The 72,089-nt window shown below is 48.8% G+C and overlaps 2 long non-coding RNA genes across 2 annotated transcripts; one reads left to right on the top strand and one right to left on the bottom strand.

Moving 5' to 3' along the window:
• Nucleotides 1–5,672: 5,672 nt before the first annotated feature.
• On the bottom strand, nt 5,673–20,665 carry LOC142929349 (uncharacterized). Its single transcript, XR_012945644.1, has 2 exons — nt 20,119–20,665; nt 5,673–5,782 (listed from the first exon to the last, which is right to left on the bottom strand). It is a non-coding gene; the product is annotated as an uncharacterized LOC142929349 (long non-coding RNA).
• Nucleotides 20,666–21,138: 473 nt separating this feature from the next.
• Nucleotides 21,139–37,782, top strand: LOC142929348 (uncharacterized). Its single transcript, XR_012945643.1, has 3 exons — nt 21,139–21,293; nt 25,930–25,995; nt 37,123–37,782. It is a non-coding gene; the product is annotated as an uncharacterized LOC142929348 (long non-coding RNA).
• Nucleotides 37,783–72,089: the final 34,307 nt, after the last annotated feature.

Below are 72,089 nucleotides of genomic sequence, written 5' to 3' on the forward strand. Positions count from 1 at the left end.
CCAGCCCCTCCCCCTCCAAATATCCCAGCCCCTCCCCACCATTTGTCAGCTTGCACTGACCGGTACGATGAAGTATGGTCAAACTGGCTCCATGAACGTCACAGCATAGGGGAGGCCTTCAATCAAGCAGAGGAGTGATACGGGCTGTACAATATTTATTACGATTAAAAAATATATATATTTTTTAGCAATATTTTAACGTAGGGTTATAGAAGAAGAGCTGTAATGTACTCTGTTTGAAACTTTCTGCGATCACCAAGGGTGTTTCAAACTCAAGTAAAACATTGATATTTTATGTCAAGAATGGCATAAGCAGGTGATCTCCTGGGTCCACTTATTTATCTTATAAAACAAAATCCATGTTTCTTAAATCCACCCTGCCTCCTCTGTTCACCCGGCAGTGTAACAAACGAAATATATAAAAAAACATTTTACCCGGTATGTCCCACTGAGCATGTATAGCAGCCAAATACTCCAAACTCATGTTTCTAAATGTGGAAGAAAAACCCGGAGGACCCGGAGAAAAGTCCACGCGACCACGCGGAGAGAGAGACACGCAAATTCAAAATATACAGCAGCAGGCGTCAGGGTCGGGATTGAACCCACGACCTCCTGTATACCACGCGAGGTAGTTAACATCTCCTAGCCACCGTGATGATGATGAGAGCGAGAGAGACACGCAAACTCCAAATATACAGCAGCAGGCGTCAGGGTCGGGATTGAACCCACGACCTCCTGTATACCATGCGAGGTAGTTAACATCTCCTAGCCACCGTGATGATGATGAGAGCGAGAGAGACACGCAAACTCCAAATATACAGCAGCAGGCGTCAGGGTCGGGATTGAACCCACGACCTCCTGTATACCAGGCGAGGTAGTTAACATCTTATAGCCACCGTGGTGATGATGAGAGCGAGAGAGACACGCAAACTCCAAATATACAGCAGCAGGCGTCAGGGTCGGGATTGAACCCACGACCTCCTGTATACCATGCGAGGTAGTTAACATCTCCTAGCCACCGTGATGATGATGAGAGCGAGAGAGACACGCAGACTCCAAATATACAGCAGCAGGCGTCAGGGGCGGGATTGAACCCACGACCTCCTGCATACCAGGTGAGGTAGTTAACATCTCCTAGCCACTGTGATGATGATGATGAGAGAGAGACACGCAAACTCCAAATATACAGCAGCAGGTGTCAGGGTCGGGATTGAACCCACGACCTCCTGTATACCACGCGAGGTAGTTAACATCTCCTAGCCACCGTGACGATGATGAGAGCGAGAGAGACACGCAGACTCCAAATATACAGCAGCAGGCGTCAGGGGCGGGATTGAACCCACGACCTCCTGTATACCACGCGAGGTAGTTAACATCTCCTAGCCACCGTGATGATGATAAGAGCGAGAGAGACACGCAAACTCCAAATATACAGCAGGCGTCAGGGTTGGGATTGAACCCACGATCTCCTGCATACCAGGCGAGGTAGTTAACATCTCCTAGCCACCGTGATGATGATGAGAGAGAGACACGCAAACTCCAAATATACAGCAGCAGGCGTCAGGGTCGGGATTGAACCCACGACCTCCTGTATACCACGCGAGGTAGTTAACATCTCCGAGCCACCGTGATGATGATAAGAGCGAGAGAGACACGCAAACTCCAAATATACAGCAGCAGGCGTCAGGGTCGGGATTGAACCCACGACCTCCTGCATACCAGGCGAGGTAGTTAACATCTCCTAGCCACTGTGATGATGATGATGAGAGAGAGACACGCAAACTCCAAATATACAGCAGCAGGCGTCAGGGTCGGGATTGAACCCACGACCTCCTGTGTACCAGGCGAGGCGGTGAACATATCTCTACCGTTGCGCCCCCATGAGTATACCACGGTATTATTAGTACACCCTTTAACCCAGCGTGGATGCGGAGGCTAAATACCCTCAAGGGGGCTTCTTCACAATGATCTCTAGAGGAGGGCTCGCTCTTCCACCAGCAGTGGCGTGAGCAAGCGATTGCAGGGATGCGCCTGCATCTTTACCACTTTAGTGGGGTGTCTATACATTGGATCACCCCGTGTCAATTTTACGAAAGCCGTGCGCGAGTTTTCTCGCTGCGCCTCAAGAACAGCCCCATGGCGCAAGAAAAGCAGGATTGGGGGGGGGCACATAATTTCAGTAAATTTTACTTTTTTCATCATGAATCCGACAGCCCCGGCCTTTCGCTTGCTAATAAGGTGCCCTTTGAAACAAAAAAAAAGTTCCATCTCGTCATGCGAGCACGTTGCGAGATGCCAGGCCAAAACGTCAAAAGTGGAAACATCTGATAAGTGGCGGCGCGCGCTAACAAGAAAAGAAAAAAACACAGACACATACCCGGCGGAGAATCCCTATCGCGGACAGCTGCGACTCATATTCGTAATGACGTGTGGAAAAGGCTGAAGTCTCATCGAATCTTTTTTTTTTTACAAATGACAATTAACTTTTAGAAGAACCCAAAACATATTGTGAAGAATGACGTTAACATTCTCGGCAAGCGGTCAATTAAACGTTTACGCACACTTCGTTGATTTACTGACCTCGATCGCACTCAATTGCCGTTTTAATGTACCCATCACAATGCTGTCTCTCTCTCCCTGCAGCACATTATCAAGGTAAAGATGCGAACTTGCAATCGCTTGCTCATTCCCCTACTGCTGAGACTCCCACTCGAGCTCTAGAGGGCCGCTATAGAGAGTGTGTGTGTGTTTGGCCTACTCTTCCATGCTGTAGGAGTACCCACACTTTACCCCAACCGCGCACGACGTGTTCATAACCGTGGTGTGGTCATCTGCACCGCTGGGTGGACAGAGGCAGTCGGGCGGGGGAGGATTTAAGAAACTTGTCCCCATCGTTTCAACTGCCACGTTTGGATTGGATTGCTCGTCCAGTTTGCCAACCGCTACACCTCAGCAGTACCCCACCTTTGCAGCATACATATACAGAAACTTGTTCACGGGATGTATGTAGTTTGAAATTATTTTGTACCGTACGTAGCCCACCGTGCTAACCGTAGGTGCGTCAGTAGTATATACTGTAGCCGGATGGAACTGTGCCTAGATTATTGAATCACACGAAGGAGATTGTTGGAGGGCTGAACTTACGAACGCCACTCGTACGGAACGACTGTGACGCCTCGCCATGATAATGTGGAACTTCCACCACTGGCCATGAGCCACCAAAAACGAACATGAGCGTTGTCCCCATTCGTCGATGGAGTGGGAGACACTGTGACCCGCCAGGGAACGGGCACCTCAATCAGTACACACAGAACAGCACTTGGCAATGTGACACTCGTACATCACACGTACATCAATGCATCACGTTTTACAAACTTTACATTTGTTTCGCTATTTAAACATCAGAGTATCCGTTCGCTGATGGCGAGGTGCGTATTTTTTTTGTCGTGCTCATTTCTACCGAAAAACCCGAGCCAGTGATGTAAAATTTGACATCCACGTGGCGGGGCTCAGTTCACTCGTGAAACTACCACTGTTCACTAAATACAAATGTAAAATATTTTGACGAGATGCCTTTTTATATGATTGCATCTCAAGGTCCTGTTTTTGATTGAAACACGAATCCATAGCCTTTATTTAAACCAGGCAAGAGCCCATTGCACACTTTTCAAAGAAGCTTGGAGAGGTGGAGATGTATGTGTGTCGAACTTTTTTCGCACCGTACGTAGCCAACCGCGCTAATCGGAGGTGCAGGGGAAGGACAACAGACTAAACACAAAAACACAATTCTAAAGAAATTAGTTTTCAATCTAGGTTTAAAAGTACACAGCTCCAGTGGCTTCCTAATATCGGAAGGCAGAACGTTCCAGACGGCCGCCATCTGAAAGCGCGCGATGCGGGGGGGCGTCTTTGTTTTACGGCTCGCCAAAAGCTGCGAGGATGACATGCCCACAATTACACCGAGAGACAAAAGGAGGAACACGTGGATGAGAGGACACAAGCGGGTTATTGAGACGTTGTGCTTCGGCAGGAACACATCGCGAGCAGAGATCCCAGGGCAGTGCTCGAGACTGACAATGGAATGGCAGCCAAAGGAGGGACAGAGAAAGAGAGAGGGAGGGAGGGAGGGAGGAGGAGAATATCCACTGTGAATGTGGAACCGAGATGTCAGCTCTGGAGCAGGAGATTGATCTAACGTTGCGTCGTGAGACCATGAGAGATGACTAGAACAGGATGGGGGGGGGGGGAGGCTTCATCCAGCAGTGGATATCTCGCAGCCCACTCGATGCACACATCACGATCATACCAATTTATTATGAACTCACCACTATCGACTAACAGTAGAGGTAATGCTTACATTACAAATACGCTCACGTCTATGCGTATACATTCTTCCTTTCAAACCTACTATTTGCATAATCGCTGAACTGTATTTTTTATTTGGATTGTTTTGTTGTTGCATTTATTATTTTGATGACCCCCCTACCTCCCCCAAACCTCCCCCCCCCCCAAGTCACTCTTGCAAATGCGACTCCTCATCCTGGTCTATCTTGAGTTCTCAGCTGGATTCAACAAACTCCGCCCCAACTTGGACTATTTCAGGAATATTTTGATGTCTTATTTTCCTGGATTTTCTATTTGCACAGTCACATAGTCACCTTAAGATGTTTTTCTTGTTAATGTTTTTGTTTGTTGCGGTTGCACCCGATTCAAGAGCCGAATGGCTCACAGGGGCTATACCAAATTAAATGGAAATAAATGGAAATAAATCAATCAATGGAATTCTTAAGAGTGTACGCGCCGCTCATTTGGCAAGCGGTGATCTCATCGTGGGCCTGCATTTGTCCCGACACCGTTGACCTCCACTTGACCACAAAGAGACACAGGTGGTGGTGTATTTGTGTTGTTGTTGTTGCTGTACCAATCGCTTTAATGAGCGTCTCGCAATGGAGAGGTTACATTGCGCTGCCTGTGAACTTCACTGCCTGTGAACTTCACTGCCTGTGAACTTCACTGCCAGCGGGGGCCACATTGGGGTGATGGAATACCCTGGCGCTGTATCAAGTTCGCTGTGACGTGAACGTATACAGTACCGGGCAAATGCACGTTCGTTTAAATTCCGCCCACATATCTTTAGCCACCGTTGCATTTGTTCCCCAGTGGTGAATGTCAGCATTAATAAGCATACTATACTCTTTGGTTCTTGCGGTAAAGTCACGTAGGGAGAAGAAATAAATTCTACCCACGTGACTTTACCGAAAGAACCAAAGAGTATGGATTCCTACAGTTACCAAAAACTTCAAATTAATAAGTATCCTGTACGACCACCTCTCTTGCAATAATAATCATCATCATCATCATCATGAGCCCTGGGTAATCCACTGCTGGACGAAGGCCTATTTGTGCCGGTCACCAACGTGTCATTGTCCCGTGTTGCAACAATCCACCTAGTACCACGTGGTGCACGAGCCGATATCATCGCTGAGTCTCCGCGGGGCTCTGTACTCTGCTGTGGAGCCGTTGTTAGTCTCGACCGCTGGCCCATCGTCCCTCCTCGTGGCGTGTCCTGCCCGAGGCCACTCACCTTGAACAGTGCAAACGACGTACACGATGCCAACAGTTATTCTTTTTGCTGTTGCAGCACAAACGCCACTCTGAAAGAAGGGGGTCCCTTTTTGCGAGTTGTAATTTTTTTTTATTATCACACAAAATATACGAACAAACAGAAAAGGTCCTCCGTTGGGCACCGTGGTCTCGTGCGGGATGAGTCACCTGCAGACGTCTGTGAAAAAAAAAACAAGATCTTTCCTGCTCATCGGGTTCCTCCAGTGTAAAATACAAATTCTGATTCTGACATGATGTCCGGCGAGAAAGAATAAGCTGCTGAGAGACAGCCAAGGGAGCGAACGTGGCCAAAGACCACCGGAGAGACGGAGCGATGTGCAGCTTCCAAGTGGCCAACTTCATAACAAGGATTGCGGGAGATGGCGATGGCTTGGGGTAGACCTTCATCTCGCAGTGGCTCGATCGTGGCTCATGATGACGAATAAAAAAATAAAAAAAAGAATCAGCCACGAGTTCAGTTGTATAAGCAATAGGTGATGGCAAATATAAGCGCTTGTTCTCCCCCAATCATACAATGATTCCAGCTGCTGCTGGTGTTAGATGTTGGCCCAGTAGCAGCAGCAGGCAACTTGATATAACCAAGGGGGGAAGCGAGCCCCTCGACTCAGCTCCACGTGGTACCACAACGAAGACAGCCGAGAGCGACTCGGCGCAGCCGTGAACATCGACGCCGTGGGAAGTTTTGTTAATTCTCTTCATAGCCATTCACGCCCGATTTCATGACCCACAATTGGTTTAATTTGGGTTATATCAGCATGTAGTTGTGATGACATTTTTTTGTTTTGCTATAACCCTCCACCACCCTACGAACGGTGCAAAAGAAGTTAATCATATACACATATGGTGTCGTCACGTGGGAAAAATACAAATCGGGTTGGTTTGACGACATTGCGTTGTTTTTGCAGAAAACACGATCTAACCCAAAATATTCACAATTAATCACAAAGTACGGTCACTTAATTGTAGTCGGATCAGTCCGTTAATCCGTCGGGGGTCATATTTTGTCCACGTCTCCCTCTCACGTGAGTTTGTCCTCGTTGCACTGTGGCCGTGTGTGCTGTGCAGTGTAGGGACCGTTCGTGAATGGTGCTTAAGGGTTACCACAAGTCAGTCCTCAAGGACGAGTACTTAAACATGGGGCATACATAATAGGAGATTATTATGGATCGGTGTTCCTTGCACTCTAATGGTGGTGCCTCACTATTTAACTACTCAATTATATTTTTTTTATTTTACCAGGTAGGGTCCACTGAGCTATGTAGCTTATTTGCAGAAGCGACCTGGCCACAAATGATAGCTCAACGAAGTGGCTTATCACGTGGAAATGTATTAGAGCTGCCAAATACTCAAAACGCGCGTTCATTCTAAATGTGGGGGGGGGGGGGGCACCGGAGGAACCGGAGAGAGATCCACGCGACCACCGTGAAATAAACTCCAAATATAACAGCAGCAGGCATCAGGGTTGGGATCGAACCCGCGACCTCCATGTATACCGGGCGAGGTAGTTAACATCTCGCCACCGTGGCGTTGCTGATAATCCCCTAACTACAAGCCAGCCGAGCGGCGTCCCAGCGATGGGAACGACGTTTAATCTCTTGAGCAAGTGTAACGATGCATACCGAAGGCTAGTAGCGGGGATGGTGACACCTAAAAGGCCAACCACGGACACACACGCACGGTCGGAGGCAGGCTTTGGGCACGACGACACGGCATGATCGTAACACGCCATTCCCCTTGGGTGCTGCCTCTGTACACAAACGCGCAGTGGCAGTAAATTGCGGCCATTGCTTAACGGGAGGGTAAACAAAGCCTGGCAGAAAACACACCGAGAAAGCGCAATAATACGGGTGCACCTCATTAAAACAATTATTAGCCATCGCATGTTTACGTTGAAACATTTTCCAACGGTATTTGTATAACAAGAGTATCAACAATAAAAAAGGCCCCCCTCTCTCTCTCTCTCTCTCACTCATCTGCTCGGGTTATATGCGTGTGTCTCTGTACACTGTGCTCGCTCACAGGAACTTGCCCGAAAAGTCTGCTGAGGTTATGCGGGAGATCTTTGCCTTGTGAGAATTTTGGTGCAGCGGTGGCATGGATAAGCCGGACGGTTTGCGGCATCGCAAGAAAGGTGGCGAGTTGCTTGTGGGAAGGGGGTGGGGAGCCTTCAACCCTTCACCCAGCAGTGGATAAATCATGGCTCATGTGTCTATGTCAAACTTCTTTCGCACCGTACGTAGCCAGCCGTGCTAAGCGGAGGTGCGGATGATGATGACAATCCAGTAACATTGGAGTAGCAGTGGTGCATTGGGCCACGATGTGCGCTGTTATGAATCCGGCATCCTGGCCACAGCTATAAATAAGTAATATTTAAAAATACTTTTAAAAACACACGCTTGCATGAAATGTACCGTACTATTAATGGCAGAACTACACGACTCTAGGAAGTGGCCCCGAAGCTTGCTATAACGTAAGGGGCCGTGGTGATTTACAGGCAACGTCAGTTTACCGTGGACATAACATGTAAAACATGCTTTATTTTATTTTTTATGATAGAATATAGTACTGTCATCAGTATGACATACGTATACCAAGTTTGCAGTCGATACCACATTGGGAAGTGGGTAAAAATTGAGTTACAAGATTTGAGGATAAAACAACGACAATAACAACAACATACAAAGTGAGTTAATAAAAAGAGTGTAAAATAATAATAAAAAAGCGTGTAATATTAAGTAGCGAGTGAAATCTGAACCCATCCTGGATCCCACCCTCCTCCACCAATTAGCACTGACCAGCATGATGAAGAATGACAATAAATGTATATTGTATATTCCATGACCGACACAGCGGTAGATTTACAAAGGGATAAGAATTATTATCCTGATCATCATCATTACTGTCATTACATCACGGGACCGCGGTGGCGAGATGTTAACTGCCTCGCCTGGTATATAGGAGAACGTGGGTTCGATCCCGACCCTGACGCTTGTATATTTGGAGTTTGCCCCTCTCTTCCCGTGGTCGCGTGGATTTTTCACCGGGTTCTGCCGTTTCCCCCCCCCTCCACATTTAGAATCAACGTGCGTTTAGAGTATTTGTATGCTATAAATTTCCACGCGAAAAGCTACTTTCTTGAGCTATCATTTGTGGCCAGGTCGCTTCTGAAAAAGAGCCGTGTAGCCCAGTGGGCCTTACCCGGTCAAATACAAACTTTAGTTTCGTTTAGACGGCAGCGGACTTGGGCAGGCCTTCATCCGGCAGCGGATTGAACATGTCTGATCGGTTATTATTGTCATCACCATCACCAAAGACAAAGATCCCCCCTATAGCCTGAACAGACTGTTGGGGCAAGTGCTGTTAGGGAGCACCTTTGAAGGCCGACACTGCACACGAGGGGGTGGGTGGCCAACACCACGCCCGGCCGCCTTTATCACCACCACCACCACCACCACGGAAAACTTAAATATGTTACTAGCCTTACTGAGGCGGCACTGTACATTTCAGCGACGCCCGATATAAACTTCTGATTACGTTTGCTGACGCAGGGAGGCAATCCGTGAGCCGCGGGTACAGGACGACACCCACTCTGCACCCCACCCTGATGGGGGCTACACCAGCGCCCCCGTGTCTCCATCAAACCAGCATTGCCGAGTTGACTTAAATCTGCCCCCATGTCGCTCGCTGCACCTTGAGAGCCCCAAAAGGTGTTCGAATGACCCCGCTGGCCTGATCGCTTGTTTATGTATCCAAGCATTGGGCTGAGCCTGCAAGGCGGATTAAGCTACCCGCACGGGAGAAAAACACAACGCGAACGAAAAAATAATAATCCCCCCGGCTTAAGGGGAGATACTACCGACGACGCGTATGTGTGCGTGTGTGTGCACTTGTCATTAGGATACGGCCCATTATGACATCGGCTCAGGTTTGAGATGTTAAGTCAACAGTCCGTCCTCTTGCCGAAAGTGACTCAAAGCAGACTTTTAGCCGATCGGTACAGTTTTTTTTTTCTGGGGAGGGTGGGGGGGATAGAGAAATAAAGAGATAGGAAAAAGATCAACGTAGAGAAGAATGCCGCTTTTTTTTTCTAACCTCGCACGGTGATGGGCTGAACGACGACCTGGTCGGGTGGTGGCAATGTGGCAGAATGCTTGACTTGAAGTCGAAAATTTTTGCCGTTATGGTATGATGCAAGCCCCAATCCGTCTCTCTTGGCTCGATAAAATCAGGGCCAATTGAGGCGTCCGGGTGGCTTGGAGGTCAGCTGAGCTGAGCCGTGGCAACGCTGAGATTCGAATGTTCGAATCCAGGTAACCGCGCCTGTGGTTAAAACTGGGTTCTCAAGTCTTTGTGAGTCGTCTGGTGAGTTGCTTGTCTTCATTTAAATTCGGTTCTGAATTGAACCGGGCAAAAATTCCAGCTTTGTGAAATACATATCGGGTTGACTGTCAAGCGACTGACATTACTCTCATACGCAGAGCAGGTGGGAAAGTGCTGCGATCTCTCCTTTGTGGTCCAGAAGTCACTCGAAACAACCCTTTTTGTAGCTCTGCGCTGTCCGATTCCACGGGGCTGTTCCCCAACATGAAGGCCCTCGCTGCTTGCGAGAGATCCCATAGGACGCGTCGTATCGTGATGCAGATATAAAACCGACATGACACATTCACCAGCCCTCACTGACCATCATGGTGAAGTATGGTCAAACAGCCACCCCCCATGAAAAGCCCTTTACGCGACAATAGATTGACTTCGGGGCTGAACCTGACAATTACGTACATTGGTGAACGCATAGGCGGCGGTCAGTTCATTTTTAACACAATTATCCACCAGTTGCCCTCTATCGCTGAGTTCTTGTGAAAAGTAATTGTTGCTTTTTGCAGGATAAACAAAAGCATATATTCGTTCTCAGCGGTATCAGATTATTGTGATGAGTATGACCAGGCTTAAGTGGCTTTTATGCTTTAAGTACTGCATTTGTAAGCTCTGGCTTCAAGGGCCCTCTCTATGACCATACACATTGTATACTGTCGAACAAAAATAACACCAGCCCAAGTGGGTTCCTGCTCAAGCGAGCACAGATTGGTGCAGTCGCCTATTTACAGCCCTCAGCCGGTGGTGAAATTCCATATTCCTATGGTTGGGGGTGAGTCTATCCATAGAACTGATTTTTGTTGTCCTTCCCCCCCCCCCTCGCCTCCGATTAGCACGGTATGTCGACGTACAGCGCGAAAGACGTTCAACATACACACGTACATCTGTTGATGTCTTCCTCCCAAAGCGGTGCTTCTATTTAATCAACCCCAGAGGAATGAAGGGTTGAGTTTACACCCCCCTCCCCCCCCCCCCAATGCGGGATTTTACCTCTCAGCCTTTACAACTGTCAGCCGCGTGGTTCAACCAGTGCGCCACCTGTAATAATATTTGTTTTTAAATGTACAACTCAATCAGTCCAGTGTCTACTATTGAACCAGTTGAAAGCTTCCCTATATGCCCCCCGTTCCATAACATCATTCTGGGTATAAAACGTTATAAGGAATAATTTTAAAGCAAAGTAACTTGGTTTACTAACGAACAAATGTGGTTCCATCCAAGAATTAAGATTCGTAAACCACCAGACGGTGGTAACAGAAAGACTCATGATGAATATATTTTAACAACAGCAATATTGCAAAATGACTTAGTTGTGGATTTTTAACAATACAGTAAAACCTTGGTCTGCGAGTGTTTTGCAAGACGAGCAAAATTTTTTAATAAATATTAATTTTATGAACGAGCGAGGGTCTTGCAATACGAGCAGTACGTATACGCTTTGTCTGCCGAGCGTCACGTGATCACAACTAATATACGAGTGCTTTGATATACGAGTGTTTTGGATTACAAACACGTTTCCGGAACGAATTATGCTTGTAATCCAAGGTTTTACTGTACTTTGAATTGAATAAAAAAACAATATGCATACCTGGAATTACACAGAAGGACAAAGAGGAGAGCACATGGATTGGAGAACGTATGATTGGTTACGTCTATTGAGGAGATTGAGTTATGACATCGGCAGCCAAAAATATAGCTTCTGTAACCTTTAACATCCAAACACTTATCCAGGCTCAGTCTCTGCTTAGCTTCTGAGATCTGATGAGATTCCGGTGCATTTAGGATGAGTGGGTCAAAGAGCAAAGGTAGGAGTAGACTTTTTATGTAACACCAGGGAAGAGTCCATTGAACAGGACTTTAAGGGGGGGTGGCACGATTCCAGTAAGTAGAGTAAAAAGTTAAAATAGAAATGCTTAAAAAAAACACAAGAGAACAAAAAAAACTGCATTTGAAAACTGTTCCAGCACAATTAAGAAACAATGTTAAAGACTGTAATGCAACACACATGTATACGCACATAGAACCGAGAACATTGTTGCTTCATTGGATATTTTAGGCATTAAGATTTAAATTAATGGGGAATTGCAAGTAGAAAATGTAAATGTTTATATCACGCGATATACTCTTGGCTAAAAATCCCAACCCCCCCTCCCTCCCCCCCAAAAGCGTTTGCACAATGCACTTATGATCTTACTTAACAAATAAAAGAGGAATTGGATTGTTATACATTCTACCGTTCATCTATAAACTTCACTTGCGGTGTGCGTGTGATTTTGAGTGGTAGCGGTAGTGCAGTGGCTAGCGCACTCCGAGTTCGATTCCCGCTCATGGCCAACATCAGTGACAAATTTGTGACCAAGGTGCTGGGCCTCCCCTAGGTCAACTCAACCTTCAACGAGTACCTGGTGTGGTGTGTAAACATCAGACCAAGGCAGCCGGACGTGGTGTTGGCCACCCACCCCCTCGTGTACCGTGCCGGCCTTCATAGGTGCTCACTGACAGCACTTGCCCCAACAGCCTGTTAAGGCTATCCGGGGGATCTTCGTATTTGGTAGCAAAGAAAGGGAGAAGGACATGGTGAGTGGTGGGGGTACAATTTGGGGGCGTAGGGGGGGGTCATGGAAAACCCTGCGACTCTTCCAAGTCTGGGTTTCCTAGGGACTGAGTAGAGTGTGGTGGAAAATGCGACAAATTACGACGTTACAGTCAGAACCAACTGCAGCACCGGCAACTGCTGCATGGTTGCTGGGCTCGCGTCACTTTACAGGCACGGCGTCTCTCCTCCTCCTCCTTTTCCATGCCGTCAGAGCGACGACTATTGGCACCAAGTGAATTCGCAGAGTTAGGAGTAGATCGCGGTGGTCTTCGTCTCTCCCTCGAGCACCTTCGATGCTTCAGTCACACGGACAACCGGTTGGCTGAATCCGATCCCTTCAGGCCAATGCACGTACAGTACAGTACAACATACCCAGACACCCAGACACTGCCCTCCCCTAGACCCCTAAGAGCAATTTACAACATCCAAGCTGCGCCCCGCACGCCAAGAACTCAGGAGCGAAGGGTTGCGTAGCTGCGGAGTGTGCAGGCGGTGCAACTGCGCCGGGGAGGTGGGGGGGAACCTACGGGCCGGTGGGGCACATGCAGGCGCCGGGCTACGGAGATCATAATATGTATTCATACCGGAGGAATCCGATGAGCTATAAAGCCATTTTTTCACAGATTGTCACGTAAGATAGTGGAAATCAGAGAGGCACCCCTCATTCCAATCCTGTGGCACCAAGACCCGCCACGATGCTACATCGCTGGACGTGAGTGAACGCTAACATCTGTGTGCCGTAACATTCTTACCGCGTTCCCCGGGTGAACAGCTGTGTTTAAACAGAGCTTCATAGCTCATCGGATTCCTCCAGTATAAATACACATCCTCATTCTGACGTGTACACGGCGCCGTGGACGAGTTGTCCCCCTGCAAGTGACTCCAGGATGTGATCTGTTCCCGGTGCATTGTCACAGGGCCACGGGGCGGTTAAAAAAACGTTTCAAAGCTATTGCCAAGGGCAATTTGGATAGATCCTACACACAGCGCATTTACCGCATTGTCGTGATCGCATTTTGTTTGAGACCAACCATGCAGCCCTCTTCATTTCGTTCCGCTAATAATTTCCTGCAGCTCGTTGGCGTTGCACTTTACAGCGAATATCATTGTTCATCAGTGTCAAGAGGGTTTGTAGGGTGCTGAGCACCCCCCTCCCCCCCTCTCCTCCCCCCCACCCCCCTTATAAATTCACCAAAGTCAAGTCAAATTTGACAAATTCGACGGGCGCGTCACATATTTTCCCTCCACGTGCACAGCGCACGCCCGAGCAGAATGAGCGCCGTAGCCATAAAGGAGATAGCACGCATCCGTACTCCACGTTGTGGTGAGCAATTAAAACATTTGTTCAATAAGTCGTGTTTAAATATTCCGACTGCCGTGTCCCCCCCCCCCCGCCACCTGAGTTTTGTTTTGTAATGCCCCTAGGCCACCCCCACCCCTCGCCCCCTTTTAAAACGAGGTCACGGCTACAGGATTCCGTGGTCGGTGGGGGGGGCGGGGTTATGGTGGGGGCTTTTGTCCAACAACACAATGATGATGATGATGAGATCACCCAACAAAGCCAAGCAGGAGCAGGAGCAGCGGAAGCAAGGAGCTGGCGCGACCATTCCTCCGGTAAACCAGAGCTGAACCTCGCTCCTGAGAGAAAACGTTCGTAATTATGTTAAATATCAGCATACAGTGCGGTGTAAAGTAAGCGGCGAGCGTTCGCCGAGTTTAACAAGAGGCACAGTTTGTTAATTTCGAAGAAATACGATCCATTCGGGTGCTTAATTTTTTTTTTCTCCACGAGACCACAAAACAGTATTAGAATGTTTTTTTTTCATTTTTGGAGGAATCCAATAAGCCATTAAACTCTTTTCCACAGATGTCCAATCGAATAAACCATGCCCCCTCCTTCTCATAAACAGGTGCCGTGGGAACCCCGCTTGGGTGCCTTCGATTGGGCAAAAGCCAGCGCATCATCTCCGGCGTCATTCCGTCGAACAAACTGACTCATCAGTAGATGCAAGTGCGATAATTCAAAGGAAGCAAAATTTTTTTTTCATAAAAAAAAAATAAATGAAAAAAATGTGCACGACAAACAAAATGCTTGAAATGTTTCAGGCTGAACAAAAAAAAAATGTCGACGAATGTAAAATCTTCCTCTTACCATATCATGTTTGCTTCATGTTACAGCAGCGATGCAGTTGCGATACATTACTCCTGACTTTGGGGCCATTGTGTGCGCTGCAATAGCGATGAAATGGCACGAGTGGCCAGGGGAATTGTGACGTGATGCAGAAAGCAATGGGATGTTATTTGTTACTTCTACTGTGACACATTCCTCGGCACCAGCGACGAATAGTAACACTGGTCAATTTTTTTACATGCAATGAAAATAAACAAATTTACTCCCCAAGCCACGTTATAAATGTGGCTTCTCTTTCACACAGCCCACCACCACCACCACCACTGCCACCACCTCGGTCAGCGCAACGTTGGAGAACGCGTTAGCGTGAACGACCCAACGATCTTCAAGCTGCCAGTGAAAGGTTATCGTTCACGTCGAGGCTCATGGGCAAAGAGAAAATAAAATAAAACCCCCCCACGGAAAGTTGAACAATAAAATTATCGTGATGCGCGTTATGCAACTCCATTGAGGCGCGACTTGCTGCACGTCGACAAAGCACCGGAGAGCCTTTACACCAACCAACGAGACCGATTGCGCACTCTTCCTTCCGATATTAGGCAGCCAATGGACCCATGCACTTTTTGAAAATACGGATTGAAAATGAATTTATTGAGAACTGATTTTTGTGTGTGTTTAGTTTGTCGTCGTTACCCCGCGCCTCCGATTCACGTCGTTGGCTGCGTACGGTGCGAAACGAGTTCAACATGCATACACATTTCGATTTAAAGCTTTCGTGACCGCAGGGATTCATATTCTTGGTTCTTTCGGTAAAAGTCACGTAGAAGGGAAACAATAAAATAATAAAAAATAAAACAACAACGTAAAATTATCACGACGTTTCGGCCGCAACGCAAGCAGCCGTCCTCAGGCGAAGAACAGAGCTGTCGGAAAAGACAGCGTCCTAATGAACGTCCTAATGGATCGTGTTAATCGTTCAATGTAGACCCCACTTGGCATGCAGCGCGCATTGCGAGCCATTGGAAGCGTTTCGCACATCGCTGGGCGCGGAGCGGTTGGGCGGCGGTCACCGCACTGCGCTGTGAACCCCAGCCCACACGAGTTCGACTCCCAGCCACAGTCGACCTGAGTGGTTTGTGCGATGTCTGAAGCCGTCCTGTCCCCCACCTCTCCCCTCTTCTTCAAGCCGTCTGGTGTGAAGTATGGTCACACAACTATCACGGCTGACGCAGAGTGGCGTTGTAAAGTGTACATTCCGGATTACCCTGGCGTTATGCGGGTGCGGTTCGTGCGATTTTGCGTACGTGCGGCTAATAAATTTCCACCCAAACGTCGCTATGATTGTGCTGTTTGAATTCACTCATATGCGGCGATGTTGTCGGACGTGGGACAACATTGTGTGTATACTGTGCGTACTGTGTGTGTAGTGTGTGTACTGTGTGTAGTGTGTGTATACTGTGTGTGTAGTGTGTGTATACTGTGTGTGTACTGTGCGTACTGTGTGTGTAGTGTGTGTATACTGTGTGTGTGAAGTGTGCGTGTACTGTGTGTGTAGTGTGTGTACTGTGTGTGTGAAGTGTGTGTGTACTGTGTGTGTAGTGTGTGTGTGTACTATGTGTGTAGTGTGTGTGTACTGTGTGTGTAGTGTGTGTACTGTGTGTAGTGTGTGCACTGTGTGTAGTGTGTATACTGTGTGTGTACTGTGTGTGTAGTGTGTGTACTGTGTGTGTGTATGGTGTGTGTAGTGTGTGTACTATGTGTGTGTAGTGTGTGTATACTGTGTGTGTGTACTGTGTGTGTACTGTGTGTGTCGTGTGTGTATACTGTGTATGTGTCCTGTGTGTATACTGTGTGTGTACTGTGAGTGTAGTGTGTGTACTGTGAGTGTAGTGTGTGTACTGTGTGTAGTGTGTGTACTGTGTGTAGTGTGTATATTGTGTGTGTAGTGTGTGTAGTGTGTGTATGGTGTGTGTAGTGTGTGTACTGTGTGTGTAGTGTGTGTACTGTGTGTACTGTGTGTGTACTGTGTGTGTAGTGTGTGTGTACTGTGTGTGTGTGTACTGTGTGTAGTGTGAATACTGTGTGTGTTCTGTGTGCGTATACTGTGTGTGTACTGTGTGTGTGTACTGTGTGTGTAGTGTGTGTACTGTGTGTGTACTGTGCAGTGTGTGTACTGTGTAGCGTGTGTACTGTGTGTACCGTGTGTGTACTGTGTGTGTAGTGTGTGTGTACTGTGTATGTACTGTGTGTATACTGTGTGTACTGTGTGTAGTGTGTGTGTACTGTGTGTGTGTACTGTGTGTACTGTGTGTGTGTACTGTGTGTGTACTGTGTGTGTACTGTGTGCGTACTGCGTGTAGTGTGTGTACTGTGTGTAGTGTGTGTGTGTACTGTATGTAGTGTGTGTACTATGTGTGTACTGTGTGTGTGTACTATGTGTGTACTGTGTGTAGTGTGTACTGTGTATGTGTGTGTACTGTGTGTGTACTGTGTGTGTATATACTGTGTGTGTAGTGTGTGTACTGTGTGTGTACTGTGTAGTGTGTGTACTGTGTGTGTGTACTGTGTGTACTGTGTGTGTGTGCTGTGTGTATACTGTGTGTATACTGTGTGTGTGTACTGTGTGTAATGTGTGTGTGTACTGTGTGTGTGCACTGTGTGTGTGTGTGTAATGTGTGTGTACTGTGTGTACTGTGTGTAGTGTGTGTACTGTGTGTGTGTACTGTGTGTGTGTGTGCTGTGTGTACTGTGTGTAGTGTGTGTGTGTGTACTGTGTGTAGTGTGTGTATACTGTGTGTGTGTGTACTGTGTGTGTGTGTGCTGTGTGTAGTGTGTGTATACTGTGTGTGTGTACTCTGTGTGTGTGTACTGTGTGTGTGTGTGCTGTGGGCGCTAATTGTAAGGCAGCTGTCTCCTCGCGCAGTTTCGCTGTGTGCGCCCTTTTCTTTGGAACGAATCTACTACCACGACTACTACCGCATAGAGCGAGGTGAAGCTGTCCTGACATTTCATACGTACGCTGCACATGGATGACAAGCAGGGTTAAAGGATACATCTAAAATGTATGTTGAACTTCTTTCGGTGGGGAGGGGGAGAGGATAACAGTTCCACGGGAATGAATTCGTCAATCTAGACGATCATTTACATTGCACAGCTCCGGTTGCACTCCCTGATGTCGGCAAGGAAGAGAGCGTTCCAGACGGCCGCCGCGGGAGCGCACCTGAAAGCGCCTCGCGAGGGAGAGTCCCAGGGAGAGTCTCAGGGAGAGTCCCAGGGAGAGTCCCAGGGAGAGTCCCAGAGAGAGTCCCCACAAGAGTCCCAGAGAGAGTCCCAGAGAGAGTCCCAGGGAGAGTCTCAGGGAGAGTCCCAGAGAGAGTCCCAGAGAGAGTCCCAGAGAGAGTCCCAGGGAGAGTCGAGGAGGAGGAGGAGGCAGGTGATGGAGCCCCGTGTGTACTCGGCGTGAAAGCCCAAACGTTCGCAAGAGTTGCTTTGCCCCCTTTGGGGGGCGGGGGGGGGGAAACCGAACGCGGCACTTTCTTGGACATAGAGCCACTCTGTCCGTCATTCAAGCGGAGGCTTGTGCCAGAACATTTCGAAGCAGGCATTTTAATAAACGTGCAGTGTAGTGCGTGTCGCGCTAACTACATTTTAATACGTTTAGCAGCTTAGGCCTGTATACTACGGGCCTCGCGTACCTGCAAGGTATTTGTGTTCACACACGTACAATGTGCTTACACTTAGTTGTCACAATGCATTGCCCTGGAGTGTGTAGTATAATGATGTACAGCCCTCTGTCAATCCACTGTTGGATAAAATGCAGCAATGGATATTTTAATGTATGCGTGTGGAACTTCTTTCGCACCGTACGTAGCCAACCGTGCTAATCGGAGGTCCGTGGAGGGCTCTCCGGGTCCTCCGGTTTCGTCCCCGAATACCAAACACTCCGGGTATGGAATTGACCAAATATCTGAATTCCGGACCTTGAGACTCAATCAGGCTTGCTGGGTCAATATGGAGCCCATTCGTGCTCAGGACAAAGTCACTCAAAATGTGCCCGATCTCATCATATTGCTGAAGCTTCAGCAGGTTTGATCGTCGACACTGCCTTGATAGACATGAACCAAGCATGACCCGTTGTTATAGGCTACGGGGCAGCAAGATGGCAGCGCAACAACATCTATTGGACTGCACTTCTATGCTCGCGTGATCCCAGCCTTCGCCAATCCGCAATGGACCGGTGTGGTGAGTTATGGTCACATCACAGCCGTGGACCAGCAAGGCGTGGAGAGGCCCTCGCCCAGCAGCGGGTTGACAAAACGTTCTCTGCGTGTGCACATTGTCACGGGGCATCACCGCCACAGCTGCCACACATTGACGAGCAACTACAACCTGTGCGAACGTCGTGTTTTCTTCAGGTGGCCCCCGATGGATGACAGGTCAGCACGCTGGGCTGGCACGGCCGAGGTCGTGGATTCAAGTTCCAGGCTTCCGCCAATTCACCGGCGGCAAGCGGCAACAGCGGTGCTGTCCGCTGCTGCTGCCCCCGTCTCGAGAACACGTGTTAGTTCCATCAGCAAGTCTCGCCCTGTGATCGACGGGGGCCCCCCCGGTGGTCCCCTCCAGCCGATCCCCACGCACCGTCGGGGGGTCTGCACGGGATGTGTGGTCAGGAAGACGCCCGCTAAAGTACTCCATTATTTTGTGTTTTTCAAGTCTCTCGATTTTTTTTTGTTCTGTGTCTGCCTGCGCGCGTGCGTCTCTTGACGAGCAATGCCTGCCGAGCCGAAAGGTCGTGAACTTTTGGTCGGGCTACACGGAATGCACCAGACGCGTTTGCGATGAAGCCGGTTGAACGTCCGCGCCACTTTAATCTTCGTCGGTTTCGCGTTAACTAGTTTAATGCTGAGCCTATTTGTCGCCGACGAAGCCGCGGGATTAAATGCGAACGACGTGGCGTTTTGTTCGCAGGGCGTAAAAACACGCAACGCAAAACGTCAGTCGGCAAATGTCGACGGTGTGAGTGTCTGGCGCGCAATAAAAAAGCTTAAATTCACGGGACGATCTTTTAACAATGCAGTGCAAACTGATGGCGGCGCGCTAAAGTGGTCGCATTTGAGACTCGTAATGACAGCAAAGGCGGACGACGTGTGCAGACGCGAATTAATAAAATCCACATGTCCCAAAGCAAATATGCACAAGGGCATTAGGGCTTTGCAAAGAGATGTCAGATTAGTAGAACATCTTCTGTCATTAGCAGCGGCCACGTGAAATGTCTTCCAAGTAAGGTAAGGCATTGATAAAGATAGAATAAAATAATGTGAGCTCTTTGCTAATGCGCTGCTGGATGAAGGCATTTGCATTGTCATGCTGGTTGTTTGACCATACTTCACCATACCGGTGAGCTTGAGTTGGTGAAGAGTGGACTCAGGTGTTAGCCTTGACCAGGAATCGAACCCAGTCCATCACCAGTTGGTATTGCACACGTGCAAATCGTCACAATCCACTTCTGGATGAAGTCCTCCCCACGCCATCGCCATCCATATCACACACAAAAAGACAAAGATCCCCCATATAGCCTGAACAGACTGTAGGGGCAAGTGCTGTTAGCGAGCACCTATAAAGGACAGAACGGTACACGAGGGGGTGGGTGGCCAACACCACGCCCGACCGCCTTTGTCTCCCTAGTGGCAATGTTTACACACCGCACCAGGTACTCATTTGAGGCTGAGTCGACCTAGGGGCGTCCCGGGACCGGTTCAGATAATCGTCACTTGTGTTGGCCGTGAGCGGGAATCGAACCGGGGTCGCCAGTTCATAGCGCAGCGCGCTAACCGCTACACTACCGCTCCATCTCACACACACACACAGACGCACACACAAAGACAAAGATGCCCGTGTAAACGTACGGGCTGTTGGGGCAAGTGCTGACATTGATAATTAACTATTAAGGCTGACACAATGAAGGCTGACACCCGGCCACTTTTGTCTCCCCAGTACTTAGGTTAACACACCACGAATAGTAGCCGTCGCCAGGAGCTCTGGAAGATAGGTACGCAGTGTAGTTTGTCTCTCACACACACAAAGACTACAAACAAAAATCCCCCATGCAGCCTTGAATAGACTGTTGGGGCAAGTGCTTATTAGCGAGCACCTTATGAAGGCCGGCACGGCACACAAGGTGGAGGGTGGCAGGTACCACTCCCGGCCGCCTTTGTCTCCCTCGTGGCAATGTTTACACATCGCACCAGGTACTCATTTGAGCCTGAGTGATGCCCAGGATAGGTTGAGGTGCTGGCCATGAGCGGGAATCGCAGTGCGCGAACCGCTGCGCCACCGCTCCCCACAGACACACACACACACAGACGCACCTCGCATTCACACGCAGAGTCACGCAAACGCACGCATAGACACCCCCCCCCCCCCCCCCCCCCGACAATATCATTAAAGCAGGGATGCCAATGGGTAATGGGACAAACACCGCTTAAGTCCCGGCGCGCCAGCACGGGAGCCCATTGTGCCATGGGCCCCCTTCGGATCACCTGGATCGCCCTACCGACAACAGGCACAGCGGTGAGCAATTACCTCTCAATCGGCCAGTGACAACACAGCGCCTTCATGGGAAAGTGCCCGTGAATCGCGATGCGCGCTAAGTAGCAGCGGCGGCGGCGGCGGCGGCGAGGGTTACCAGGCCCGCACTGCGCCGAGCTGGCAAAGGGTGGGGAGGGGGGGGCTCGGTTATCCATTCCCTCTGTGTCGGCTGGACCGGCTTAGAGTGAGGGGGGGTGGAGTGAGGGACGACGGGTGAGTGAGTGGAGTGAGGGACGAGGGGTGAGTGAGTGAGTGAGGGACAGGCAGGGCGTGGAGAGGGGAAGGACCGCGAGGAAGCCCCCTCGCAGGACGCACACAAATAAGCATTCGGGTTCTTTCCTTTTTCCCCCCACCCCCCTTCTCCGACTCTTAAGTGGGCAGACCCCATAACTCAGGAGGTAGATGTTGGCTCTCCTGCTGTGTGTTCGGCTTCAGGTGCGTAACAACGCGCGGTGTACGACGTGGTTCCCCTCCGTTCACTCCCCAATTTGTATTCCCCCATTAAACCAAAGCACACGCACCAAACTTGTCTTGTGTCGACGATTGCACCTGTGACTAACTTTTTTTTTTCCAGACGCCCCTTGCTTTCCACGTGTTTGCACTGTCGATTTTAATTAAATTCGCGTGCGGCCTATGCCACCCTTAGACGAAACTACGGAGCTTACTTGCACCTGTACCTAACTCTCGCTCGCTTATAATATTTCCACTGTCTTTTTGAGAGTTTGTTAAACAGCTCATTCGTTCGTTGTGCAATCATTCCTTCAGAACCCCGCAAATCGCTTCTCTGCAACGTTAACGTGTTTGTCTCTGTGGTTTTTGTTTCTTGTTGCTGTGCCCCACACACCACCGATCTCCCTTGCGACATAGCCGATCGACTGGCTAAACGGGATCATCCGTGGAACAAAAAAACATAAATTCAAACTGGATGAGACAGCTGTACAACACAACCGCGGAGACCGACGCAGCAGCATCTTTTTGCTCGTGTTTTCATAGCTTTGCTGGGGCATAGCTGTTAAACGAATTCTTGGGGAAGCACTATTGTCGTGTCACACCGCTGATTGTTTTTGGTTGCCAATGGTTCTCACTTACTTGTAAAAAAAAAAACATTACTCATTGCAGGGTGTGATTTCCAGTGGTTGGAGCGGTGGTACAGTGGTTAGCGCACTTTACTCACAGACACGAGGTCCATTCCAGACCACTCTTAACATCAGTGGCGAGTGATTATATAAACTGATACTGGGCCTCACCCCCCACCCCTTCCCCAACCCGCACTGACCAGCATGGTGAAGTATGGTCAAACAATTACCATGATGCACAGGAGGTTGGGCGGCCTTCAAGCAGCAGTGGATTGACAAATGGGCCGGAAATGTGTCATTGTCTTACAAGCACTCACATTGCTGATATTTTCTTACTTAAAAAAATAAGAATATCGATTGCAGGGCAGCGATTAGACGCTGTCTGTTTGTCAAACAGTCAGATTGCTCGCAGAAGAAAGGTGACTCTGCGCTTCCTCTCCATTGGCAGCCTTGAGCCAGCTTTGCGATTTGTTGTGTTGGTCGTAAGGGTTGCCTGACCATAGTTCACCACGCTGCCCAGTGCGGGTTTGTGATTGGGTTGTGGGTGGGGGGCTACCTGCGACCGGTTCAGATATCACTCGTCACTGACCTGAGCCGTGGCTGAGAAAGAAGACTCACGGCACCGGGTTCACAGTGCAGTGCGCTAACCACTGCAACACCACTTCACTCAAAATAATAATAATATCAAAATAATATAACACCATCAAAACAATCCGTGTACATACGTATTATTCTCAAAGTCAAAGTGTATTGAAATCTCAAACAAGCAACGGCGGGCTTATGGCCCTTGAGCCAGTAGTCGAAAGTCTACATTGACGCCTTCCAAAGTAGCAGTAATTGTATCGGCCACGAATTGGCTGAGTTGGCTTTTCACAGCCCGTGGGGCAGCTATCGAGTGTCCAGGTGGTGCAACTTCACTGGCATCCTACGGACTGCAGGGGCCCAGGCACTGGGCTACGTCTTGAAGAATCTGGAAATTGTAGATGGGGGGGCCTCCATTTAATCTCTCGAACCAGGCCCCATGCCAGCCACGCTACGCCACCGCTGCAAGCACTGTATATCATAAAACAAACTTGCACCAACAGTTAAGTAATTTTTGCTAATACACATCCTACTGTTATCCAATAATGTCAACAGATTTTGAACATGTTTGGACTAATTAACGTGCCTTTTAAAAGTACTTACACAATATGTTCTAGTTAGCTAATCAGGGTCAGGTTACATGTAATTGCACGGCTGTGCTTTTAGAAAAAAAATCCATATATTTAATATTTAAGTTCAACATTAAACAACCCCCCCCCCCAACGCGATTCATGCGTACAGGTTTGCAGTACACAAAAGCTTCGCTCCATGGATGTCCCGCGCTGCGCGGTTAGACCACTTTATGTCTCCAGGTGTTTTCAATCACTGCCAAAGATAAATTAACTGACTGGGGGGGGGGGAGGGGAGACAACCCCTCTGCAAACAGCCACCAGATAAAGAGGCATCAAAGCCACAGGAGACCGGTGGTAGCGGATGGGGCTTCCTTGTTATAAAGACAGCAGCCAGTGGTCACATCTGACTTGGTCTGGTGAAAGGGGTGCTGCAGCAGGAGGAGGGGGGAGGAGGAGGAGGAGGGAGTTGGGGTGAGTGTGCAGTTGAGAAGGAGCTGGGCGCTTTTAACAGTGGTTGGACTGCACGGGTCACGGGCATGTCACCACGTTTGGCATTTTTAGTTTTTACCTCCCCCTAGAGGGTGTAAAGACACAACCACCCATCACCTGCATGTACACGTGCACAGTGAGCTTCCCACGTGAATGCATACAGGTGAAGTTGCGCGCGTGTGATGCGTGTGATGTGTGTGTACACATCATAGATAGCCACACATAATCATGCATATGTAAATTACTCGCTGGGGATTATAAATATCAATCATCGCCCCCCCACCACAACGCTACTGCGGAAAAACTCAGCAGGACCCACCTAAAAGAGAATTCATTAGAATCACGAAAGGATTTACTGGGTAGACAATCATAATAATAAAATACATACAGCTATATACAGTATATGTGCTGTTCACATACATATACTTATACACAGTGCACGCATCGTCTGTATATTGTAGCAGTGGAATGGTGCGGCGTTAAACTCCAGCAGACGCACCCCGACCCCCACCGACATTTTGGGCCAGGGCACTGCCTCGCCCCCCCCCCTCGCACCTCCCCTCACCCCTCCTCTCGCCCCCCCCCCCCCCATCACACAAATCTTGACAAATCCGCTTGCTTTAAAAGGGGTTCCCGGACAATACGTTGGGGTCACCCGCTCAAGAATTCTCAATGGATGAACCTATCGACCCAGTGACCTGAGTTCGATTCCCGGCCGCCACACATAACGTCAAGTGGCGAATTATGCCCTGGTGCCAGTCTCGGCTCGCCTTCGATAAACCCGCCCGGACAAGCAATGGTGAAGCATGGTCAACAAAACCTTGCACGGACAACACGGTGCGGGGAATTCGTGGATTTTAGCGAAGGACCGTGAATTATTTCCAAAATTACGTATTAAGTTAATGCATGTATTTATAATTTTAGAATGCAGATGCTATTAACTAGCAGCCAGCCGATGCAATAGATAATAACGCACCTCTGCGGATGTGTATACTTTAACTTAGCTATTTCAATGAGCCATTTCAATGCTAAATTATATGCTAATTCCTTTGTCAAAGCCCGTGGTCTTCTTCTTCTTCTCACACAGCTTAAAGGTCGTGATCTAAGCGTGGCTTCTTCCACTCCAGCGCTGTCCTCCAGACAGGCTCGTCTCTTCACCTGATGAAGGCCGCTTGTGTTGTGGCCGAAACGTCGTGATTTTTTGTTATTTTATTTTCACCTACGTGACTTTACCCAATAGAACCAAAGAGTATGGATCCTAGCAGTCACGAAAGCTTTAAATCTAGAATAACGGAGTTTGCTGCAATGACTGCCTTTCTAACTACTGCCCAGTTACACGTGACCCCCCCCCCCCGCTGCCAATGTATATTTGTGCACACGGTACTATTCACATGTGCGATGCAAGGGCGTTGCATCTCGCCGCAGTGGCTAGGACGTTAACTCGTCTACAGGAGGGCGTGGGTTCGATCCCGACCCTGAAACCCATTATTTTTTGGAGTTTGCGTGTTTCTCGCCCCGTGGTCGCTTGCATTTTTCTCGGGGTCCTCCGGTTTCTCCCTTCACGTTTAGAATCAATGTCACGCGTTTTTAGTTTCTCGTATTTGGCTGCTTTAACTTTTCACATGATATCATTTGTGGCCAGGTCACTTCTGAAAAAGAGCTACATACCTCAATGGGCCTCATTTGCTATAATACAAATTGTTTAATAGTTTAGTTTAATAGTTTACGTAAGATGATACACCTAATATGCAGTATATCATGAACAAAATAAAGACAAATAGCTTCCCTGCTCAATGGCACAATCGACAGTTTATGAACCTCAAATATGCACTACAGTACATCAAGAGGTGGGCAAACGTGTTCTCCGAATGCGACTTTCAAATATTGTACCGTTGGCAGGTAACAAAGATGAAGCCTTCCCATGCTGTTGGGCCAGATGCTGTTATCGAGCACCTATGAAGGCCGGTACGACACGCGATGACAATGGGTGGCCAGCACCAGACACACACACACCTTTAGTGTTATCCAATTGAAACGCGACAGAATAACGTGCACGCTGACCAGGTATGAAGAGGCACTTGCAGTTACAGACGTGAGTGAGCAGTGCTAAAATTAGACACACCCCATTATCAGGTGCAAAAGCATTTGCCTCTAATACCCGATGAGTATGGCTAAGATACTTGCAGTGATGGATAAATGTTGTTTGCGGTGTGGACCATAATCCCAGTTAGGCCCTCGCCACCAGGTTAAATTCTACTCAAGAGTCTCTTCATAGGCGTGGTGGATATTCTCGCATTTCGCCGCGGATTTCCTGGTGCAAGCCAGATACGGTTGGATGAGTCTGGCAAAGAGAACCGGGGAAAGAGAATTGATAACAGCGCCAGTTGGATCCTGAATCCGGCTGTTCCTTCCCAGAAAACAGAGCGTAGAGTAAAATACTACACGGAGGAATTTGTGCCTATACCATCACAAACAACATGAATACTGTACATACTCCACGGTGTACATTTACACACGTCAAAATAAGAATCTGTCGTGTAGCTGTGTTGCTTCGCAAGGAACCAAAACCCACACCGATGTTATGGTAATAATATAACGATTCCAATTCACGGTCCCTTTGTCAATCACCGGCCGGAAGACGGTCTCCCCCAGGGTAGTGACGGTCATATGATATGACTGAACAAATTTAACCACGCTGGTCAATGTGGGTCGGAAAAAATGAAAAAGCCCAGGAACCAGTTAAGATAGCTACCACTGATGTTAGCCGGGGAATCTAACTCGGGTTGGCAGGTTCAGAGCACAATGTGCTAACTGCTTTGATGACCGCTCCATCCTCACACTTGCACACCGAAAGACAAATATCCCCTGCTACAGCCTTTAACAGATTTTTGGGGCCAGTGCTGTTAGCGAGCACCACTGAAAGCCGGCACGGCATAGGGAGGAGTGTGTGACCAGCACTACGCCCGGCCGCCTTTGTCTTCTCAGTGCTGATGTTTACACACACCGCTCCAGGTACTCATTTGAGGCTGAGTCGATGTAACGGACGCCCAGGACCGGTTCAAATATTCGTCACTATTATTGATCATCAGTGGACAAGGCATCCGCATGTAGACGGACAAAAACGCGACTCCGAGCTGCTGTTTCTGCCAGACTCGCGGCCAGGGTTTGCCGCGGTGCTCTTGACCGCGCCGAGACGCCTTCGAAAGCCACGCGTGCCCTCTCGCTGGGTGCAGTTCAATGGGGTCTCACCAAGCATCGAGAGTGAACACATTTCGGGCGGCAGATCCACACCGGTGCTTTTGAAGGAAACAACCGGGTGCCCCTGGCCGGTTGGCCCCGGTTTACTTGACCCGACGGACTGGGACGAAAAATCGGCCCGGGTAATTCGTAAACACGCCGGCCCAAATTGGGGCCACGGAGTTACGAGCAGCTCGATGTTGCGATGTGACATCGTGTTAGCGTGATTTTGGCCGCGCGGTCCTCATTGACCCACCTGGGCTGGGTCCAAAAACAAATGGGCCGCGGTGAGCAAGAATCTCCGGGGCTGCTGAACATGGGGACTTAACGTCAACTTGAGAGCGTAAATACGCAATGAAGCGTACACATCAGAGGTAATGAAATCGTTCAATTAAAAAAAAGATACTCTGATCACATTGGCAATTTCCCCACGCAGGCCGGCCCACCGGCCCTGGGAATTGACCAGCTCACTGGGCATTTGCCCGGACTGCTGACCTGTGGCCAGTCCAGGCCTTATTTGACCCACTGGCCGTGGTGGCGGGAGGCGGGCAGCCGTGGGGTTTTTTTTTTGCTGGGGGAGCCAGGCGCTGGGGCTGAAGAAACCCATTCACTTTTTCCCCCCCTTTCCCCGTAGCTGTAATTTGCGGAAACGTTGCCTAAATAAACAGGGCGGCCCGCTCGCGGCGATGGTTGGCTCACGTAGTGCAAGAGTTTCTCCCTCTCTCTGCTCTCTCTCTCACACAGAGTCCTTACCACACAGCCAGAGAAACGCGATTCCACACGTAACGCCACCACCCGCCGCCGCCACCGCTAATCACCGCCACCAGCGTAGAGCGAACGTTGTTTCGTGGTGAATGCACCAGTTGGATTTCAGCGAGATGAGATCATTGTTGCCGCGTTTAGGGAAAGGTGCAGCCCTGCTGGTGAGAATGGGACTCCACTCTAAAGTGCTCTAGGGAACATCCACTACCATCTAGATAATATTTTGGGCTACTCTTCCACGCTGGTTAGACCTCTCGGAAGAGGAGGTGGGTGGGGGGCGGGGGGGGGTACCCACACTTTATCCCACCACACGCGACCTGCCGATCGACTAACTGGTGGTGTATGTGGCACATTAGGAATGGACCACTTTTTAAATTATTTCCTTGTGCAGCAAGGGAGTAACGTGTGGTTCTGTGAAAGTCCTGATGTGCTGGGCAGTGCATCAATGCATGTGTGTACAGCAGCATGTGATGACTGAGTTGTGCCTGTAGGTGGCTGGCAGGGTTATTGAATAACCGCACTTGTACACCAGTCACGTGGTTAATGGCGACTCGGTTCGAGAAGTGCTGTGTGTGACACACGTGCCGTTGCATCTTACAGATTAACCACAATAAATGTGTTTGCCCTCAATTCTGAGCACCTGCCCACGTCCTGTGTGCAACATGTACCTGTTGACGATGCTGGGGTGAACGGACGGGGGTGATGATAAATAAACTTGCACCATTGCTTCAAATGCTGAGCCGGTAAATGGAACACGAAGAGGCGACTTCTGGATTGCAAGCCCAGTTTGCTGTTCATTACACTACCCGCGGCTTGCGGCGTTGCAGTGACGCGATTCATAGCTTAGACGCCTCTCGAATCTCACCCAGATCCGGAAGAACGCTGACGAACCGAGTGGAACAACGCGACCGTCCAGAATAATAAACGGCGCACTCGAGACCCGAACATCGCGCCTCCCGGCTTTAACATTCCTCTTCGAAGGCACTGGTCTGACCATCAACCACATACGATCATCAGCAGGCCGATGAGCACGTCACCTTCACGAATGGCGAACTAAACACAAGCAACATTACAACGGAGGAGGAACGTTAAATCTGCACGAACTCTCTCCTGAAGCCGGGAATCGAACCCACGTGGCTGGGTTCACAGCGCAGTGCGCGAACGATATTTGTGTGTATGTAGTTATGAATATAGAGCACACCCGTATGCAGTACTGTGCACAAAACATTTGTGGAAAAATAATTAAGGATGTATTTTTCTTGCAGACGCTGAAAGGGCAGTTAGCTGACATTTAATTTGGCTGACCTCCGAGTTATACACACATACGTGTGTGCAACTAGAGGGATGCTATCTTGGAGTAATGATTGGCACACTAAACTAATATTCCAGAGGTCACCGGTATTATCTCCCGGCGCGGCATTTGAAACCATGGACAGGTCTCTTTAATCCCACCCCCTGTGTTCACTCAGCAGTATTAATAGGTTCACCAACAGTCGATTGGTAGGTCATGTGTGGTTGGGGGTAAAGTGTGGGGCGCTCCCATCGCCTCGAAGACGCATGGCTAGGGTGGAAGAGTAGGCCAAATCATCTCTCGAAGGAGCTCTGGGAGGCTCCTCTAGCGGAGGCCTGGAAATCTTTCTATCAATGGTGACTCGAGTAAGCAATTGTAGGGATGTACCTTTATCTTCTATGGATAAATAAACCAGTTTATTGACCGCTAAGTGCTGTTAGTGAGCACCTATCAAGACTGGCCCAACCCATTGCGATCTATTTTGACTATATTCAACATCACTTTTTCTTAAATGATTACATTCTTTAATAAACGATATTGATCAGTGATTGTTTTGTTGATTTAACTTCATGGTGAAATGTAAAAATGCATTGAATATTACTTAAACATTTATAAAATTGTACAATTTTGTACAAAAAAAACACATTTTAAATACGGGAAAATAGAAACGTATATTCTGTGGTACGAAAATGGTATTTAAAAATCAAAATGTCCAATATCCGAAAAAAATTATGTCTTTCAAAACTCACTCGAAGCATGCACCATACATAGCATACAAAGAAAAAGACCCCCAGTATAGCCTGTAACAGACTGTTGGGGCAAGTGCTGTGAATGTCGGCACGGCACGCCATAGCGCCTTTGTCTCTATTATGGCGATGCTTGTACACACCGCACCAGCTTTTCTCTTTTGAGGCTGAGTCGACCTCACGGAGAATCGCCACTGGTGTTGGCTGTTAGCGGGAATCAAACTCGGGTCACCAGGTTCATAGCGCAGCACGATAATCCCAACATTACCACTCCCCCCCCCCCCCCCATAACATGCGAACTGCACACACACACACACGGACTGAATAAAACATGCGTGACACGTATGCGTGGGCACACATCCCAGCGGATAATAATAATAATAACCCTGCAGCCCCAATGGCAGTTGAAAAGTCCCTCCTCTGGTCATGCGCTCCGATCGACTGATTAACATCTCTTGACAATGTTTACGTTCTGTTCACTGTTTTGCCATCGTTTAAAATATCCAGCTTAATAAATCTATATAAATATACGGCCATAGGTAGCAGCTCTGTCATTGACGATGGCCATGTGTTATTCAGATTTTAGCCGCTTTGAAGTGTGCAAATTAAGACGGTATCCTTCTTCTGCAAAAATCTTTGATGTCCGCCGAAGTAAAAGCAATTTAAATTGAACTGTTTATTTTATGCTTTAATTAACTTATATATATATTTTTTGTACGTACGATCATTTGGTTGCAATTATGAAATATTTCCTTAAATGGTAAAGTATCATTCATCTTGTGTTTGTTTATTGTTAATGTGGCTCTCGTCTATATATATATAAAAAAGAAAGTGTAATATTTGCTATGCTAACCTAAAAAGTATGCAATTCATGTGAAGTCATTTAGGGCACAGATACCCTCACATAATGGACAAAGACACATGCAGATCCTGTGATTTGCCAAACTTGGCTCAAGCCCGCATTCATGAAAATGATCACCGCATAATGTGATCCAAGCACCGTTGTTTATTTTTCTGAATGATCAAAAACGTCTGCGTTGTGAAGCAAGCTGAAGTGATGCTCAGTCACGTGTCTGTGTGTGTTTGCGCCTATTACCAAGTGGAGAGCGGTGGCGCACTGGTTACCGCACTGCTCCACGAGATCGATTCCCGCTCACGACCACTAGCAGTGGCCAATATATTGAATTGGTCCTGGACCTCCGCTAGATCTACTCAGCCTTACATGAGTAACTGGGGAGACGAGGTCGGTCGAGCGTGCTGGTGGCCAGCCACCTCCATGTGTGTCGTGCCGGCTTTAATAAGCGCTTGCCTCAACGGTGTTGTTGAAGGTTACACGTGGATTATTTTTTGTTTTTTTTTCCCCATGACGAAATCACCCGATATGCCTCCCATCTCGTCAAGATCTCAAACGCTGAGCAAAGATGAGCCCTGACCGTACTTGGACGGGAGCCCAAGTTTCACAATAACGTACACAGGTGCTGTAAGCTTCTACAGGGGCCTACATTGTCAACACAGGACAGTGAAGATATATCCAGTTTCTGTACCGTACTGTGCGTTAACATCTCTACTTACGACCTTCATCAACTCTCACTGACCAGCATGGTGAAGTATGGTCAAACAGTTTAACACGTAGGCTTTCGCGACCAATATTATCCATAATAAAGCTTCGCAATTCTGGCGAATCGGCCGATGAAGCTGCTTGTTATCGCAGGCGAAACTTCGTACTCAAATTGTACGTGTTTTGGGTTTACGCTCAAAACACACCGGTGTACTGAAGATGTAACTACCTTACTAAAAAACAACCTTACTAATTGTGTCGGCTGGTGGAAGTTTAACGACGCATTTTTATTTCCGCGATCTAACTTAAAAAAAAAAATCTTAATTATGGATAATTATGGTCAAATAACCCCCACCACGCTCACTTAGCAGCGGCATGACAAAAGGGGCTTTGTGTGTGCATGTGTGAAGACAAATCACGGTGCCATTTAATTGTTAAACTTGTAGGGGGCGGTGGCCACCTCTGTTAGCAGCCCTGAACAAGTGATGGAAATTCCATATTCCCATGACAGGGTCCGGTTTATCCACAGAAAACCAACTCTGACATTCCCGCAAGACATGGTACTCGACCTTGGAGGGTTGATGCGATGAGTCACCCTCTGATCCATGGATCGGAACTTACGACCTTCCTCTTGCCAATTAGGCATTCCACTAACAGTGCCTTTGAACATGATGATGAAAATGTGTGTGAGGATGTGTTAAAATACACTGTGTATATACGGTATAAAGCTGCTCGACGCAAGTGACCCAAATGTTTGATTGTGATGGATATCCCGTTTCATATTCATTTATTTATACAGCCCATTTGCGAATCAGCTCCTGGATGCAAGCATCCCCGTCTCGGCAATGGACGTCGTTTGACCACGCCAATCAGTGCGGGTTGATAAAGAGTGGTGCTGTGCAGATTTCACTCGCCACTGATGTTAGCCGTTGCTGGGGAATCAAAATGCCAGCTTCGTAGCACAGGGCACTTAACCACTGCATTGCTGCTGCTCCTCCAACATTACTGACCATCAATATTACGAGCCACGATCTCTCCAACTGCTGCGTGAAAGCCTCCCACAAGCCATCGCCATATCGCATGGTCTAACCCCATGCCACAGCTTCACAGTTCACAGCGCAGTGCACTAACCACTGCGCCACCGCTCCACCCCATTAACTGTATAGGTGAATGTTATTTTTTGGGCTTAAGTGGCCACTAAATAGCAGAAGGGAGGTCATGTGTATCTTTGGACAGTTAATATGTTATCAAAGGGAATGCCAGGTTGGGGACAGGACAGATGAAGTCATGGGGTGCTGTGGCCTTAGGGGATAATCTGCTTGCACACCAGCCAGGGCTTGCGGTTTGCTTGAGGATGGGTGCGCACGACACAAATCTTGCTGGGATCGCGAGCCAAGCGTCGCCACTCAGTGTTGCATTGTGTGCGCACGTCTGAAGGTCAGGCGCAGGCCGGAGAGAAACCGAAGACTTTCAATGCATGCCGACAGCGTTACCCCAATACTGGCAATGTGGGAAGGTGGCTGGGCAGTAAATAAAGCGAGTGCATCGCAATCAAAAAGGTTGACAATTAAAATCCTGGTTTCGGAGGTTGATTCAGCCGATCATCATCATCATCATCCCTCTGGAGTCAATAAAACGAGAACCGTTTTGTGTCAAAGTCAACAGTTGGTTGTCCTATGGAGAGACTCGCCCCTACCATATAAATGGGGGAATTTCCACCACTGGCTCAGGGCTGTGAACTGGATAATGAGCACCGCTTCAATGCGCACTGAGTATGAAATCACTGTGACTTCCGTTTATTTATTTTCTGTTAAACGTATATATTTTGTCCATCCTATTTTTTTACTATTGTGCTATCGGTCTCATGTGATGAGATGTAGAAGCCGTTCCGAACGCACGCGGAACTGCACATCACCCCAGCTGCTGAGAATACACATGTTTGTCTTGTTGTTGTTTTTAACTTGCAATTAAATCAGTGCCGTGTAGAAATTTAAACCAGGACCCCGATTTCACGTAACATCAACGATATATCATGTTCTTCCATCTTCGTTCGTTGATTCCATTAACTGCATGCGGATAATTATAGAAGAAACATTAATTAATCAGCGAGACGGGGGAGATTGAATACCGGCGTATTCTTATCCAAACCGGACGGCATTGTGGGCCAGCGCTCGGCTCTCAATCTGAAGGTTGCGAGGTTTAAAATGGTCAGCTCATCCCATTATCCCCCACCCCGGGATAGGGTAGAATGAGTACCACTCGGCGAGTAGCCGATTGTGATCTTCCTGCGAATATACTGGCCCTCTGTCATAACAATATGAAATTTCCACCAACAAAATTGTCCCCGCTGTAGGGCCAACCGCTGGGCCAACTAACGGCATCCGTCCCCTTCTGCTCGTCCGAGCAGGGAGCAACGTTGGCTTGGCCAATAGTTGTATGCGCTCACGGTTCAACGTCGGGCAGAAAACTTTCACGTCAAACAGGATGCTGCCGACTTGTGCGTGGCTCTTAACGGCCATCCAGGAGAGTGAAATATAATCCCTCCTTAAGAAAAAAAAATCAGTCGCAAAGCTCGTAAACAAAACACTGAAATCTGTAGCATAAACATGCAGTCATGCCTTTTGAATTTGTCATCTATAATCCATTATGCACACACAATGTGGTTGTGTGTGTGTGTGCCTACTGTGTGTATGTGTGTGCGTGTGCGAGCACGTGTGGGTGTTAGAGGTGAAATGAATGACCCCCAACTGGCCATTCAATGATTCTGGGTCCTCGATACAACCAACGAATCACAGCGAATGATAGCGGCTCTAGTAGCCGCAAGGATGATGAGACTTAACTCATTACATTAAAAATAAATATGTGAGTCAAAAGATACGCCCTAAGAGACACGCATTTCATTGCACGCATCAACAATAATACTACTAATAATTTACGCACCTCCAATTACCATGGCTGGCTACGTACGGTGCGAAAGACGTTCAACATATACACGTACAATAAAAATTGATACATCAAACCACCCCTTTTGGTGTGTGCATGCATGTGTGCCAATCCAGTCTTAAAAGGTGCTCGCTGACAGCACTTGCCCCATCAACCTGTAAAAATGCTATACAAGGATCTTTGTTTTTGTATAAAAAGCGGGCTGGCCAGTCCGCGGCGGTGAGAGGGGATTAGCCCAGGGCCAAGTTCAGATATCATTCGCGACTTCTGGCCACGGCAGGGACTTTAACTCGGGTAGCCGGGTTAAACAACACAGTGTGCAAACCACTGCGCCACCGCTCCATGAGGGCATCACTGTCCTGAGATTGGTGGCTCATGAACTGCTGGCGGAAATGCCTCGTTCCTGGGGGGTGATATTCTCGATGGGAAAACCACCGTGTGATGGGTTGTTTTTTTAACGTCCACCCCGATCTGAATAAATTGGCACTCCCACCGTTTAGTCGAGCGGTGTAGTCCAGATATTGTGGTGGGGGTGGGGGGGGGGCAAAGTGTGGAGTACTCCCACCTCTCCTATATAACAATTCTCCAGAGTTGATGAGTGGCAAAAAGAACTCCCTCTATATCTATCTCTCTCTCGAGGGGCTCTCCAGGGCTCTCCAGAGCTCCCTCGAGTGGAGGCTCCACCGCCGGCAGTGGCATGAGCAAGACACTGCAGAACTGACCATTTGCCCATTTTTCTATCTATAGTAACAATAATGATGATGATGATGATCATTTCAACTTGCAGTGCGCTACAGAGTACCCGCTCACTCTCGAAGAGCGATAGAGAACGACCGGGAGGCACGAGGAAGGCACCCACGGCGGTGAGGTCGCCCAAAGCTCTGCGGTCCTCTACATAGCAACGTGTTAAGTGGAATGTCTGGGTCGCAATTTCACGGAGGGGATTGGGGTCCGCAATGCACGCGCAGTGCTGTCCGCTAGCTCCCTGGCTGTCTGCCACGCGCGTGCGTGCGCGTGCATGCGACCCTTGCTCAGCCAGGGGAGGTGAGTGCTGCAAAGCGATTTTCCCCCTGCCAGCCTCGCTGTTTGTCGGCGGTTATTGAAACCAACAGGGGGGGCACTGACCCGGCGAGGAGGTGAAAGCGGAGGGGAGCGAATACTTGGGTGGGGAGGTTGGGGTTATATTTGTTTTATACGAGAGAGGTGGAGGTGGATGGGGCTGGGGGCCTTTAAGGGTGGTGGTGTTGGCAGGGAAAGGGGGGGGGGGGCGCTGAGTGGGAGTAGGTCACTTGTCACCATGCACCATTACCACAGCGTGCCACCTCTCCCCCCCCTCCACACCCCCACCACCACCACCACCGCCAACAGCACTCACCCCCCTCCTCCCACCCGCCACTTTACAACAGCTATTTAGCAGTAGTCGTTACCCCCAGACGCATCAAGAGCCACCTCTGCGTCAGCCTCACAACCAAGCAAGCCCTTCACGCCAACAATGGAAGCCTCGACAGCGCGGGTATCCAATCGCCGTGCTCGTCACCCCCCCCCCCCCACTCTCAGTCTCACCCCCCCCCCCCCGCTGCATCATCCACCGCACCCCCCACTCCACAGACCCCAGTGCTCTCATCTGCAGCACACGCTCCCCCCCCCCCCCCTTACTCTCTAAATCACGAAGCCCCAAGAATCATTCTAATGTCACGCACTTACTGTATACCCAATGACAAACACCGCTGTCCCAAGACCCCCCCCCCCCCTACCCTCACCCCCCAAGGGTTACTCCCACGATGTGCACCTTGTCAAGAGCGACAGTGCTTGGCACCTCCTATATTGGGATCTGAGGATAGAGTGCGCATTATACATTGGAATTATTATTATTGTTGTTGTTGTTGTGTGCAGCCACGTTGTGATCCAGGGCCAGAAGTAGTTTTGTTTACATTTACGATTAATAATAACAACAACACAAACTTCAACACGTCTAATCTTGATTTGAAGCTTTCGTGACTGCAGGAATCCATACTCTTTGGTTCTTTCGGTAAAGGCACGTGGTTAGAAATCAAATAAAATAAATCACGACCGCTTGTGTTGCGATCGAAACGTCGTGATTTATTTTATTGTATTTCTAACTACGTGACTTTACCGAAAGAACCAAAGAGTATTCAACACGTCTGTCAATGACACTGCCCTGAATGGTAATATGCGAGTGTAGTAAGCGACGTTTCAGGTAATGGCCCATCTTCAGGAACTCGCCCTCTTCCTCTGCTACAAGGAAGAGCCATTGACCGGAACGTCACCTGTTATATCAATGATTCATAATAATAATAGTAAAGATTCTCAGAACACATTTTTAGGCCGAGTTGCTTTGATACGTGCGTATGAGTGTGTGTAAGGGTGTGTGAGGGTGTGTGAGTGCGTGTCAGTGCGTGTGAGTGGGGTTCATCAATTGAAGCCTGACCACTGATCAGCTCCATAGCTGTGTGTCACCCCCTGAGTAAGCGCTATCATGTGTGAAGTCCTGTATAGATTGGCGGCTGCTATTAAACTATTTCTTATTTTACCAGGAAAGGTCCACCACTGAGCGAGCTAGAACGTCTTTTCAGAAGCTACCTGTTCACAAATGAAAACTCAGCGAAGTGGCTTTTCATCATGTGGACATCTACAGCAGCAGCCAAAAACTCTGAACGCACCTTGATTCTAAATGCGGAGGGAAGAGCTGGAGGACCCGGATAAAAATCCACGCGGCCACGGGGAGAACACACGGACTCCAAATATACACCAGGCGATAGGGTCAGGATCGAACCAACGACCTCCTGTATACCAGCTGAGAGAGTCAAAATCTCAACACCATGAATGTGTACGCAGCTTCGTTTAAACTTTGAACTAAATGTAACCAAACAATTAATTTGTGTCGGTATTTTTTTTGCTGCTGTTTTTGTTGACTGATTCACAGTTTGGTTTCTTTTGGGTTAAATCGCAGTGTGAGTGTATCAGGACGATCTCACCCAAACGAGATTAATCGCGAATCATCAGAGGGAGAAGTTTACGCAATTGTGGATTCTAAATGAGGGATGGCTAAGCGTGGCATCCTCCATACACAACGCAGTTTTTTATTCGGTTTATGTAAATTTTGCTCTCTTTTTTTGCATGTTTTGTTCGAACCCGGCATCACAGAGATTTTGCGAAACAATGGTTTTGTCTTGGCGCACGATCACATTTCTCCCTGCTATAGACGTTGTGTGTGTCTGTGAGCCACAGGTCCCCTTTGGCCTCAAAGTGCACCTAGCCTGGCACAAGCGCCGTAGTGACGTTGCTGCCACTTTGATGGCGAATGGCGCCTGTTGTTGTTGTTGTTCTTGTCGAGCCACAGATCTGTGAATCTCGAACTACATAATGGTCCAGATCTCTTGTGACCAACAATTCATTAACGCCTTAAATCTTTTTCCTTTGCATATTCATGTATGCTTTAAATAAACCTTACTTGAAAAAAAGAAATATATACAATTTTTGATAATTAAATGGGGGTCACAAGACATCCGGACCAACCTGTACAATGCGGCCACCCCCTTTCCCCGCTCTGTTTACTCTACAAGGCATGGAGCCATCGATTGTACAAAGTTCCACCACCCTGTTGAGAGCCATGGTCAATCAGTGGGGTATCAATACATGGGTTGCCCCCGTACATGTGTGGCGTAATTTCCCCTTGGGTTAAAAAGCTAAGGTCACCTTCGAATATGTATCTCTGAAAGTAATTTGATGAATGCATGCATGTTCCTGTTCTGGAAGTTAAACTTCTCCAGTCGAATGCCATTACAAAAACAAACAAAATACGGCAAGCCGAAGAGCCAGCATGCGTACACCTCTTGCTCACAATTGCAGTATCGGCAAGGTCAGCCAGTTTTCTTTCCTCAACGAAAAGCAGTTCATGCAAAAAAAAAAGTTCGCGAACATTTAAAAGTCAAAGCGTCGGCCAACGCAACAGAGCAATGGCGCGGCAGATCCATTGCGGGCCCTGAAGTGAGGCGCGGAAACTCCATGCCATGGCAAAGGCGAGTTCCTCCGAATGACAATCACTCTTAACGTACCACAATGTAATACTACTTTCATCGCCCCCCAGAATGATGATAGGCTGAGTGGAACTGTGCCCGTGGTTTGAACCGATGCCTTAATCACAGCCTCGCATGGCGAGATCGATGCTAGAGTTGGGAGTATTCCTCCCTTCCCCCAATCATCCGAGCTGCCGACTCCCTGTCCCTGTTCAAGTTCAGCCTCAGGACCTTAACTGTTGCCTGCGACTGACCCTGCTTCTTTGTGCCTACAAAATAATTACCCGCATGCCCACTGTGTGTGTGCGGTGCCTTGCTACGCGGTCACATGCAGACGCTACGTAAATCCAAATTCGAATATGTAAATTTCTCTAGCTATCGTTGCTGAAAGGCGCACAAAGACTCGTGGAAATTTGCATGCTTGGAATTATACTGATAGACAGAAAGATGAACACGTGGATTAAAGAACATACCGGATGATGCCCGATGTTCGAAACTACCGAGTAGCGCCTTAGGAACTCGTGCATGTGACACGGCCACCACGGAGATGGAGCGATGAATTCAGTTCGTGTGCGGCTGCTGCGTGGATCGTTACATCGCAGGATCATGAGAAGTGGCGGCGGCTTGGAGAGGCTTTCATCCATCAGTGGATTGAGCATGGCTTGTGCTGACAATGATGATGATGTCCATCTGTGCAGGTAAGGTCACCACGGAACAAACCCAGACATACGTCTTAGTCAGGCGAGGTCAACAGAACCGCGCAGGCTCCTGTCTAAAAGTGCACCACTACCAACACCCCCCCCCCCACCCATCCTAGATCTAGGCACAAAATCAATTCCTGCGAGCCGAACGCGGATGCCAGGGTCAACCTCAGACAGGTGACGACCCTAGCTAAGTGCGGCCGATGGAAGCTGTTGGTGGAGAGGAAAGGGGTGGGGGGGCAGCTCTTGTCGGAACAAGACATTCGTAGGGCAGCCGGGCAGCGTCGGCCTCGTGTTACAGCTCCGATACGCGGTCCACCTGGTTCTGCGAGCTTCTGCGCCCCTATTTACATCTCGCCCGGCAGGGTCACATGGGACACGGTGGAATTTTTATTATTATTATTCTACAGAAGTTGCCTCGATGGTGCCCCCCCCCAAAAAAAATCACAGGAGCAGGCCTCAACAAACTCCCATTCACGCAGTGTTTTGCGTTTTCATCCAAATTCAGCGTTGCATTCCAGCCGGAAATGTCCAGACAATTTATTTCGAATGCCACATCCCATCTCGCCCTTGTTTTGTCCTGATTTGTAGATATCATATATCTGAACAAATTCACATACATAGGGTCATATGAAGCACATAGGGTTTATAATGGATACCTCATCCTCTAGTGGCGGTGTTTTATGAAAATAATCTCAGCCGAGTAGCATTCTGGAAAAATATCGAGACGATCCTGAAAAGAGCGGCTCTTTTGTCGATCCACTGCTGGATGATCTGAACCTACTCCACGCTGTGATGGCCGTGGAGGTTGTTTGACCATACTTCACCCCGCCGGTCAGTGTCGCTTGCTAAAGGAATGACGTGTAGACGTTGGAGCGTAGTACAGTACAACAATGGATGTTGCTGCACTGCCGCTCTCGTGCTGGCAATGTCAGAATCAGAATTTGTATTTAATCTGGAGGAATCCGATGAGCTATAAAGCTCTTTTTCACAGATGTCCGGTAGGAGCGGGTCAGTTCTTAACAACAATAAGCAATACAAAAACTCGATGGCGGTGCACAGTGAGGCACCCTACTACACCCGTTTCGTTGTGCCAGAGGCCGCACTGAATGAGGCGCACCGAGAGGCGCTGGCATGACTCCTTCTCGACCAACCTCTGGGCGTCGTCACCTCGCTTGGGCCGCTAAATCCTTCTGTCTAGTCGGTGTGTCACACGCACGCACGCACACACGCACGCACGCACGCGCGCGCATCAAATATATCTGGCTCATCGTTTGATTGAGCGATTTTGTTTTTCACCAACGGTTCTAACCCGGTGCCTGGTGAATTTTGAGCGTTTGCCTCAGGCTCTGGAAGTAATCTAAACTAAACTATATATATATATATTATTTTAGCAGTTAAGGCCCACTGAGCTATATAGCTCTTGTTTTTAGAAGCGACCAGGCTATCACGAATGATAGCTCAACAAAGCAGTGAATCATGGGGAAATGTACAGCAGCCAAATTCTGTTTCTAAATTTGGAGGGAACAACCGGAGGACCTGGAGAAAAATAAACGCGACCACGGTGAGAGAGAAAGAGACACCGCAAACTCCAAATATATATAGCAGCAGGCGTCATGGTCGGGATCGAACCCACGACCTCCTGTATACCAGGCGAGGTAGTTAACATCTCGCCACGGTGGCAATGTACCTGCATTGCAGTTATAAATATAAATAGTATATATAAATATAAAAATAGTATTGTTCGTACATATCGCATACATATATGAGCAACATGGGGGTGGGGGTCATTTGTAACTGGGCAGTAGTTGGGCCGGGGGTGGGGGACAGTCCTTCCAGCAGACTACGTTCTTATTAACTATTGCATAGGCTGGCTGCCAGAAAACAATAATATCATCTGACTTCTCAATGAATACACGCACGCATTCACATAAACATCATATCGAACCCACGACCTCCTGTATACCAGGCGAGGCGGTTAACATCGCGCCGGTCGAGGCTGCATTCGCCTCCTCTCTGGCGAAGAGACCGAAGACGTCGAAGACGTCGAAGACGTCGAAGACGTCGGGCCACGCGAGTTGGTAGGAGCCCGAGCAGGCGAGCGGGCGGTCGGTCGGGGGAGTCGAGGGGGAGTCGAGGGGGAGGTGGAGGGGGTTCGCGAGCGTGCATCGAAGGAAGAAGTCGTGGGTCTCGCAGCAGATTGGTTTCATCGTTGGGAGTAGTGGGAGCGCATTGCTTTACCACGGTGGAAATATATCAGTCACGGCCCGGGTGAGAGCGTGGCGGTGGGATTTAGTCACGCACTCTCCACCTACGGAGTAATCGTTGCCTGCTGTGAGCACGCAACAATGACACTTCCTTCTGGCTCTTATACGCGACGTGTGACTGTGTTTTTTTTATTACAAGAAATGCAGACGCCTTGCTCCGAAAGTCGCACGGGTCAGCGCTGCCTCAATGCAGAGATGTCAGCTGTTGGGAGCGTTTTTGTAAACCAGTTTTCTTTTTTTTTGGGGGGGGGGGGCGGTTAGAGGGGGGCGAGAGGGGTGGCGAAACCAGATCCGCCAAGATAGAATGTCTCCATTAGGCAGGCTCGCAGGTGCTTGGCAGCTCAAGACCTGAGCCACTCCGCTCGCTCGCTCACTCACTCGTGATCTCACTCTCTCGCTCACTCGTGATCTCTCTCTCTCGCTCACTCACTCGTGATCTCACTCTTTCGCTCTCTCGCTCACTCGTGATCTCTCTCTCTCTCGCTCACTCACTCGTGATCTCACTCTTTCGCTCTCTCGCTCACTCGTGATCTCTCTCGCTCACTCACTCACTCGTGATCTCTCTCTTTCTCGCTCACTAACTCACTCGTGATCTCTCTCTCGCTCACTCACTCGTGCTCTCTCTCTCTCGCTCACTCACTCACTGACTCGTGATCTCTCTCTCTCGCTCACTCATTCACTCGTGATCTCTCTCGCTCACTCACTCACTCGTGTTCTCTCTCGCTCGCTCACTCATTCACTCATGCTCTCTCTCTCACTCGCTCACTCACTCGTGCGCTCTCTCTCTCTCGCTCACTCATTCACTGACTCGTGATCTCTCTCTCTCGCTCACTCACTCGTGATCTCACTCTCTCGCTCACTCACTCACGCTCTCTCTCTCCCTCTCTCGCTCACTCACTCGTGATCTCACTCTCTCTCTCGTGATCTCTCTCTCACTCACTCGTGCTCTCTCTCTCGCTCACTCGTGCGCGTGCACCGAGAGGTTTCGTGTGATCAAAATACTCGGCCGGCTTTTAAATACAAAAACATTTTTTCGGAGCAGGCTGAGATTTTGACACGTTTATGAACTTTCAGTTGTTTTTTTTGCATGGCACTTTTTTGTTGTTGGTTTGTTTGTGTGCGGAGGTTTTCGCGGTTCTGCTGTACAACTTTCTCGACGTTGTCGGCACGGCGTCGCGACGTTTCGCTCCACGTTCCTGAGAGCTTCTTCAGGAAGTAAATCAAGCAGCCCACTCTCTGCCGAGAATATGTAGCCTTGCCAGCTGCTGCTGCTGCTCTTCTCTGATGTTGTCCGGCTGATATAATTTGCTCTGTCTGGGACGAAACGGGAATACCCATGAAAACCTCATCACTTCTGCCCCAAGAAGCCCCCAGCACGTGGAGCGAAACGTCGGACACCATGCCCAACAACACGCCGTACAACCAGAAAATACTTCGGAGATAAAATAGTCAAGTTCTTTCGTTGCTCATCTGCAAAAAAGAGCTTCATAGCTCATCGGATTCCTCCAGTATAAATATTGGTTCTGATATGGGAGGCTGGGAGTTTTAGGTGGTGCTCACCTTGGTGAGTAGCCCTGAGCTATGGAATTAGACAAATATCTCCAATGCATGAACCTCCTGGAAATGAGAGTCTTACGACTCGGTTAGATTGTCTTGGATAAACAAAGGGCCATGATAGCTATCCACTGGAGGCCTCTTGGAGAGGGCTCGGTTGCGCAGGGGAGATGGGCACATCGCTTGGGTTCAAACTCGCGTTTGCCGCGATGTGGCAACAATGTACTTTATTTGTGAATGACAAATAAAATAATTACGGTTGGAAAAAGAACCTTCCCTGAATTACCCCTCCCACTTCCCCAATTTTTTGAGAAAATGCTTTGCACAAGATTTTCCGGAATAATCCAGGGCATCATTTTCGTAGTTTGTTCAGCTAATTATTTATGTTGAGTGTGACTGACAAGCACGTGTGTGTGTTTCAGTGATTAGTGACTTGCAGTGATGAGAATACATACGGCAGGCTTTATGTTTCAGATTGAACCGCACTCGAAGTAACTTTTGAGCCACTTTTATTCTCACGTGATTAACGGCAAGCACAACAACAACAACAATAAAATACAAAATGCTAAAAGACATACGGGAACGTATTATCATGATACTCGTGAATATGTCATTTTGTATCGTGAAACATGACTCCAGTGGTGATCCTAAGGTCGAGTCGTATGTTCCCTCTCAACGCCAGCAACATGGCAGCGTGACGAGTGGCATGGGTTTGGAAAATAAGTAACAGCCATGTGTGTGTGTAAATGTGGAGAGTGCTAGACTACCTTGGTGTGTAATAATACGTGTAATAATAATTAGGTGTTGTTGGCCAACTTCGTATATTTTACATGGAACTAATACATATACATCGCTGCCACCTTGTGAAGACCCCTTGGGAAAGATATGCATGGTGAAAAATTGAATAACTTATATTACTATTATAATACATGTCATATATAATCTGGGGAATGTCACTTCACTGATGCCACAATATTAAAAATGATAATCGCCACGTGTCGGCACATTCATATTGTATCGCATCATGAAAAGAGATATCGTGACAAATGGCTGGGTTAATAATCTCGAAGCGGCGGGGGAGTGGAGGCTCTGTGATGAGAGCCGTGGGTGCCAGTGCCACCACCAGGTGTTGAAGCTCCAGTCCCCAACCCCTCCCGTATCTCTTTCCCCTATCCCTGCCCCTATTCACCAGCTCGGGGAATAGACACAATAAAGACGCAGATGATGTTGGCACGAGGGGGAAGGTTATTTGGGTTTAAAGTCACACGAACCTTTTCGGTAGGAACAGTAAAAAAAAAGCCCCAAAACTTTAAACTAAAAACAATACCGTGATGTGTTCTCTCTGTAGCCATCGCTGTGAAGATAATCTCACGTTTAGCGTTCTCCTGCTTATGTGTCTGCATATGCGTGCACGCGTGATGTGTTTATGTAAGTGGGGAGTGGTGGGCGAAGCAGTTAGCGCACTGCGCTACGGGGACGGCAACCCGAGTTCAATTCCTGCTCACAGCCAACATCGGTAAAGAATACCTGAACCGGTCCAAGGACGACAGAGCCTAAAATGAGTAACAGGTCTCTTAGTTTAACCCGTGAGCTTTCACGACCAATATCATCCGTAATACAGGTTTTGTTGTTGTTGGTTAGATCGCGTAAATGTGTCGTTAACCCCACCAGCCAGTTAGTAAGGTTTGTCATGTGTGGTGTGTTTGTTAATATTAGCATTGGGGAGTATGCTGCCATGTGTGGTGCTGGCCATCCACGCCCTCGTGTGCCGTGCCAGCCTTTATAAGTGCTCGTGAACAGCACTTGCACCAACAGTATGTTCAAGGCTATACGGGGGGATCTTTGTTTTTATATTTAGCCTCTGACCAAATCATCTGGAATCGTGCGCCCGACCTCTTAAGATATTACGCAGGATCGAGCCTTGACAGTGGTTGGATGGACGAGCACCTTGTGTATAATGTGGGTACCTGCTGTAGGCTGCTATAATATAACGTACCTGGCTCAGTGATTAGGGTTATGGTCGATCCAAACGCGATCTTCCTCGCAATTGGAACATGGCGACTTCAAATAACCTCGTTCTATCATCACTTTAGGTGGTCGACGAAACGAGTATCACCCTGCAAGTAATCAAAGGTGGGTCATACAATTGGTTTGGGGGGGGGGGATAAACTGCCCCTGGCCATGGGAATGTGGCATTTCCACCACTGGCTCAAGGCCATCAAGAGAGATGAACATTCTGCTGTGTACGTTATCACGATGTCTTTTCGTGATGTACCTTGTGTTGGTTGGTGCAATGTTCGACGTTTCACTCCACATCCGCTGCCGGGGGGGGGGGGGGCGCTTCTTAGTGAACTGAAAATCAGGTGGTGCTGCAACGATGCCCTCCGCCCAACAAGCCGAAGAAGCGCGCTCCAGCACGTGAAGCGAAACGTCGGACATCATGCCAAAACGATGTGCGGCACAACGCGTTACCCCCCCCCCCCTCGTTCCGTTGATGGGTTGGAGCTGGAGGACACTGCAATGGTTGGGGATGGAAAGCTACCGCCACGACCACCACCACTACCACCATCACCACCACCACCATCACCACCGCCTCCATCATCACCACCACCACGACCATCACCATCACCGCCACCACCACGACCATCACCACCACCACCGCCACCACAGCCACCACCATCACCGTCGCCATCACCACAACCGCCGCCACCACCACCACCACCACCATCACCACTTCCGCCACCACCACCCGTGGAATGCGTGCTTTTCAGGGAGTTTGTCAGCTACTTCAAAACATTTTTTCTGGGTGTTTTTGTTTCCACACCTCGCTCTTCCCCATCAACAGAGCCACCCACTCACTCTCTCCGTCCGCGCTGCGCTCTGCACAAAATCGCCGAGCTAGTCTGACGCCATGCACTTCGCTAGATAAATAAAGTTCTCAAAGAGGGGCGAGCAACCCCCGTTCTCTCTTCTCTCCCTCGCTCGCTCCTCTCAACCGGGCGACCGTTACATCTCGCGTGGCTATTTGTTTGTTGTTGCGCTCTGGTTTTATATATTTGTACATCTTGCCGGCCGATATTGACTCAGCCCTTAATGAGGATATTTTAAGAGCGCCGTGTCTCGTGGGTTAAAGGAATGCGCATGGGGTTTTTAATTCGTGTTTTTGGAACGCTTCGAAATTGTTTGCGTGCTGGTTGTCAGTCCACTCGGTGCCCCAGCACACAGCCAAAATAACAAAATGTGAAATTACTCGTCCAAAAAAAATGTTTCAATAATAATAACAATTCCTAAATATTACCGAGGACGCTGCCATGTGGTGTAATGACCAGCACTCTGGGCTTGTTGAGGTTACCGGTTCGGGGAAAGTTTTTTGTTTGTTTAAATCCCCACCCACCCGCACTTTCTCTGCCCACCAGCAGTATACAAGGCTGCATCACAATCGGCAGGTCACGCGCGGTGGGATGAAGTGTGGGTACTCCACACCTCTTCCGAGACGTCTGGCCAGCGTGGAGGACTCAGTCAAATGCCCTCTCGAGAGGCTCTCTTGTGCGCCTGAAGCTCTTCCGCCAGCAGTGGCGAAGGAAATCAATTGCAGGGCCGCAACCCTTACCTTTGCCTCGAGGTAGACACGAGGAGGCTTCTGGCTGAACTGCAATAGAGGTCATGGTGTTAGCAATACAATCATACACGGGCTTTGCTTGTAAGCAGGGTGAGAGCCTGCGAGCCCATGGGGGTTGGATTTAAAATCATGCACAAGTAGCCCAGGGTGAACAAAACATGTTTGTGACCATAGGGGTTAGTGGGTTGTAAGGGGATAGTGTGTAATGCGGTGGTCTCTTGTCTTCCTATGCCTCCTTCTTCTCGTTGTGGCTACGTCTCTCTGTGTCTGCGTGTCTCTGTTTAGATTGTTTATTTAAACGAACAAAAAACACAACTATTGACAATTCGACTATGTTATTATTTTAGCAGGTGTAAGGCCCCCTGAGCTGTACAGCTCTTTTTCAGAAGCGACCTGGACCCCAAATGATAGCTCGACGCGGCTTATTACGTGGAAATCTAAAGCAGCAGACAATTGTGCTCAGCCAGGTTAGGCCCTATTGAGCAAAAGAGATTTGGAAGGGTGGGGAGAGGTTAAAGGGAGGATACAAAATGAAACATTGAAAACTGAAAATACGAAACAATTTGAAAAGGAAACCCCACCACAACAATAGCAGGACCATCAATCTTAGACACAGCCAGTCTAAATTGTCTCTGTCTCTCTGTCCCGATGTATGTCTGCTGCAGTCCCTCTCTCAGTGTATGTGCATCTCTCTCTGTGTTTCTATGTAACTACCTTTGTGTGTGTGTGTGTGTGTCGTTCCACGTGTCTCTCTGTCTCTCCTTGTCTCTTTTACTCTCAGTATCTTTGTTTCTCTGCGCAGTTAACTTGCTTGTCTCCAAATCCATGGCTCACCCCTCACGAATTTCCAGCGCGTCCTACAACCTTGCACCACCCCCCCCCCCTTCCCTGTACAGCCACCCTGATCGCCCACCCCTAAAGGCTGGGCCTTGGAGCCTATTGAGACAAAAAAGTATCTTTTTTTAGCTCAAGTCCCTTGGCATTCAAAGCAACAGAAGAAATTAACTCATAATCTGGAGAGAGAGAGAAACAAAAATGGCTGCTCTTGCTGTTGATAGGGGTAGTGATGATGGTAATTACCCTCTCACATAACAGTTCTCATAACTTTGCCTATAACCTTATGACCCCGCTCAAATCAAGATGAGTCTTCACTCTCGAGTATGAACTTCAGAGGGGTGCTGCTGTTGATGGGTCCACGCCTACCGCCCCTGGGCCTGTGCTCGGCTACTCGTGATTGAAACGCGACCCTCCCGACGTCTTGTCCCGCGTCGTGCCGTGCTAATTTCTCGCCGTGGTGTCCGACGTTTCGCTCCACCTTCCGGGGAGCTTCTTCGGGGCAATCGAGGAGCTTCTTCTGCGCAGCGTGCGCGGAATAACCACGGAAACCTTCCGTTGTTGTTGCAGTAGGAGCAGTCGTGTATATACCTTGCCCATGAAAGCCTTCTTCCGCTTTAGCACCGGGAGAGTAATTTCTTTCGCGCGACACAAAGCGATCACGAACATGACCAACGTGTCAATGAAGCTCCGTGTCAACATTTACCTTAGACCACCCCTGTGGCAAAAAGGAGGTGGGGGGGGAAAAAATCGTTATTATCACAAAGCATATTCACTGCACATTTGCCATGAAATGACTGTTGCTTCAAGTCCACGTGTTAGGAGTCGCCAAATACCGCGCTGCCGTTTGATGTGTTGTGCCACCAGCTGCCGCATTGTTGTGCGGCTATTGTACACTCTTGTACTATTATTATTTTTCATGACGGAACTGACAAGGGGGATGGGGGGGATGGGGGGCATTCGGGTGGGAGTGGGGGAAGGGGGGCTCAACTAAAAAAGAAATGCTGTAAACAAAACTGTCAAAACAGTTTCGAACTCCCTGAAACTATACATTAAACAAGTGGCTAATGTAGGTAGTTGCGTTTGGTTTGATGTAAAGTTGGCTATTTGCGTGGTAGAATCGATTAATATTAAAATAATCGACGGATATGTTTGGGGCGCCTGGTTTGTGGCGAAATGTTAAGTACCTCGCCTGATATACAGGAGGTCATGGGTTCGATCCCAACCCTGACGCCTGCTGTGTATTTCGAGCTTGCGTGTCACTCTCCCCGTGGTTGCGTGGATTTTTCTCCGGGTACTCCGGGTTTCCCCTCCACATTTAGAAACGTGCGTTTAGAGTATTTGGCTGCTATACATGTCCACGTGATAAGCCAACCTCGTTGAGCTATCATTTGTGGCCAGGTCGCTTCTGAAAAAGAACGACACCGCTCAGTGGGCCTTACCTGGTAAAATAAAAATGAATATTTTGTCCGCCCCAAAGTTGAGAGCTGCACATTTTTGCCTTCTCATTGGCTGATTCAAAAACCACTCCCACAGAGTGCTGCCACCTTGTGAAACACCCGAGCCGACAGCGAGCCTCAGTCCAAGACAATTTCCATAGGGAGAGCCGACGCAAAGACTCTTCGCTCACTGCGTGTTGACTACAGTATGCCATTGTATACTCTGTACTGTATCCGCCTACCCATAATATGGACAGTCCTCGACTTAAGGACGGGTTACGATCCTGAGAACCGTTCCTAAGTTGATTTGTTTGTATCTCGCCACGGTAGCGAACTGTTAACTACCTCGCCTGGTGTACAGGAGGTCGTTGGTTCTATTGCGTCCCCTGACGCCTGTATATTAGGAGTTTGCATGTTCTTTCCGTGGTCGCGTGGATTTTTCTCCAGGGCCTCCGATGTTTTTCCCACCACGTTTATAAACATGCGTTTGGCCGCTATAAATTGCCACGTGAAGAGCCACTTCGTTGAGCCATCATTTGTGGCCAGGTCGCTTCTGAAAAAGAGCTGTATAGCTCATTGGGCCTTATCTGGTACAACAAGAATAGCTAATAGTTTGTTTAAATAGTAATTGTACATATGGTGAGTGTTATCAAATGTGTTATGGTTCCACAAAAAAGGGGAGGCATTGTTGAACTCACAAATAAGAAGACATTTTACATTTGCATGTAATACTGTATTAAATACTGCGTGGTAAATAAAGTATAAAAAAACAAGTAACGTGAGCATTAATTTATTTTCACTTACCTTGAGTCGAATGGCTCAATGTCATCGTGCATCATGCGGGATGGTGGCACTAATTACATCTCGCGGAGTATCACTCCGCCGAACAAAATAGTTCCGCGGATTGGTTCACAAGTATGAGCGAGCGAGCGGGCGTTCAAAAGTCAGATGGTTAAACAAAAATAATGACATCGTATGGAGGTTCGTTTGTAAGTGCGGATGTTCGTAAGTCGGACGTTCATATCTCGAGGACTGCCTGAAGTGACAATTATTATTTGTTTCAGCAAAAGCACCCATCTGTACACCTGGGGGGGGGGGGGGGGTGGAGAGGGGGGGTCTTAGGGCTCATTACATTGCATCTCATCTCATTGAAAGGGCACACCCAGTGGCAGCTGTCTCTGCGCAGCACAAGGTGACTCGGCACCAGATCTGCAAATGGGCATTTATTCGTCTGCCAGTAGGGTGGCGATGTAGAATTCTAATCTGTCAATTTTGGACCCCAAACGCCAACATACTTCAGCCTATCCCTTGCGAATTACGTCGCGGGATCTTTAAGGTCCGCTGTGAATCAGATTGTTGTCATGGTGATTACACACCACAGTAGTAACCAGCGCGGCCTCTGGATTCGAACCGCGAGCGCGCACACCTCTGGGCCACCGCGTCACCGCTGTACAATCCACATTCATCATCATCATCATCCTGGCTTGTTATTTAGACCGCGTCTCCCATGCAGTGCGTCTCAAGGCACCAGAACACACGGGGCATTCGAAATAATCACTCTGTGAGGAAGTAATTGCAGGCCAAAGGCAATGTTATAAAAACAATGCAGTGCAGAGAGCATACACGACAAACGAAAACAGACAAATTGAAAATGTAAATTGTGCTCGACTGTTCACTCTCTCTCTCTCTCCGTCTCTTTTGTCCACTTATTTTCACGTTTATTCGCACGCTGTCTGAAAAATTATGTCTTTCAGTTTATTGTTTTACTGATGAATTGTGGGTGCATGCATATTTCCTGGGAAACTGTTCTGCAACTTTGGTGCCAAAAACACTAAATTTCCGTTCAGTAATTCATACTTTCGTCTGTCATTCCTGTCATTAAAAAGCTGTCATAACTTGAGCGTAATTTATGATTTGGCAAATAATTTCGCAATAATTCTGTCAAATATAGGGGCCCCATGCCATGTAGCAGGAACTTTGTTGTCCTTCCCCCCGCATCTCCGATTAGCACGGTTGGCTACGTACGCTGCGAAAGGAGTTCAACATGCATACACGCAACTTTAAAGTTATCATCAAAATTCACATCTTCTCACTGCCGGCAGCCACGCCAGTTCATAATGACCTAATGTTTGCAGTGTGGGGTCATATACACATTGCCTGTGCACACTTTATGACATTTAAATGCACATTTAAATGATCGACAGCTATTTGCATTTTTTTTCACTGTTTTACATGTCCACCCAGAATCTGAATATTTATTTACGCTGGAGGAATCTGATGAGCTGCAAAGATCTTCTTCGATTATGTCCACCCGAGTGGCCACACGGCGCAAGTCTCCAAATCAGAAAGCGACAATTTTATACCCAGCCTGTGGGAAATCAAAAGGGGTTGTCCTATGAAGTTATTTTACCAGTGCCATAGGAATGTAGAATTTACACCACTGGCTCGTGGTGATCAATGGAGATGAGCACTGGCCTGATGCTCATTTGGAGAGGAAGGCGGTGATGTGTTTATTTTTTATTTTGTTTTATACAACTGTTCTTTTGTGTAGACAGGTGAAGTGTCACGGGTGAATGTCACTGAACTACGATTGTTGGATCAGATTGCAGGGTGCACGATCCACGGCTGGATGAGGGTTTTTTTTCCGTCGGCGAGGAGCATAGACGCAGGAGCGTAGTACAATACAACAATGGATTTTGCTGCCCTGCTGCCAGCAAAGTCGCCCCGCAGTAGGCCCACAATGCCTGCTTGCGTGTATGGCGGTCACCCTAACCAGCACGACTGAGCGTCGTTTTTGCAGCCATATGAAATTCTGCGTCGTGCCGTGTGCATGCTAAACTTAAGATGGAGAGAATGTCGGAGGCACCCGGTAACACGAAGAAAAATGGGGAGAGAAAATCCAAAGGAATTAAATGAACACACTTAACAGCTGCAAGCTCCCGGTGACTTGACCGCCACGGTGGCGAGATGTTAACTACCTCACCTGGTATACAGGAGGTCGTGGGTTCGATCCCAACCCTGACCCCTGTATATGTGAAGTTTGCATGTTCTCCCCGTGGCCGCCTGGATGTTTCTCCGGGTCCTCTGGGTTATTCCTCCGCATTTAGAATGGACATCTTTCGTTTAGGACATTTGGCTGCAATAGACCTCCACATGACGACAAGCCGCTTCGTTGAGCTGTCATTTGTGGCCCGGTTCGCTTCTGAAAAAGAGCTACATAGCTCAGTGGGGCCTTACCTGGCGAAATAAAAAAGGAAACATTTCTCGTTTTTGTTTAGACTTTCACACGTTTCCACAGTTCGGGAATCACTTTACGACGGAGCAGGTCGGTTTTTAAAAGTGACAATAACAACAACAACAAGAAGTCTAAGCACGCTGTGACCCCAAGAAGCGTGCGTGATGGCGCAGTTAAGTTGCCTTCACGTCGGGACGAAAGCCTCGGAAGCCTAGGAACAACCGTGCAACCGATGCTTTCCCGTTCCAGTGAACACTGGGGAAAAATACATTTTCATCAGGGGTCAGGCGAATGCGTCTTACGTCAGGACACGAACCGTTCAATCAGCCCTTGTGTATGTGCAATGTAATGGGAACCTTTCAGTAAAAAAAAAACACAACTCCGGTTAGGATTGCACCGCATCGCTCTGCAGTAAAGTGATCGGGCAAATGGAAACTTTTTTGACAAGCGCCGATGACGACCGATTGGCTAAAACACGGACTAACTTTACCTTCCCTTCTTCGCTGATGTATAGACTCCCTTCGATGTAGGTATGCGCTGGTGGATGTGACCCTACTCTCTAAGTCATTTCACTGTGCACACAAAACCCGCAAAAAATAATCACCTAAGCAACCACTCGTCTACCACCACCCCCACACCCATCCTCCCTCCCCTCCCCCCCCCACAAAAAAACAGGTTAACAACCCAAGCTGCCAATTCGCCCGAGATAAAAATCCGTCGAGGAGATATTTTCTCACCCTAAAAGGGCCGAGCAGATTGACGTCGCAGTCGGCAGGTTCACCTGCGGGTGTCTCCATCCTTCCTACTCCTGCTGCTGCTGCTGCTCCTGCTGCTGCTACTGCTCCTGCTCCTGCTGCTGCTGATCCAGCTGCTGCTCCTGCTTCTGCTGCTGCTCCTGCTGCTGCTGCTCCTGCTACTGCTCCTGCTGCTGCTGCTCCTGCTGCTGCTGCTCCTGCTGCTGCTACTCCTGCTGCTGCTGCTCCTGCTGCTGCTGCTGCTCCTGCTGCTGCTGCTGCTCCTGCTGCTGCTGCTACTGCTACTGCTCCTGCTGCTGCTGCTCCTGCTGCTGCTCCTGCTGCTACTGCTCCTGCTGCTGCTCCTGCTGCTGCTGCTCCTGCTGCTGCTGCTACAATGCAGGTCCCCTCGCCCCGCCCCCAACCCTCATCCTGCCCATTGACGCGCAGGCAGAACGTGTTGGACGCACGCGGGTAGCAGTTGCGCACGCTTCATTCGTCAAGTACAATTATTATTACTCTTTGGTTCTTTCGGTAAAGTCATCACGTAGGTATAAAATGAAAATAAATCACGACGTTTCGGGCGCAACACGAGCGTCCGTCATCAGCACGCTTTCCCAACCTGATGACGGACGCTTGTGTTGCGCCCGAAACGTCGTGATTAATTTTTTTTATTGTATACCTACGCGATGACGTTACCGAAAGAACCAAAGCGCATGGATATCCTGCAGTCACGAAAGCTTCAAATCAAGATACAACTATCATTGTTATCGCGCGTCGCGTCACTGCGTTGGATAGGGCGTGCGGGGTTCGCGCGCCGCCGTTTTGAAGGTCGAACCTAGACACTCGACGGCCACTGCTACCATTGCACCAGAGACGTGGCGGTCGAAACGGCGGTGCGGGCTTCTCAAAAATCCTCGCCCGCCGCCTCTGTCCACCCAGCAGTGTCAGTGGGGAACGCCGCCTCGGGTGGGGTCGCGTGCGGTGGGGTCAAGTGCGGATACTCCCGCATCTTCAGAGGTATCTGGGCAGCGTGGAAGAGTAGGCCAAAACACCCTGTTGAGGGCCCTTTCTCCGGCTCTTTCGAAGCGGAGGCCCTTCCGCCGGCAGTGGCATGAGCCAACGATTTCAGGGCTGCGCCTTTGGCTGCTTAAAGCCCCCAGCAGTGAACTGTTTTATTTTCTCTGAAACATTTCCAACAGGGCAGTCTACCTTTGTCTTCGTCGATTATAAATCTGGGGGTCACCTGATTCATTCGAAGCTCATTTCGCGAATCTTTAGTTTCACATCCTGAAATCACAAATAGTTGGTACGGCCATGCCTTCCTACTCACGTACGATTACAAATATTCGGCAATAAAGCACCAGTCACAGCCCCCAGATGCGAACAGAGCTTGTGCCTCTCGCCCTCCACGTGCAGCTGTGGGGAACCGAGAGTCCACAGGGCCCAGACACGGCACCACGACTTCATTAAAATCCGCCCTCGACCACACGAGGCCTGTCCCGTTGACACGGTCGATATTAACGTTCCAGCATGAACGTTTTAGGGACCGTCCATAAATGACGTCACGCACCTAGGGGAGGGGTGGGAGTCAGACATTTGTGACCATGTGTGACGAGAGGGGGGGGGGGGGGTTAATAAATGTGACGTCACAAAAATGCGCAACTTTAAATAAATATAGAATTGTTATAACAACACTAATTGTTATAACATCACTCCTACAACATCAGAGTGCAGCGCCACATTAAATACGCACTTACAATGACAATAGTTTAAAGCGATTTGCAGCATGTTTTATATTTTTTTTTGGGGGGGGGAGGGGGCAGAGCTTTGTAACGTCATATTTAAGAGGGGGGGGTCCTGACTTTTTGTGACGCCGTGTGACGAGGGGGGGGGGGGTCGAAAAATCGTTCAAAATCGCGTGACGTCATTTATGGACGGCCCCTTAGCCACGTGTCTACCTCGGAAACCTGGACCTCACATCGTCAGCAGTGTTATTGAGAGGAGAGAACAGGCGACGGCATTGGTGCGGTGGTGGTGAACCCTCATTTGCTTGCGTTAATGATTAACCTGCGCTAAGGCGCGCGTTATGAACCGGCCAGGCTGCTCAGTGGTAGAGCGAATGGCTCACATTCGGAAGGTTGTGAGTTCAACATGATTTGATTCAAGGTTAAATTGTTTATTATCTCATTGATACCGGCTCAGTGATGTTTCTCTCCAATGCAGTGATGTTTAGTCTATTCGTCTACAGCTTAACTTTGCAAATCATTTGCATAAAATTTTCGCAAGTCGTAACAAAAATTATTGATAGTCCGAGGCGCGATTCTATGCATATATATGTATCGTTGAGAAAAATAACGATCGATGGTGACGTTAATAACCGAATATCGCAAGAGGTTTTTTTTTAAAATAAATAAATAGTCCACGCAACCCCATTTTACTGAGTTGCATGCTTAGCTTGCCAGCCTCTGTATTCTGACGGACCCTCGATGAATGGTTACACATGAGTGCAAGTTGGCCACAAATGTACAGTCTCAAAAATAATGATAACAAATCACGTTTCCAAAGCGCCCATTCCGCAAGGTATTCAAGGTGCTGAAGATCACACCGTAAACAAAGTGTTTGCCAATCGGAGGAAGGACTCAAACGTATAGCAACTAATTCATAGAACCCAAAGCCAGAGGTCAACGTTCCACCTCCGATTAGCACGGCGCGAAAGTAGTTCGAACACACACGCATGCATACAAGAACAAAGTGGTGCGCATTTTGTGAACCCGTGGAGGGATGATGGGCTGACTTGACCCCTGAGCGGTATTTGAACTCGTAACTTGTGACTGTGCAACCACGTAGGGTGAGCTGGTTTAAAGGAAGCGGTGGGGGGGGAGGCTGCAGAGTCTATGTTAAATAACCTTCAAACAACAGTTGACGATAAGAATATAGAAATTGGGGGGCTGAGTTTACAGCGCCACTCAGCAGCTCCTCCCCTCTCTCTTTGACGTCACAGAGGGGTTGGGTTCAGCACTCTCAGCACTCTCGCCAGAGTGGCAGCTCGATGCGTAAAGTAACAACAACAACGACAACAACAACAACAACAACAACAACGACAACAACGACAACAACGACAACAACAACAACAACGACAACAACAACAAGAAGAAGAAGCGAGCAGTGCCGGCGAGGAGACACGTGAGGAATTAACGGACGATCATTGTACGGGCGCAGTGGCAATAATCGCAACAACAACAACAACAACATCAACAAAATGTCACGACAGCGGACGCATGCAATATGACGAAGCGTCGCGACTGCCAAGAGGGAAATGTGATCTATCTCCGAGGGAGTGCAGCCGGGTAGGCGCGCGATTTTGCGAGCCACTTGTGCACAAGCAGCGCATACCGCGCAAGATTAATATCGCATCAAGCCAAGCTGCCGTCTCGCAGTGACCACTGCTCATGCAGAACGAGCATTTCAGGAAGCAAATGTTACAACAAACTCGGGCCGGCGAGGTATCATGAGACATCTCTCTAGCTTCTGTAACCTCTTACCGAGGTGGGGAGTGGGGGGGGGGGGGAAAGAGAATACCAACTTAATAAATGAACTCACCTGTGCACAATGGAAGACCCTAAACGTACGGCAAATATTGGAACAAATGCCAGCACACAAGTCGTACAGTTAACGCTCATGTTCAGTGCAAGAAAGCCGGTCACAAGTAATGAGTGGCTGGAGCAAACACGATATAAAGCACACGACGAGCAAAGTGCGCCAAACGACAGCCTAACTATGGGGTTTTACAAAAAAAAAATAATTCTAAACATCCTAGAATTTGACTGGATACTTTGAAAGCCTTTGATGGAGTTTCTGTAAGCTCTTTTTCGGGCAGGTCCACAATCTAATACGGCGTTATTTATTTAATTTCTTCCGAGGACATTGCGAAACGGGTGCCCCCTCCTCTCTCACCCCCCCCCCGCCCTCCCACCGCTGTTTACTCACCGCTGACAGGCGCATTGAGAACGCTCTCCCGGATTAAAAGGTGGTGGTGGTGGGGGTGGAGGTGGGGGGACAGTGGCATCGGTGTTGACAGCCGGGATTAGTGACCAAAAGCAAAGGGGCGTAGCGAGAAGAGAAAGAGACGCGGTGGTGGTGGGGTTTGTGGAGAAACGACGTGGGCCACACAATGCCCTCTCTCGCTGGTGGTGGGGGGGGTGGAGGTGGAGTTTGGGGAGAAACAACGCCGGCCACACAATGCCCTCTCTCGCTGGTGGTGGGGGGTGGAGGTGGGGGGGTGGAGGTGCGGTTTGTGGAGAAACGACGTGGGCCACACAATGCCCTCTCTCGCTGGTGGTGGGGGGGGTGAAGGTGGAGTTTGGGGAGAAACAACGCCGGCCACACAATGCCCTCTCTCGCTGGTGGTGGTGGGGTGGAGGTGGGGGGGTGGAGGTGGGGTTTGGGGAGATACGACGTGGGCCACACAATGCCCTCTCTCGCTGGTGGTGGGGGGGTGGAGGTGGAGTTTGGGGAGAAACAACGTGGGGCACACAATGCCCTCTCTCGCTTGTGGTGGGGAGTGGAGGTGGGGGGGTGGAGGTGGGGTTTGGGGAGAAACAACGTGGGGCACACAATGCCCTCTCTCGCTGGTGGTGGTGGGGTGGAGGTGGGGGGGTGGGTGGAGGTGGGGTTTGGGGAGACACAACGTGGGGCACACAATGCCCTCTCTCGCTGGTGGTGGTGGGGTGGAGGTGGGGGGGGGTGGGGTTTGGGGAGAAATAACGTGGGGCACACAATGCCCTCTCTCGCAAACGAAGGGGCACCCACGATCACGTGCACAGTTGTCGCGGGACGTTTTATTTCCAGCAGGAGCAGCAACAGCAGCAGCAGAGGCGGCAGGTGCTCAAACATTACGGCTGCAAGCAGAAAGCAAGACCAGGGGACGGGAGGGAGGGGAGGGGAGGGGGAGTGCGGCGAGGGGCTGGGTGGGTTCATATCGAGCTATGAAAACAGCTAGCGTGGAACATAAATCAACGTTTACGCAAACAACCAAGTGCGCGCCCCCCACCCCCCTCCCATTTTTTTTACTTACAAGCTACCGACAGACAAAAAAGACGTTTGTGGTGTTGGGATTTACAGTTTGTCACACAAGTGCCACCGGCTGAGCTTGTGTGCCTGAATGCCAGTTTTGGACACGGGTCACAAAGCAACGATGGCAAAGTGTCACACCGCGAATAAACGAAGGCCCCCACCGTCCCCCCCCCCTCCTCATCTGGGACCCCCCCCCCCTCCTTGTCCCGGGGGTCGCCTTGCAACTTGTGGCCGTGGCGCTGCGTTCGCGTGCTTGCGCCCTGTCACTGTCGTGAGCCACATTGTTTGCTTCCTGTCCCACGGGCCCACGGCCGTGCGTTATTGTGGCCATCTTCTGTAAGGCATCTCTCTCTCTCTGCTTTATAGCCGCCACAATCGAGGTGCGTGGTTTTTGTGGTTGTTAATGTTGTATCTTCTTCACAGAGAGCGCCTTCTTTGTGAGCGTGTCCGAGTCAACGCAACTGTGTAGCGACACAGTAGGACCACAGCAGATCGGGTTGGCTGCACGTATTTGGTTTTGGAACAAGCCGTTTTATCCATAATATAGTATTTTCTTTGGGTTAGATCGCGTAAATATAAGTGTGTCGTTAAACCCGCCACCACCCGACACAGCCAATAAGTAAGGGTTGCCACGGAAATAAAACGTGCCAATTGGTTACTATTTCAGCACACCGGTGTGTTGGAGAGTACGACGTTTCACCGGTAATTACAACAAGCATCATCAGGCCAGAATTGTGCTGTTTTAATCACTGGATAGCAGTAACATAACTGCATAGATAGATATGTGTTGGCTTGTTCCACATCACTTTGACTGTTAGGAAAACGAAGTGGACTTGGGCAGGAGATGTCGCCAGAAGGGATGAAGCCCCGCGATGGAGACTAATCACGGAGTGGCATCTAAAGGAGGGAGCGCGCCTGAGAGAGTGTGTCCATCGCGGAGATGCAACGATGAAATGGGCTCATGTGCGGCATCCAAGATGGATTGCTGTATTGCGGGACCATCACGAAACCGACAGGGCTTAATTAAATATTAGCCGAACGTAACCCATGCCTACATCAACCCGAGCCGCCAGTAGTGGGGAGGGGGAAGGAGTTGAGGGGGTGGAGTCGAGGTGCCAGGCCAATGGGAGCCTCATGGCTCATAGAGTTCAGAATCAGAATATGATTTTTTTCCTGGAGGAATCTGATGAGCTATTAAGCTCTTTTTCGCAGATGTCCAGCAGGTTGCGGGGTGATGCTCTTGGGTCCAGACGCTGTTCCTGGGCCAGACATGTACTGGTAATATTTTTTTTAATATATTCAATATAAATCTTTTAATATAATTAATTGATTTAGAAACTATGCAAATGACTGATGATGATCGTTACCCTTGTCTCCCCCCCCCCCCCAGGATCATCCTCTGAAGTGGCTGTCCTAGGATATCTGGAAGTCTTGCTGGGGCATCAAGTGCACAAAATAAAATCCCAGTTCTTGTCAGTTGTACAGCAATAATACACCACACGTGACAATCCACGCGCGGGCGATCCTCCCCTCTTCCGGCATAGCGAGACGACGTCCTTCTCCCCGTGATCTGCAACCGGGTTATGTTTGTACATCAGATGTGGCGACAGCAGCAACGCCACGAGAGGCGAACTGAATGGGAATCTCAATGGGCACTGCCTGCGATACCCACTCTGCCTTCTCCTCCTCCTCCACTCTGACCACTCAGCGGCAGTTCTCAGAGGAGACCCCTTTCATCTCGCGATGACACCTTCGATGAGTGCACGTCGGAGCCCCAGAGGCGCGTGCGCGGTCCACACCCTCAGTTGTCCAAGAGATCGTTTAACGAACAACAAATATGGTTCGCTAGGTTTCACTGTAACATAGGTATCGTTTGTGTGTGTGTGTTTTTCACTTGGAAACTTAATTGTTTCATGAAAGTTGTACACTGGATAAGCAAGTGAAGGATATGCTGCTCAGTAGTGTGATTTTTGTCGGATCGTTTGATTCGATACACAGGATGATCCCGCTTAGCCAGTTGCCCGGCGACTTTTTACGCGTGAGACCCCCCCCCCCCCCACGTGGTGCCGTGAGCACAGCAATAACAAAAACAACAATAGACAAACAATAAACATCAACAGAGAGCGAGTACAGCGTCCTTAAGTAAATGATGACAGCTAAGACAGCCTGTTGACTTCGATCGTTGAATGTGAAGTGCCGCACAGGCTTGCTTGTTCACTGGAAGTAGGAGGCAGAAGACATCAGTCAGATTGTAACCCACCCCCCTCCTCCCCATTCTCCTAGAGGAATAGCTAAGCTGTGCTCATCTCCTTGTTGGCAATCCTGAGCCAGTTGGTGGAAATTCAGCATTTCATTGGCTCTTTGTTCCAGATTAATTCCGATTGTGTAAATGGCGCGACGAAAAGATTGCAACGCAAGCAAATTTCACAGAGCAGCGCACCCCCGTGTGTAAAGAGAACGGCTGTTTAAATTTTGATTTAAAGCTTTCGTGACTGCAGTGATTCATATTCTTGGTTCTTTCGGTAAAGTCACGTTGAAGGGAAACAATAAAATAATAATATATATGAAACAATAAAATTCTCACGACGTTTCGACTGTAACGCGAACAGTCATCATCAGTCATCATCAGGTGATGACTGTTTACGTTACAGTCGAAACGTCGTGAGAATTTTATTGTTTTATATATATTATTATTTTATTGTTTCCCTTCAACGTGACTTTACCGAAAGAACCAAGAATAGAATGGCTGTTGTGAAGAGAATTGCGACGGCACTTCTCCCCAAATAAATCACTCGAGTGCCCTTTGTATTCTTCACCAAGAAGAGGGGGACACATTTTCCCATACACTGTTGACATTGTCTCCTGGCAGTCAACCCAATATATGCGTGGTGGGTTCATCACACGCCGGGGTGTAAACATCAGCATTGGGGTCAGACCAAAGGGGCTGGGCATGGTTCTGGCCCCACCGCGCCTCCCTCGTGCGCCGTGCCAGGCCTTAATAGGTGCTCACCAACACCACTTGCTCCGTATGGTCTAAGCTCCTGTCTGGGGGAACGTGTGTATTTGTGCGTGTACACATGCCTTTGTGGGGAGCGGTAGTGTAGCGGTTAGCGCGCCCCGCTACGAACTCTGGCTTCCCGAGTTCGATTCCTCCTCACGGCCAACACCAACAGTGACGATTCTTTGAACCGGTCCTGGGCCTCCCCCTCAAATGAGTACCTGGTGTAGTGTTTAAATATCGCCGCTAGGGAGACAAAGGCGGCCGGGCGTGGTGCTGTCCAACCCACCTACTCGAGTACCGTGTCGGCCTTCATAGGTGCCCGCTAAGAGCACTTGCCCCAACATATTGTCAAGCCTTTACGGGGGATATTTGTCTTTGTATACACATATCTCTGTTTGGGGAGCAGTGCATGGTGCGCTGCTCAGCGCATTGCCCTATGAACCTCAGAAGTCAGAGTTCGATTCCCACTAACGGCCGACATCGCTGACGAACGTCTAAACTGGTACAGGACCTTCTCTCTAAGTCGACTCACCCTTAAATGGATCATCAGCACTGGGGACGTGGTCCTGGCCACACCACCACCTCATGTGCCGTGTTGCGTATTGACATCGTTTAGGTAATCTGCTACCAAATTTACATATGATAAGCCACTTCGTTGAGATATTATTTGTGGCGAGTCGTTTATAAAAAAAATCTAATAGCTCAGTTAGGGCTTTACCTGGTTGAAACATTTTTGTTTTAGTTTTATTTGTGTATATTTTAAGTGATTTGTTTACCTTTCCTATACTTTGCACTCCTATCGTGTTTGTTGTTGTATCGTTCTGACCCGCCCCTGCCGGACATCTGTGAAAAAAAATCTTTGTAGCTCATCGGATTCCTCTTGCGGTACAAATAAATATTCTGATCCTGATAGGTAAAGGAGTTCGCTTACAGCACTTGCACCAACAGTCTGCTCAAGGTTACACGGGCGAGATCTGCCTCAGTGTGTATACATATATATGCAAAGGGTGCGTGGTGTGCGAGGGAGGGAGTGAGATCTGGGGTGAGATCCTAGGATGGTGGCAGCAAGAGGGGGCAGCGGGTGACCGCACAGAGGGGCTCAGCACGAGCACGTGCCTGCTCCTGCGCGCTGTTAGACACGTGGCACGTGGCACCGCCGTTTTTAGGCACGGGTCACGTTTGGCTCCGCTACACAGAAGGCAGTGCAAGAAGACACAGCGAGAGAGAGCGAGAGAGCGAGAGCGAGATGGAGAAGAGGGGTGGGGGGGGGAGCAGCTTGTGGGAACTGAACAATAAAAACATGCTACCGCTGCTTCGTAATTGGAGCCATTAATAACGCGGCGAGCGCTCAGAAAGAGTCACCACGCAGACGCAGCAGCAAGAGGCACTGAACGCCCCCCCCCCCCACCCTCTCTCTCTCTCTCCAAGGCGGGCATGCCAATGTACAAATCCACCAGCCCTTCATTAGTGCTTCCTGGCCACTAATTAGACGCAATGTTAATGGCTCAAAAATGTCTATTTCCTTTTCCTTTTCAAATTAGACAAACGCAGCGGAATGATCTCCGACATCGTCAGACCCTTTTTTTTTTACAATCGCGAGGGGACCGCAACGCGCTTTTATTTATTTATTTGTTTGCAATTCGCGGGTATTGTTTATTTAATTCATGCACGTGCATGCTTGCGCGTGTGTGGTTCGGTGTACCTGTGTGTGTTTTGCGTGTGCGGTGCATGTGTGTGTGTGTTTATTGCATGTGCGTGTGTAGTGGGGAGCGATAGTGTAGCGGTTAGCGCGCTGCGCTATGAACCCGGCGACACGGGTTCGATTCCCGCTCACGGCAAACACCAGTGACGATTATCTTAACCGATCCCGGGCCTCCCCTAGGTCGACTCAGCCTCAAATGAGTACCTGGTGCGGTGTGTAAACATCGCCACTAGGGAGACAAAGGCGGTCGGGCGTGGTGCTGGCCACCCACCCTCTCGTGTACCGTTACCGGCCTCCATAGGTGCTCGCTAACAGCACTTGCCCCTACAGTCTGTTAAGGCTATATGGGGGATCTTTATCTTTATCTTTTATTGCATGTGCGTGTGTGGTGCATGCGTGTGTGCGTGCGTGTGCCTGTGCGTGTGGTGCATGCGTGTGTCTTTGATGCATGTCTGCGTGCGGTGCATGTGTGGTGCATGTGTGTGTGCGGTGCAAGTGTGATGCATGTGTGTGTGCGGTGCATGTGTGATGCATGTGTGTGTGGTATATATGTGCGTGTGATGGATGTGTGATGAGTGCGTGTGTGCGGTGCAAGTGTGTTGCATGTGTGTGTGATGCATGTGTGTGTGTGGTGCATGTGTGATGCGTGCGTGTGTGTGTGTGTGGTATATGTGTGTGTGTGGTGCATGTGTGGTGCATGTGTGTGTGCGGTGCAAGTGTGATGCATGTGTGTGTGGTACATGTGTGTGTGTGGTGCAAGTGTGATGCATGTGTGTGTGTGGTACACGTGTGTGTGTGGTGCATGTGTGATGCGTGCGTGTGTGTGGTACATGTGTATGTGTGGTGCATGTATGTGTGTGGTGCATGTGTGGTGCATGTGTGTGTGGTACATGTGTGTGTGTGGTGCATATGTGTGTGTGGTACATGTGTGGTACATGTGTGGCACATGTGTGTGTGTGGTACATGTGTGGTACATGTGTGTGTGTGGTACATGTGTGGTACATGTGTGTGGTACATGTGTGGTACATGTGTGTGTGGTACATGTGTGGTAGATGTGTGGTACATGTGTGTGTGTGTGTGGTGCATGTGTGGTACATGTGTGTGTGGTACATGTGTGGTACATGTGTGGTTCATGTGTGTGTGTGGTACATGTGTATGTGTGGTACATGTGTGGTACATGTGTGGTACATGTGTGCGTGTGGTACATGTGTGGTAGATGTGCGGTACATGTGTGTGTGGTACATGTGTGGTACATGTGTGTGTGTGTATGGTACATGTGTGGTACATGTGTGGTTCATGTGTGTGTGTGGTACATGTGTGTGTGGTACGTGTGTGTGTGTGGCACTGGCATTATGCTTCAGTGGCAGGTTGTGAGTTCAAATCCCAGGTTGGGGGGGGGGGGTTGACTTCGCCCCATCACCCCTCCCTGCAGGAATATTAAAATAAGTACCGCTTTGCGGGAAAGTCAACAGTTGTTGCCCTGGGGATAGACTCGTCCCCGCCACAGGAACGGGGAATTCCATCCGCTGGCCCTGCAGGGCTGTTAACAGGAGGTGGTGAGCGCTGCCTTCATGCTCATTCGAGCAGGAAATCACTTTGGACTTGTTTGGGAGTTTGGCACAAGTGGTTTAGGTTTGTGCGACGCACTGATCTCTTGGTCACCCGCAAGTTCGATTCTAGGCCACGCATAGTATCAGTGGCACGTGGTGTCTGACTGAACCTCGCTTTGGCCTCCTGTTTTGAGTTGGCCGAGCCTTGATAGGAGCACCCGGCAACCATTGTGAAGCCTCAGCAACTGTGAAGGCAAATCGTGGCCAAGCTTTGGTGGTGCTCGCCACCCCGAAAGCAGCCTTTCATGTGCCGTGCCAGCCCTTAATAACCGCTCTCGCTAACAAACATTCGTCCCCACGGCCCACAATGATAAACGAGGGATCTTTGTTGTTTAAACCAGGACTTTAGTTTTAGTCGGGTACGGGGGGGGGGGCGGCGAGGTAGTGGGCGGAGGAATGGGTAACAAGACATTTTTTTTTTAAAGAACAAAAATATTGTAATAAGGTAAAGAGGAAGTTCATGGCGAAGATACAGAAATTCAAAGTCGTTTTTATTCTGCAAATCTCCCCCTCCTCCTCCCGACGCCGCCCACCAGCCCCAACCGCCCGCTCCTCGCTCACATCCACAGTGAAGTCTCCCTTGGGTCCGTGCATGCGAGGGTGAAACCAATTAGCTGGGGCGTCTCGTGAGAATTCCTCTCCCCTTTATCTGTACTATTTCAGATGCCGCAGCTGCAAGCTGTTTTGCGGTAACCACACGAGCTCTCTCTCTCTTTCCCCTCCCCACCTCGCGCACTCGGCTCTGCGGTTTACGTAATGCCTTGTTTCGCTCCGCACTCACTCCACACTCCCAGGACAAAAGATTCCCCCCCCACCGTATCGCCTGAAAAGACTGTCGGGGCAAGTGCTGTTAGCGGGTGCCGGCGATGAAGGCCGGCACGGCACACGAGGTGGGTGGGGTGGCCGGAATCACCCCCGGCCGCCTTTGTCTCGCCGGTGGCGATGTTTACACACCACACAAGGTACCCATTTGAGGCTGAGTCGACCTAGGGGGAGACCCAGGACAGGTTCAGATAATCGTCACCGGGTCGCCAGGTTCGCTATACTACCGCTCCCCATACTCCACACACAGCGGCCACTTGGCGGAGGCTGATCGTTACAATTATATGATTATTATTGCTATTGTTTGTGTCTGTGGATCTCGGATTTGCCTCGGCAGCCAACGTCGGACCCACAAATGAGACACTGATGGAAGAAGATCAACCTGGTCTGTGAGGGATAGCGGATTGCCTGTTCGTTTGTAAATTAATGAAACATCTACTCTTACTACAAACATTTTTTTTTGTATTTTTACCCGGTGAGGTCCACCGAGTTACATATCACTTTTTCAGAAGCGACCTGGCCACAAATGATAGCTCAACGAAGTGGATTGTCGCGTGGAAATTTCTACCGCTGGGCCGACAAGAGGTCAAGGCGTTGGAGAAATCTGCACACTTGTTTCAACTGCACGGCAAGTGTGCAGACCATTGCACCAGGCCAGCTTCCTATGTCACAAACAATATTTTATTTTGACCAGGTAAGGCCCAGTGAGCTACGTAGCCCTTTTTCAGAAGCGAACGGGCCACTACTATAAGCCCAACAAAGTGGCTTATTACGTGGGAATTTTAGAGCATCCAATACTATCAACGCATGTTTCTAAATGTGGAGGGAAAGTTCGGAGGACCTGGAGAAAAAAGTCCACGCAGCCACGGTGGGGTCGTGCAAACTCCAAATATTTCGCCGTCAGGGTCGTGATCGTACCCAGGACCTCCTGTGCACCAGGCGAGGTAGTTAACATCTCGCCACTGTGGCGCAGCCCCAGTGGTGACAAAGACCAGCCCAACGCTCATGCGAGCTTGGGGACAATTTGATTAAACTTAGCTCCGCTGATGACAAACCATCTCAGCAAAGTGCAACGCAATATTCAAAACGAATCGCCGATTAAACCAAGTCCAAGCCAATGGTGGCAATGTGCATCTCAAACCGGTGGCCATGCGCTAGTGGCGGAGATTCTATATGGCAGCAGGGGCCCAGTTTCGCTCCGGCAAGAACCACTGTTTACTGACCACAAATTCAAAGGCGCAGCCCTGCAAATGCTGGCTCAAACCGCCGCTGGTAGAAGCGCCTCCGCAAGGGGGAGTTCTGGAGAGCCCCTCCAGAGGGTTTTTATTTGTTTGCCTGTTCCGTGCTGGCCGATCGACTTACTGTGCGGTGTTACCCACGAGGGGGACACGGACGGGGTGATTTAAATAAACTCTTTTTTTTCCAGGGGGATCGAACCGGCAACTTATGGATGCCAAGCCCCCAGTGTGCTGACTGTTACATCAAGGCAGCGTCACCACTGCCTTACAAAGTGGTTCTCATTTTATCAACCCAAGTGGGGCAGGCGTGTAGACCAAAGGCTAAGTTGACTCACAACCGGAATATGAACTCTCCAACTTCCGTTTGCAAGTTGAGGACCATAACCACAGCACCACCCGCTAGATAAACAATAAACAGTATGCAAAAATTTCCATCGTGGGTGTATTTTCAAAGGTTTCCAGGCCTAAGCACCTCAAAAATAAAATTTCTACTTAGAGTATCCTTAATGTGCTCAGCACCACCCCTGGCTAAGGCTATCAAATGTTATCTTATCCTTACCATCATCATTGCTATCCTATGTAGTTCCGTATTGCTGGACATATATATACACGTAGCAGTTGCAATGCTAAAGTAAGTAACAATGAAAGGCTGTACCGACAGCAGGATAAAATTAATGGCTCCCGGAGGAAAGTTGGGTGGCCGGGCTAATTATCCACTCTGCCCAGCACATTTGAAGGTCGCAGAAATTGATTTCAGGCCAGGATTGGACGATATACGTGTTACTTCAAATGCCTGCTGGAATCCACATGTAGGGTGTCCAACAGGAACAGCCATGCCGATATTAATGAAGGAATAAATTAATGAATAAACCTGAATGATTTATTTTGCTAGAAGACAGTCTGCTGAAAATCACTTCAGTGCTGTTGTTGGTGGCCTTGAGCCAGCGGTGGTGGAAATTCCACATTCATATACTGGGGAAGCCAGTCACTCCGTATCGCCATCACCGCTTGCAAAAGGTTGCGGCTCCTGAGATTTCTTGCTGGTGGAGAAGGACCTCCACTAGAGAGAGCTCTCGAGCGGACCTCGAATTAATAAAAATAAACCTCCTCTTCTACGCTGGCCTGATGATCTTGGAAGCACCCGCGCGTCACCCCACCACACGCAACTTGCTGGTGTGGACAGAGATGTGGGTGATCACACAAAACCTCCCGACGTTTTTTTCAGCTTCCCCCGTCGGGAAGTCGAATCAAACCGGAGCCCCTCTGGATCGCAAGTCCAGTGTGCCAACAGTGGCATTACACGACGGCCACAACGCTTGTGTAAACAGATAAACACGGACTGTCTTGCTCAAAAGAGCGATTCAAACCCAGGACATGGGAACTTGCAAAGTTTGACCACGAGAAGTGACGTAATTTTCAAAACCTATTTTTTTAAACTGGTCTCGAGTAAATAGATAAATAACTAAAAATGCCATACGAACTTATACAAACTTACAATTTGCTGACACTAGTGGGTTATTAGTGCTTCCTTCAAAATTAGTTCATCTTGTTTTTGCCCAATTTACCTTGGAAACATGGTTAATCACATGTTTTTGCAGACCGAGGCTGTGGCTTTGAAAGTATGCATTGCACATTTCACCCTTCGCAAGCTCATGGGCATGTGGGTAAATACTGCACAGTTATCAGAGCCTCAGTGCGTTATTGTCTAGAGATTACATTTTAACATCATTATCATCAGCCACGATTATTCCACTGCTGCATGAATGCCTCCTGTACGTATTTTTAACCAATCAAAACGCTGCACAAGAACACAAAAGCCAACCCCGTGGATGAACATGACTTGATTCGTGGTATTTCTCGTCAGGGAGCATAATCTATCATTACGCAAACTCCAGTTAATCTTGGCAGCGGATTTTGGCTCGCCATCAAACAAAGATGGTCACTGCATCACGTGACTCCAGATGCGCTTCCGCGGCCGTCTGGAACGCTCTTCCTTCCGATATTTGGAAGCCACTCGAGCTATGCAATTTTAAATCCAATTTGATTTTTTTGTTATTTAGAACTTATTTTTGTGTTTAGTTTGTCATTCTTTCCCCGCACCTCCGATTGGTATGGTTGGCTATGTATGGTGCGAAAGAAGTTCAATACACATTCATATTTTGAACGTTATTTTGCATTTTCATGATTCAAATTTTTGACGTATGGTACGTTTCAACAATAAACATATGGTCCGGCATTGTAGGTCAAAGTGCGTCTCTATTTACAGAGGTTATTGTTGGGTTGGTTGAACTTTTATTGGGTTTGCTGACCTTTTTTTAACAAAATAAATACATTAGGGGTGGGCAAAGAGGACAAGGGGAGAGAGGGAGTGGTCAAGAAATGGGAAACGATCTGCGCATATTTTGAATAAGTTTAAACACAGTGAAACTCAGATCATTCGGGCGCCGATAAATCCTACAACTTTCGGCGCACATCCACAATCATTGTTGGGGGTGTGGAAATCATCCTCACATCCGCAATTTAGCCATCATATTTCACCGGCAGAATTTTTTATTTATTTAAAATTTGCTGCATGTCGTGGATTGCACGTTTTCTACATTGTGTTGAACTTCTTTCGCACCGTACGTAGCCGACCGTGCTAATAGGAGGTGCGCGGGGGGCGGGTCGACAACAAACTAAACACAAAAACGCAGTTTAAAATAATAATAATAATTTAGTTTTCAATCTAGATTACAGGATCCACGGATAGCTCCCCCCACCCCTCTGACGGTGGATTGTCGCAGTTTCACCGGACAATTGCCGTGACTTTAGAATTGAATTAAAAACAAATATATCTCAGGCCAACAATGTGGCCAAAGGTGCTCCTCCTGCAGAGCAAGGACTGCAGTGTAAGGCATCGGCGTGGCCGTTGCTCGTTCTACGCCTCGAGGTCTACCGCACAGGCGGGAGGCTCGGAGTGAATAATAAATTACCACAACGATGATGATCATGATGATGATGTTTTTATTCTTTGGGTCGTTCGGTAAAGTCACGTAGATAGGTATAAATTAATACAAATAATAAATATAAAATCAACAACAAACTACGACGTTTCGATCACAACACAAGCGATCGTCATCTCTCTCTCTCTGTGTCCTCCTGATGACGACCGCTTGTGTTGTGATCGAAACGTCGTAGTTTTTTGTTCATTTTCTAATTTTTTATTATTATTATTAATTTGCACCTTCTAGATTTGAAGCTTTCGTGACTGCAAGGATTCATACTCTTTGGTTCTATTCGGTAAAGTCACGTAGGTAAAACAAATGAAAAAAAATAAATTGAAATAAAATAAAAGAAACAATTAAAACACGACGTTTCGGAGGCAAAGCAAGCTTCCGTCTTCAGGTGGGACCAGTCACAGCAAAATCGCTGCACCAAGTGGTGAGGTTCTGGGAACCTCGAGCTTAAATACAGACGGATTAACTCAGCTCCGCACTCCACTAAAGTGCCCTACATGGCCCCTCCCCCCAAAGAGTATAATTTGTACCTATCTACGTGACTTTACCGAAAGACCCAAATAATATGAATTCCTGCAGTCGCGAAAGCTTTAAGTCAAGATGTTGTTGCTGTTGTTGTTGACACGTCATCGCGAACGCAGAACCCCGGAACTTTATTTTTAATTACAGGAGCAGCACAATGTTGAAGTGACCAGGTAGATTACAGTCAGAGTTGAGATGGATACTGAGCCAGCGTTCAAATCATATTTCAACCACTTCGAATTTGGACTCTGTGTGCTCAGAAAACTCAATAGTGTTAGATCCCCGCGGTGACAATACAATCATAACAATATAGCCAGCACCACCCCCAACCCCAAACACCCCTCATCTCTAATCAGCAGGGACAAAATTACCCATAGGGTATAAGTAAAGGTGCCTGCCCGATATGTCTGTTTTGCAAAAAATGTTCAGATGGTCTTTCGTCTACAGCAGCGGTGGCCAACTGGCATCTCCAGAGCCGCATGCGTCTCTTAAATCCGCCACATTCATAGCGTAGAACATACCATCAGAGCAATTGCAATGAATAACGAACGTCTCCTGTGCTGTGCCGAAAACTGTCAATGTACACACACACACACACTTGGCTCTTTGCAGAACTCATGGGGGGTACTTTTGAGCCCTTGGCCTGTTACAGGTTGGCCACCCCTGTTGCACAGTGAGGTGCACGGTGAATGCGTGTGCTAACTCCCCATGCGTAACGACTCGTCTGAGAAAAGAAGACGGACCCCCCCTCCAACCACACCCCCCCCCCCAACGGGCTGGGGGATAGGCGAGGGGGGGTGGGGGTTAAACTACCACGGAGCGCCGGGAGATAGAACCGGCAAACCCTCTGGGTCGCAAGTCCCGCGTCGTAACGATTCACGTCACCGTGGCATCATCACTGAGCTGGAGGCGGCTGCAAAAGCCACAAGCACGCACGCGTCGCCCGCACGATTCCCATAGACAGAAGCCTCGAGACCACAGAATGTCAGTAAATGCACAGGATGCGAAGGCAAACACCGGCAATAATGTCTGACCACCCCGCTGTGTATACAGAGGCGTCAAGGTGGCCTACGAACCCAAACAAGCGAACGCTTTATGGAAGAGAGAGAAAAAAAACGCAAATTTGTTTGAACAGCGCGAGGCTAAGTGAGTTCCACTGGAAAATTGGCCTGCGTTGCATAATTTCTCGACCGTTTTTGCCAATCATAAACAATGCAGTGTGCAACGCAAACAAGCATCTTAGCTTAAAAAAATATAACATGAGCCGATGTCATAAAAAAAAAATCAGCACGCTACTTCGTAGGTGTTCGCGCTGCTGTGCGCAACTCTCCACCTTGCACGCACCAGATTTTGTTCGGCACGATGTCCGATGTTTTGCTCCAACGCGCTCCGGGAAACTTCTTACGTTCTGGCACGATCTTCGAAACGCCGGACATCATGCCGAAAAAGATGTGGTACGACCCGAAAGAAAAAAAAAACATCGTAAATAAAAAAAAATGAGGTCAAATATAATTTCGTTGAGATGCAAGTTACAGTTAGGCAATTCAATTAAAAAACACCATCCGTTTGTTGCAAAAATATTTGCATAAAACTAGCTTCATGAAGAAAAATCAAGAACTTAACGCCAATGTCGAGGTCTGCTAGCCACGACGAGATGGGCTTCAGGAAAGAGTTGGTGTCGTGTTTTTTTCAATTCCGCCTCCTCCTCTGTTTAAGGAGCGTAGGCTACAGTGGGTTTACTGCACGATGCATAGTGTGGGTTGCATGACCACCATCGCACTACTGTGGCTTGGCCTTTAATTTTCCATTCATGGAGGAGATGTGCACATCGGCCTGTTGATGTGTATATCACTTTAAAACCACCCAGATGGGTAATTGCGTGTTGGCGCATCCACGTTTTCAGTGCTTTATTGAGGCGGGGCGAGTAGCTCACCACGCAGAGATCCTTCTGTGTAATGCGAGACTTGCCCACCTGGCTGACATCGTGCGAAACGGCCGGTGGATTGGTAGCACAGCAAAGTAGGGTCGTGCCGAGTCGACGCGAATCGAGGGATGGAACAATGATCACTCGACGGTCCAGGAGCTTTACTTCGGTTCCTGATGAAGCTCCCTGCACGTGTAGTGAACACGTGGGG

Source organism: Petromyzon marinus, chromosome 29 (assembly GCF_048934315.1).
Source record: "Petromyzon marinus isolate PM22_M1 ecotype Great Lakes invasive population chromosome 29, UKy_Petmar_22M1.pri1.0, whole genome shotgun sequence".
NCBI lineage: Eukaryota > Metazoa > Chordata > Hyperoartia > Petromyzontiformes > Petromyzontidae > Petromyzon > Petromyzon marinus.